This window comes from Urtica dioica, chromosome 8 (assembly GCF_054948205.1).
Source record: "Urtica dioica subsp. dioica isolate 48M chromosome 8, U.dioica_male_clone48M_v1_H2, whole genome shotgun sequence".
Taxonomy (NCBI): Eukaryota; Viridiplantae; Streptophyta; class Magnoliopsida; order Rosales; family Urticaceae; genus Urtica; species Urtica dioica.
This window is the reverse complement of record NC_142763.1, coordinates 30404366-30465490: the sequence shown is the minus strand read 5'-3', so window position 1 is coordinate 30465490 and position 61125 is coordinate 30404366. Positions and strand designations below refer to the sequence as shown.

General features: G+C 35.6%; 8 protein-coding genes and 1 pseudogene across 10 annotated transcripts; 6 read left to right on the top strand and 3 right to left on the bottom strand.

Moving 5' to 3' along the window:
• The first annotated feature begins 1780 nt into the window (after positions 1-1780).
• On the top strand, positions 1781-2741 carry LOC149389116 (delta(12) fatty acid desaturase FAD2-like; annotated as a pseudogene).
• Positions 2742-10853: 8112 nt separating this feature from the next.
• On the top strand, positions 10854-12805 carry LOC149389115 (uncharacterized protein At2g23090-like). Its single transcript, XM_089621530.1, has 3 exons — positions 10854-11074; positions 11234-11274; positions 12525-12805. Exons 1-3 carry the CDS (start codon positions 10999-11001, stop codon positions 12642-12644), a joined length of 237 nt encoding a protein of 78 aa, XP_089477656.1. The 5' UTR covers positions 10854-10998; the 3' UTR covers positions 12645-12805.
• A 12038-nt stretch (positions 12806-24843) lies between these two features.
• On the top strand, positions 24844-27171 carry LOC149389114 (leucine-rich repeat protein 2-like). Its single transcript, XM_089623885.1, has 7 exons — positions 24844-25089; positions 25210-25342; positions 25453-25524; positions 25892-26035; positions 26157-26228; positions 26321-26392; positions 26741-27171. The coding sequence occupies exons 1-7, from the start codon at positions 25008-25010 to the stop codon at positions 26805-26807; spliced, it is 642 nt and encodes a 213-aa protein (XP_089480011.1). The 5' UTR covers positions 24844-25007; the 3' UTR covers positions 26808-27171.
• A 4528-nt stretch (positions 27172-31699) lies between these two features.
• LOC149389113 (uncharacterized) lies at positions 31700-34290 on the top strand. The gene is made up of 4 exons (XM_089623423.1): positions 31700-32142; positions 33312-33540; positions 33649-33773; positions 33868-34290. The coding sequence occupies exons 1-4, from the start codon at positions 31798-31800 to the stop codon at positions 33943-33945; spliced, it is 777 nt and encodes a 258-aa protein (XP_089479549.1). The 5' UTR covers positions 31700-31797; the 3' UTR covers positions 33946-34290.
• Positions 34291-34708: 418 nt separating this feature from the next.
• Positions 34709-36420, bottom strand: LOC149389112 (transcriptional regulator of RNA polII, SAGA, subunit). Of its 2 annotated transcripts, none has more exons than XM_089623422.1 (2): positions 36251-36420; positions 34709-35918 (listed from the first exon to the last, which is right to left on the bottom strand). In XM_089623422.1, exon 2 carries the CDS (start codon positions 35833-35835, stop codon positions 34936-34938), a length of 900 nt encoding a protein of 299 aa, XP_089479548.1. In that variant the 5' UTR covers positions 35836-35918; positions 36251-36420; the 3' UTR covers positions 34709-34935. The 2 variants fall into 2 exon arrangements, with proteins under 2 accessions (XP_089479548.1, XP_089479547.1); XM_089623421.1 differs by having other exon boundaries at positions 34709-35897; positions 36251-36419.
• A 1026-nt stretch (positions 36421-37446) lies between these two features.
• PUT5 (Amino acid permease family protein) lies at positions 37447-39752 on the bottom strand. Its single transcript, XM_089624511.1, has 2 exons — positions 38628-39752; positions 37447-38106 (listed from the first exon to the last, which is right to left on the bottom strand). Exons 1-2 carry the CDS (start codon positions 39641-39643, stop codon positions 37653-37655), a joined length of 1470 nt encoding a protein of 489 aa, XP_089480637.1. The 5' UTR covers positions 39644-39752; the 3' UTR covers positions 37447-37652.
• A 5842-nt stretch (positions 39753-45594) lies between these two features.
• On the top strand, positions 45595-48397 carry ERV1 (Erv1/Alr family protein). 2 transcript variants are annotated; one of them, XM_089624333.1, is made up of 7 exons: positions 45604-45802; positions 46449-46710; positions 46969-47046; positions 47645-47692; positions 47839-47903; positions 48007-48084; positions 48182-48397. In XM_089624333.1, the coding sequence occupies exons 2-7, from the start codon at positions 46504-46506 to the stop codon at positions 48300-48302; spliced, it is 597 nt and encodes a 198-aa protein (XP_089480459.1). In that variant the 5' UTR covers positions 45604-45802; positions 46449-46503; the 3' UTR covers positions 48303-48397. The 2 variants fall into 2 exon arrangements, with proteins under 2 accessions (XP_089480460.1, XP_089480459.1); XM_089624334.1 differs by lacking the exon at positions 46449-46710 and having other exon boundaries at positions 45595-45802.
• Positions 48398-48410: 13 nt separating this feature from the next.
• LOC149389109 (histone deacetylase-like protein) lies at positions 48411-49294 on the bottom strand. Its single transcript, XM_089624335.1, has 4 exons — positions 49167-49294; positions 48950-49092; positions 48742-48867; positions 48411-48664 (listed from the first exon to the last, which is right to left on the bottom strand). The coding sequence occupies exons 1-4, from the start codon at positions 49206-49208 to the stop codon at positions 48532-48534; spliced, it is 444 nt and encodes a 147-aa protein (XP_089480461.1). The 5' UTR covers positions 49209-49294; the 3' UTR covers positions 48411-48531.
• A 1090-nt stretch (positions 49295-50384) lies between these two features.
• Positions 50385-51574, top strand: LOC149389108 (small ribosomal subunit protein uS14z/uS14y/uS14x). The gene is made up of 3 exons (XM_089621636.1): positions 50385-50545; positions 51165-51264; positions 51376-51574. The coding sequence occupies exons 1-3, from the start codon at positions 50484-50486 to the stop codon at positions 51382-51384; spliced, it is 171 nt and encodes a 56-aa protein (XP_089477762.1). The 5' UTR covers positions 50385-50483; the 3' UTR covers positions 51385-51574.
• Positions 51575-61125: the final 9551 nt, after the last annotated feature.

Sequence of the window (61125 nt, the reverse complement as noted above, 5' to 3'; positions counted from 1 at the left end):
TACCATTAAAGATGCTCTAATATGGTTACTTTCCCTATAAAAAAATAAATAAGTGGGTAGATATATTTTTAAAATAAGTTGCTAGTACTAATAAATAAAATGTGAGAAAATATTGGCTAACATAAACTTCTTTTGGAGTCATTGTTCTCATTCCTAGTAAGAAATTGATCAAAAAATTTCATACAAAATAAAAATAAAACTTCAAATTATGCATTCAAAATTTCGAATAACTAGATATTTGTTATGAATACAACCATTTTTTCCCGAATACAGTAACTACAAATTGTTAAAAAAAAATAGCAAAAATAAAAAACTAAAAAAGTATTAAATACGGGCTAGAAATTAATTAATTATAATGAAGAAAACTAAAAATCTTTAACGAAACTTCAAGGCCAAAATCTAAGAATGAGCATGGCTTATGTTTGCGATTCAGGTGGTATTATTTGAAAATTAAACGCAATTTTGATATTGTGTTCACAATGCTAAAACTTTTGTTTTCCTTATATGCACAAAAGGAACTTTGATCTTAAAATGTTATGTTTCAAGAACCTTATTTTATTACGTTTCCCTTGTCGATTGACAACATTATTCCACATGTGCACCTATTGGTCTCAATCGGAGATTTAATTTTCCATTTCCGTTTTCCACTTGTGCACCAAAGTCTCTATCTGTAAACATGTGTACATCAAATATGAAATGATAGTCATATATGACTGATTAGTATGTGGTGGTTTAGTGTTTATATTTTCCTTGTACTTTTAATCTACTATACGAACTATCTCCATCAAAGAAAAGGAAAAGTCATATAGGATTAATTAGTGTACGGGTATTTTCCAAAAAAAATATATACATATATATACATACATATATATATATATATATATATATATATATATATATATATTAGTGTACGGGGTCTAGTCTTATATCTTATGATGGAAACGTGTATACTTTCCTTGTACTTTCAATTCACTAAGGGCATGTTTGGTTGGTGAGTTTTCAAAGGAATGGAATGGAATGGATTCTTAAAATTCATCATTGCTTCGTTTGGTTCATTTTTAAATGAGGTAATCATCATTATATGGAATGATCATTGCATTGATTTGATTCTTTATAAAATGGGATGAATGAACCATTCGAAATATTTTTATCAAATTAACCTTTTCTATAATTTAATTAATTTTTATATGTGTTATCTAACAAAACCCATCCGAATATGACACAAAAAAAAAAAAAACGCTCAATCATCTACCACTTCGTCGCCCAAGCTCTCTCTTGCATAACCTTTAACGAGACATTCGGCATCGTCCGCCTTTGCCGTCGTTCTCTTGCCGGAGAAAATGCAACGCCGACAATGAAGACGACGGAGGTGTGGATCTAGGTTTCGTCGGAGAAGACGGCAGCGGGGGGCATCAGGAGTTGGGGCAAAGGGTTAAGGGACAGAAGTAACGTCGTAGATGATACAGTGAGTGGTCCAGTCCGTCGCTGGGATAAAGGCCACATTCAACGCCGACGCGGCCGTTCGGAGCGCCTCCAGATTGTTTCGGCCGGAGAGATGAACGACAGTATCATGAATAGGCATGAAGTCGGGTGTTTCGTCGATTTGCAGAGCTTCTTTCATGTTCCCGACTTCACCGGCGACTTGCAGAAGGAATGAACTAGCTTCATTTTTTTTTCTTAGTCGATGATTTTTTTCCCCAAATCTTTGAAGAAGATAAGGGTAATTTTGTAAATATTACTTTCCATTCTGTAACCTAAAAAGTACAAAGCAAACAAAGAAATGTCATTTCAATTCCATTCTATTGCTATTCCTATTCCCATTACCATTCTCATTCTGATTTCACTTTTGAACCAAACATACCCTAAGTTTCTAATATCTATAAAGAACTTTAAGAAAAAAAAAATGTAATTATGAAATGATAGTCATATAGGATTAATTAGTGTGTGGTGGTTTAGTGTTATTTTCCTTGTACTATACGAACCATCTCCATCAAAGAAAAGGAAAAGTCATATACTGGCTGGTCCAAGGCGTGACGTGGTCGGCCTTGTGGGTGATTGCACACGAGTGTGGCCACGCCACGCCTTCAGCGACCACTAGTGGCTGGACGACATGGTAGGCTTAATCCTCCACTCATTCTTTCTCGTCCCTTACTTCTCATGGAAGATCAGCCACCGGCGATCACCACTCCAACGCTGGATGCCTCGAGAAAGACGAGCCCTACGTCCCCAAGCAGAGCCACACACTGAGGTGGCACACCCGCCACCTCAGCACCAACCCCGTCGGCTTGGTCGCCAGCCTGGCGGGAAGTTCCCTCTTCGGGTGGCCCTTCTACCTAACCTTCAACTTCTACGCCCAGCCCTACCAATGCTTCGCCTGCCACTTCGACCCCGAAAGCTCGATCTTCACCAGATGTGAGCGGGCCCAGGTCTGGGGCTCCAACGCAGCGATTCTAGGCCTCCTCCGTTTGGGGACTGGGTTGAGTGTGCCTAACCTACCTCGGCCCACTCTTTGTGGTTAACGCGTTTCTCGTCCTCACCACGCTTTTGCAACACACCCAACCAGCACTCCCCCGCTACGACTCGGCCGAGTGGGATTGACTCCGCGGGTCATTGGCCACGGTGGATAGGGACAACGGGGCCTTCTTCAACCGTGTGTCCTACGGTCCTACCATAGCATCGATACTCACGTGGTGCACCACACAGGATCGGCCCAACATGAATTGTGGCTTAGGCAAAACTAAAAATTATGCTTTCAATTCAGGCCATTTTATATAAAATAATAGGCATTTAAATAATAAAAAATTCAAATTGAAGCCTTTTTATGTTAATTTTTTAGAAAAATAAGACCTAAACATAAAGTAAACATGACTCCTTGAATGTGAGGCCTAAAGCGATTGCCTATGTCGCTTAAGATTAGGGCCGGCCTGGCACCACCTACTCCCCATGACATGTCGCACCTAATACTCGTTTTTTTTTTTAATTGAAGCCAAATAGGTGCGACTTTGGGTGCGACATGTCGCACCGAAAAGTGTCGCACCTAATATGTGACACTTTTAAATGCGACATGTCGCACCCGAAGCCTTTAGCGACGGATTTTTGGGTGCGACAATGTCGCACCCGAAGAACTTTCGAGTGCGACATTTTGGGCATCGGGTGCGACTTTCGTCGCACCCGATGCACCTGATGCCTATATATGTTGTAGTGCATCCTTAGGGAGTACTTCTAGTTTGACCCAACCCCAGTTTACAAGGTGTTCAGGGAGAGCAAGGAGTGCATCTTCGTCGAGCCCGACCAGGGAAACACAAACAATGACGTTTTTTTGGTTTAAAAGCTTAACCAAAGAGTAAGTTGTCATGGGAGGGAAATTATTATCATCATCGTCGTCCCAGTTGTGGTGTCACAATCATAAGGAGACTATTTTCTTTCTGTTACTTATTAGTCTACGGGTCTATCTATGTTATGTTCTCGTTTTCCCTAGTCAGTCTATCCCATCCCACAACATTGTCGCTCTTTGAATGCTTGTCATGGTTTCAACTGTTTGTGTCTTATGAATAGCAATGTCATGACTCATATAAATAAAATAGTTCAATTTGAAAATAGAGAGAATCATCCTAAAATTATTCATATATCATAAGTTCAGTAGTGTTGTAATTATTGGTTTATGAATTTGGAGATATTCTATCTCTAAATTTGTCAATTTTTTTCACACTATGCACTCATTCAAAACACTATGACATATGGACACTCTTTGAATAGTCATATATGAAAAGACATAAATAACCTTAAATATATAAAATCAGCAAAACATTTAGTGTTTTACAAAAATAATCAGCACTTATAAAATAAAATAAAAATCCATAGTTTATAAAAAAAAATTAGAAATTGATAAAAAAAAAAAACATTTAGCAATTTAAAAAGAAATCAGCATTTGGTAAAATAAATAAATAAAGATTCCAAATATGTTTGAGGCTCTTGGCCCTGCAAGACCGGACTTCCGCAGCCACTAGCCACCAAAGGGCGTCTACGTTCCTGGGTCTGCCGCAATCTCATGATTCTTACGAGAGTCTTGCCAAGGCACGTTCTTGATCGGGTTCCAATTTAAAGACGACCTTCATCTATACCATTGTTTAAAATTTCGGGATATTTCGGGGGAAATTGCGTGGAAATTTCGTTATTTTTGGGATTTCGGCACAAAAATGACATTTTGCCGTTTCGCCACTTTATTGCGTCTTTTTCTCGTGGAAATTTCGTCGCAATTTCCATGTCGTTTCTCTCTTAATGTCGTTTGGTACCTTATTTTTGCAAATCGGCGATGTATCCTCGTCATTTCGACCGTGCTCATATTATTTCGACGCCGCCTGTGCAAAATTAACAATATCTCCGTCATTTCTTGGTAATTTTGGCGACATTCCCGTGTTATTCCCACTGTTTTGTGTCGACAGTTTGAGTTTGTGATGAAATCGAATTGTTTTATTTTTTTGGAAAAATTTTGCTGAATGAAAGATGTGTATTTATGTTGTGTGGTTCACATATGTTTTTCTCAATTTTTTTAATAGATTCCAATTTATTTGATATTTGAGACTTAGAATTTATTGTTGTTTTTGATAGAAACGAATTTATTTCATGTTTGAGATTTAGATTTCAAAGTTAGAATTTCTTGTTGTTTTGATAGAATCCGAATTTATTTTAATGGGCTGACTACTATGATCTCCAAGCATGAACCGGGGGTTACTATCAACCACACTGCCACTCAACCTACTATTGGGTCTTTTTATCTATGTTGAACTTAGTATGTGTTTTGAACTAATCTTTGTTTTCGAACCTATTGAGTGTTTTGGACCTTATGTTTTTTTTTTTTATGATGTGTGAACTTATTACGTGTGTTGGAGACTTGAATTTGAAGTTTAAACTTATTATGTGTGTGTTTGAAACTAATTTTGTTACGTGTCTGAAGTATGGATTTTATTTGTTAGATTAAGAAGTATGGATTTTATTTGTTAGATTAAGAATTATGCAACATTATTTCTGTCGGTATTTCCGTGTTTTATCGAAATTGGCGTTGGCACCGCAATTTTCGTCAGCACAATTTTTTCAAATTTCCACATTTTTTCCGTCGCAATTCTCATTGGCCACCGTAATTTTCGTTTTTTGAGGCCATCGGCATGAAATCAGAACTCGGCATTTCAATCCTTGATCTATATATACCAACGGCCCTTTAGGTCAATGCCTAACTTGCTTAAGGGTTAGGCCGGGTTTGCTCGACTGCTTGGCCGAACCCCATTCCATCCTTCTGGCGTATGATGAGTGATATTCTGAAGACCTCCATGTGATGAATGTTAGAAAGTAGGATTTGTGATGATAATATGAATTTTGCAAAAGAAGCTAATTATAATAAGAGAAATTGGACAAATTAAAGGCACTTCAAATTATGAGAATTAAGAAATAGTTATAGTTTACATATTTTTAGATAACTAGCCATTCTGAAGCATTTAGGCAATTTTTATTTAAAAAATTTACTCTTTTGTCCTTTATAGTTCTTCGTTTTTTATTTTAATTTAACTTTATTAAATAGTCGATTTTCTTATTTTATAGAATTCTAGGGTATTAATAATTGATCTATTATTTCCCATTTTTAAATAATGAATGCTCGTTTTTGTAATTCTGTTTTTAGTAAATAATATACAATTAGTTGGCAGATTTTTCAGAGATGATTTTCCTTTTTATAGCTAATAACACGATTTTGTATTTTTCAATAGCTAATGACACAATTAATGATTCTATTTGTGTAACTGTGGCAAGTAAAAAAACAAATTACACTAACAACAAATTCCTCTTTTGGTAAACAAACACTTATACAGGTATTACTAAGCAAACAACAATACATACATGCAAAACAATTTTTTCCAAACAAACAAATTGGTAACAACACAAACAACGATTTAATATCAGCTTGAACAAACACAAACGTGATATGCGAACTATCGTCTCATTAATGTAATAATTTGAACTATCTATGTCCCGTCAACACAATTTGTTTAAGAAAATACCTTTCGGTTTTTAATTAGAAATATAAAACTATATTATGGTTGTTTATGTAACTTATTATTGTATTTTTTTTTTTACAAACGTTCGTATTGTTTAAAAAATAATCAGATTACATTTGTTTAAAAACAAACTTAAAAAAAAAAAAAGCAAACATTTTGACTAAAAATACAACCGAAAATAGAGTTGAACCAAGTAAGAGCCTAAGGGCTCATTTGACTCAAGCTTGAAATGTTGGATTTATAATCTAGTCAACGTTTTAAACATAGTTAAAATCTAGTCATATTTGATGACGTGACCTCATTAATCACATAGTATTTTACATGATTTTCTTAAGCATTTTCAAACGTTAATTTTGATAGCTATACGTTAATTTTGGAAAATGGCTAACTTACCAAGATAAACAAAACATTGACTAGTTCCTTATAATCAAGTTTGAAATTGGCTAAATAGCTACGGCTCCCTAATATTATTATATTGACAATATTTATCTTTGTTCTTCTTTAGAGATTATAATGCGATTCAACTATGGTACCGAAGGAATTGAAAATAAGAAAAAGATTAAGAATATAAGGAAGAGAAGGGATCCTCTTTCGCTTTCATGAATACCGACAAATCGCGAGTTTCTGCGGAAGATGACTTCGATTACCGCCGTTAAGGAAGGTCTTCTTCAAGTAGAGCCGCAATTCTACCTCTAATGCAGAGAACTCATTGTCGACGAAATCCATGGACACACTATGGGTGGAATAGCAAGGCGGCATAAAAGCTTCGCTGGAAATGAGTAAAAATAGAAACTCCACCGGAGTCCACAAGCTCCAAGCTATGGTTCTTTTGTGCAACTCAATATGATTTAATTTCCATAAAGTGGTTCTTCGTCGTGGTCGTTGAGTTAGGCAATGAAGAACATCATGTTCTCACTTTGGTCGGCAAGTTTCTTATCTATTATTACATACTACGATCTTGATATATTATTCTTTAGAGAAGTTCAGGGATTGATTTATTTTTTTAGGTTTTATTTTCCTAGTATGTATATGTTTATGAGATTAATTAGTTCTTGAATGGAGTGATATTGATAAAGGCTGGGCCGACCCTAGATTTAGGCGAGTTAGGCAATGGTCTAAGGCCTCAATTTTTTGGTGAAAAAAATCTTAAATAATTTTTTCATTATATAAAAAAAATGCCTCAAATTTTAGGAATAAAATGCCTCGATATTTTTGGAAAGGAACCTGCTATGTCCAAGGTCAAATTTCTTTACAATAGGAAGTTTTAATTTTTTTTCATTCTTTCCTAACGCCACATAATAACTTGGACCGATCCTTACCAAAGATGGGCATATTGACTTTTTAAAATTAACTATATTTTTGTCAAAATGAACAAAAACTGATAGTTTTAACCAGTTACTTCATAATTAATCTTGGTTAATCAACTACCAAGAAAATAAAATATTAAAAGTAATGGTGAATTGAATAACTGTTACGGTTAACATATCAAATCTTTAATCGTTTTGACGGAATGATAACTGTTAACCGTTCAAAATGGCAGGTATAACCGAATATAACACTATACTTTATAGTTTATTCCCCTTATAACTATATCACTTTATCTTATCCTTTCAATTTGGAATTTTTTCCACTTTTAAACAGAGATACATTTATTAATAAAAAAAAATTAATGTGGAGCTTTCATTAGAAGATGAGTAAAATATACTTAAAATTACACACGTTGAACGACTTTAGAAAAAAATTATAACTACATATCATATTGTATTTTATCTCTATCACGAGGTAGGGCGGCGCAAAAAAACCGTAAAAACCGTAAACCGGACCGGACCGGGGATTTTTAAACCGCCGGTCCGGTTTAAAACGGTTTTTTTTTTCCCCGGTCCGGTCCGGTCCGGTTTACTCAATGTAAACGGTCCGGTCCGGTTTTTAAAAAAAAAACCGTTAAACCGGACCGGACCGGTTTATTTATAAAAAAAATTTAAAAAAATTAAAAAAAAATTAATTGATGTCCAATTAGCCAAATTAGACATTTGTGCATGTATTTAACTCCCAAATATGATTATATGTTTGTGTTTTGGTGGAAAATTAATGGTTTTTTTTCAAAAAAATTATGTTAAACGGTTCAAAACGGTCCAACGGTCCAAAACGGTCCGGTCCGGTCCGGTCTAAACGGTTCAAAACGGTCTAAACGGTTTAAAACGGTCCGGTCCGGTCTGGATGATTTAAAACGGTCCGGTCCGGTCCGGTTTTTACAGTTTTTTGGTCCGGTCCGGTTTGGGTTTTTTTGAACCGTTTTGAACGGTCCGGTCCGGTTTTTTGGCCGGTTTTGGACCGGACCGGACCGTGCACAGGCCTATCACGAGGATCAAAGGTGGAGCTATTTGATTTTGGGCTCAGGATTATCCAATACCCCCTCAACTTTTAAAAATTATAATTTTTACGCTAAATTTTTTTTATAAACTTTTATAAATTTAATCCAAATTTATATAATTTTTTAAATTTGCTCCCCTAATTTTTTTTTTCAAACTTGTATCGTTTTTTATTGAAATTCTTAGATCCACTACCACTGATTAGGATAGAATAAAAATTAGAATAAATCTCATTTTTAACCCCCTGGACTCGTACCTCAGTTACATTTCGCCCCATGAACTCAAAAATATTGCAAAACTCAACTCACAACTCAAACACGTGTTACAAGACCCCACTTCCGTCAGTATTAAGACGTTAAGTTTCACGTTTTGATGACGTGGTAAGATTTTAAAGGGTATAAGAGTATTTTCTATTATTCTAAATACTTTTAATATTTAAATATTGTTATCAGATATATTAATTGTCATTAAATAATTAAATATTTCTATTATTCTCTCTCTCTCTTTCCTTTCTTCTTCTTTTCTTCTCTGCATTTTTTCCTTCCATCAAAATACAGCATTATCAAACCCAGATACGCCAAACAATAACAATCATCCTGGACCCTGTAACCCAACTAAACAAGAACACATTTCATATATAAGACTAAACCAAGAAATGACCTATAAAATCAAACCCAGGATTTCAATACAGAATATAGCAATATCAAAACCAGGCATGACAATAAGGTTCCACTGGCAAGCGCATTTGCAGATCCGGGATGCACAGGTCACGAAGGCCGCCGGAGAGAGCTTCGCGAACACGGGAAGCTTCACAGACCCGGAGAGAGACGTCCAAAGTCGGATCTCGCCGATCCTCGTCGCGCGGTCCGAGAGACAAAGACGTCTCCGAGTGCCGCCCCTCTACGCAGCACAGATCTAAGCAAGAAGAAGGCCGACCGAGTGGTGAAGTCTCGTCCACACCTAGGTCGCGCAAAAAGGGGAGCTCCGAGACCCTACAGTCGCGCGGACCGCAAGAAGAAAGTCGAGTGTGAGGAACCCCGAAGAGAGGAAGGGTCGAGCTCGAGGAATCCAGCGGCGCGCCGGCGAGCCGGCCGAGGGGACGCGAAGTCGCGACCGGTCCGAGACGGTCTGGTCGCGCGAAGGAGATCGGAGCGAGGCCGGAGAGCTGCGCGGACCATGGGGAGCTTCGGGGAAGTGAGGAGAGAGAGAGAGAATAATAGAAATATTTAATTATTTGATAACAATTAATATATCTAAATAACAGAAAATACTATTATACCATTTAAAATCTTGTCACGTCATCAAAACGTGAAACTTAACGTCCAAATACTGACGGAAGTGGGACCTTGTAAGACGTGTTTGAGTTGTGAGTTGAGTTTTGCAACATTTTCGAGTCCAGGGGGCGAAATGTAACTGAGATACGAGTCCATGAGATAAAAATGAGATTTATTCTAAAAATTAAGTGTGCCATCTTCCACAACAATGCACAGTCAGTTTAAATATCTATATACACAAAATTCCATCTTCAGACCATGACAAACACAATACAAATGTGATCACAACTAAAATCTACACTAAAACAAAATACATCTAAAAAAAACACCAGAAGTAAAATCCTCCAAAATATGTTGTCCACTTAGTGGCCCTTGGCTCACACCCACAGTCGTGGCGATGAAATCGTATATCTGAAAAAAAAAAAAAAAAAAAAAATCACCATCAGAGCGAGACAGGCAGTCAAGTAGACAAAGACGACGAGTTCGGCTGAAAAAGAAATCTTGAAATTATATGTTTTTTTAAGAGCAATCTTCAACTCTGTAAGAGCATCTTTAATGGTTTAGTTTAGGCTATTGCTTAGCTAAATAGTATTTTTGCCACATAGATTTTCTAGAGCTAAATAGTTAAGCAACTAGCTTAAATTAGCCAATTTGCTTAGATTTGCTTAGCTAAATCAATAGCCAATATGCAAAACAATGGTTAAGCAACTAGCTAAACATTTTTGATATTTGCAAGCAAATCCCTACAATTCTCAAGCAAGAAATCATTAAAGATGCTCTAATAGGTTTTGTTTGGTAGAAGAGAAAAATGAATTGATTTTTTTATTGATGGGACAGTTTTAATTGTTTGATAGGAAAGATGAATGCTAAATAAGAAATTTGGAGAAATTATAAAAAAGAGAATTCATGGAAAAAAAAAAATCATGAAAAGAAATTAATTTTTTTAAAACATAACTCTTAAACTTTCTTTCCTATCAAACATACATAGAAATTATTCAAACTTTTTTTTTTTAAGATTTATCCATAAATTTCAAAAAACGACGAAGATAACAAAATATGGAAAATGACAAATATATTTTGTCAGTTCAAGTTAATCTCTAAATAAAAGACAAAGGGTTCAGCAATTTAGACTTTGGATATATTTTTATTAAATTGCTTCTAGTACCTTCTCTTCTCCTTGAGAGTTAAGACATTATTGAATTAACTCAAGCCCTCTGTTGCTAGGTCTCTTAAAGCAAATCCCTCAAAAAAAAAAAAGGTCCTTTAAAGCAAAAGGGAGGAAAAAAAATATCGAGACCGATCATTACAGCCATGGGAGGTGGTAATGCACAGAAGTCCAAGATGGCTCGTGATAAGAACTTGGAGAAGCAAAAAGCTGCTTCTAAAGGTAATCCTCTTCATAAAGCTTTGTGCTTTTTCTTTTTTGCTTAGATTTCTTTTACTCTTTTTTGTTTTTGACTGAAGGAGTTATAGTAGGTACTGTGATCTGGTTTCTCATTTCGTTCTTGTTTTGGGTTTTAAGAATTCTTATATTTATTTTTGTTAGGAAGCCAGCTTGATTCTAACAAGAAGGCGATGACCATCCAGGTAATCCTCTCTCTATCTGATTATTTTATTTGCATAGGAATTGATTTTTATTATTTCTATATGTATACATACACCACCACATGATGATCAGTATCTATCTGTTTACTAATTTTGTTAAAGTTATGATACTTGATTATCTGAATTCTGATCAAGTTCAACCCATAAAGCAAACAAGATTGGCTGTATATAACATTTGGGTTGAACCCCTTTTTTCAGTCAATCAAAAAATACACTTTCATTCTCACTAGTAATAGACCATTTTTTTTTACAAAAAAATTAGGTAATTAACCAATTAAAACATTTGAAATTGCTATATAACTAACGTTTCGTAAATCTTAAGTAAATAGTCATAATGATGATATTGTATGTCTGGTTTACTCTTTCATTAAAATAAAAAGGGGAAGTATTTATGTCAATTTACATATGTAAATACATGGATGTGATTTACGAAACGTTGGCTATTTAACAATGTCAAACTATAAATGTGGTTATTTACTTAATGAACCTTTTTTTTATGATGATGTTATAATTTCTTTTTTGTGGGCCTCTTGGTGTTCATTAAGGCATCAAGTGTTTGCTATGTATATGGCTTCTTTATTCCTCCCCAGCTTAAAATTATTGCCATTTGTAAGTCCAAAACCATGAATCCGAGGTCGTAACGTTTACATCAATGCGGTTTTTTTTATTAAATAATCGTTCGTCTGCTTTCGATTTACGTAACTATGAAGCTTTTTGGTCTGTTTTTAGTTCTTCAGCTCTATGGGTGGTGTTTTGAGCCTTTTCATAAGCCGGGGCCGTTTTGGTTTATTTTTCCAAATTTGTTTTCTGTTTTCTAATTCTAAATTTTAGAAAACACTTTTAGAAAACATGTTTGGTTATAGTACTTAGAAAACAAATTTAGAATCATGTTTTTTTTTTCTTTGAAATTTGTTTAGAAAACAGAAAACAATGAAAAAATGTGTTCGATTTTATCTCACTTATATTTTAAATTAAACTCTTAAACAATTGAATGTAAAACATAACCAAACAACATTTTAAAATATTTTGAAACGTAGTTCTAAATCTGTATTTTAAATTTAAAATTAGAATCAGAAAACAAAATTTAAATAATAAAAAAACAAATTTAGAATATTAAACCAAACGGCATTCTAGTTTTTTCTTAATCGGATTAGAGAAGCCCTCCGATGCTTGTGCAACAAGCTTCCCTTATGAAAGCTGACAATGATTGTGTATTGTGTGTGGGGTTTTAGTGCAAGGTGTGTATGCAGACATTTATATGCACAACGACGGAGATCAAATGCCGTGAACACGCCGAGGCCAAACATCCCAAAGCTGATGTGCTTACTTGCTTTCCTCATCTCAAAAAATAAGAAACCCACTTCACTTGCTATCAAACATTGTGTCATTGTTTGTATTTGTGTGTGTGTGTGTGTTTGCCTTGATAGGCTATGAATGCCTTTATGAAAGAAAGAGAACAAAAAAAAAGAACATTGTGTTTTGTGCTATTGCTTAATTTTTACTCTTCTGCTGATTGCTGTTTCTTCCCTTCTTCTTTTTCACAAATGCTTTTTTCTCTGCGGATTTTATGGCCAGCCAAAAAGGAGTTTTCAGTTTAAGTTTCACCTAAAAAAAATTTATGTTAAATAAATCAATTGATGAAAGACATGGGTTTGGCGTGACACGTTATTGAAATAAATGATGATGACGAAACGGTTTAAGAACCAAGCTCAATAAGTTTTGAAGACAGAAGTACGGTGAATGTTGAATACTTGAATCCCAACTATTAAATTTGATTTAATTATTTTCAAGAAAAAAATAGTACAAAATAGCCATTTAAAACTTATTGATTAGAAAAATAGTCAAAGTTTTAACTTTTCAGCAAAACAATCAAATTTACATTTTCAATATTTTTTTTATAGTCAAGATTAAATTTTTTGACGACTATTATAAGCAATTTATCGCTTTCAAAAAAATTAATCTTGGGTTTAAAATTTTTTTAAACCAACTTATTGCACATTTTGGCTATTTCACTCAATTAAGATAAATCTTGGCTATTTTGCAAATTCATAACTTTAAATTGGCTATTTAGCAACATTACCCTATTTTCAAATACAAATAATTATGCAAAGAAATACACCGACAGAATGACTATTGAGGATTCAGTATATGCTTGGAAATTGATTAAATTTAAAATCTAAAAACAAAATCATAAAAATCCAAATTTATTTGCGGTATAATGTGCTAGTTTGGATATATTGTGCTCTTAAAAAAATGTGTCTTGTGTGGTAGATTTGGTCTAGTTGTAATTTCGATACATTGACTGAGAGATCTTTAGTTTCAAGTTTCATGGGCTGCAGAAATGCATGCCCCTTAAAATTTATCTTAAATTATGTAATTTTAGCCAATAATATCAAATATGTTTTGCATTGTTAATATATAATGTAATCTTAACTAATAGTGTCACTTCTCCAAAAAAAAAAAAGGAAAAAATTGCTTCTATAAATGTTTGATCTATCTAATAATTTTTATTAATTAATTTATCAAACAGATTTAGTGTTTGATAGAATTAATAAAATGAAAAACTACATGTATTTATAAGTAATCTAATTGATAGTTATTATAACATATTTTAAAGTCTTCTAATAATATATGAAAGTGCGTAAATTTGTAAGACATAAATTATTATTTTTGTAATTCTAAAATAAAATAAAGTAAAAATAATTAGAATTAAAAACAAAAATGCGAAAAATCAGTGAAGAAAAAAATGTAAACAAATTAAAGCCAATTTTTATAATCAGAAGATTTTAAAATCAGTGAGCCTCTAAAAACAACCACAATAGTTCATCAGAAATCGACCAATCCAGACTCAACCGAACCCACAAGCAACAAACCCCTGTCTGAAATCGCTAAGATGGACCAGACACGTCCGGACCATGCTCATGTTAGGAATTCTTGCCCACGAGAAGATACTTATGAAAATTCTCATTGATCACTATGTGGAAGCATTCTACACTTGTGGTAAGTGTACGACTTGGACAGGTCTTGGTGTAGATGTGTCGTTTAAGGACCGTTACGACACACTAACCGATGCCACTATGATGGTCACAGTGAAACTTGATCTAAATCCTGAAGTGATCATGGACACTGGGTTATGTTACTGAGCTCTTTGACTCATTCGCTAAAAGGCTAATCATGCTAATCACAACTTATGTCTTGGGAGTCTTCTCATAGCATAATTCGAGTGGGAAATGATTTACAGATACGGAATCCAGCCTTCCTGAAAGAAGGTTAATGTTCTCTCACCTAAGGGTTGATTCCAGAACCGATAGATTGCGCGCACTTTCGAAGTAAGTAACGTTCGAAAGAATCTTTCGCTAGGGAAGCAACAATGCTTAGGGCTGATATGTATCAAGGGAAGTATAACGGAATAAATTGACTTCTCTCGACATGGGTTGAACCTGGAGGATCTTGATCACGAACTGACTATATCAGTGGACACTCGTCACGATGAGTAAATATAATTCTAGTATAAAGGAGAGTTCAGTCTTGGCTTACAAAGTGGAGTATTTGACCAAGATTAGACGAATCGATGAAAAAGGGAAATGACTATTTCGTCTTTTTCATCGGATTTGTTAAGCTTCTATTACTAGGTCCATAGTCCCCGATTCGGCTCTGATAAAGGCGGATAAGAACTTTCGTATAATAATGTTTATCATTATTCATCTCACTTGCAGTAATTATGATTGACAGCATTAATTCTGGAAAACGGATATTCGCAGAATTAAATAAATATTTATGGTAGAATTGTTTATTTATTGTTTGATCAAGTAAATAAACAATTATTAATTATTTGTTTATTGTTGGACCAAGTAAATAAATGATTACTTGAGTTTTAAGCAATTGGGCCTTGCACACATGGAAAAGTCGAATTAGGGTTTTGGCACTAGGGAGTTGCACAAATCACCTTGGCCGTGTGCCATCAAGTTCGAAAATTTCAAATTGGTATTTACCAATATTTTCTCTTTAGTTGTTTAAATAAAGGAGAGAGAATAATATAAGATATTGTCTTTTATTCTCTCCTTATTTAAAGGGAAGTATTTAGGAGAATATATGAGAATATATTTAAAGGAAAATAATATATTCTCATTTATTATCTCACTAAATAAAATATTCTCTATTTAAATAGAGAATAATATCTCATAGATATTGATCTGATGGATGAGAGAAAAAGTAGGATTCACTTGTTGAGATCCAAGGGCCTAGATTAAATCCTCTAGTGTGAACCAAGGATCGAAATACCGTTACCGTTCCGAGCTTTCGAATTTACTGTTAACCCCCCGTACCGTAAAGGAATACCGGGGGAAGCAGGAATAAAAAAGGAAACCGGTACCGTTGAACTTACCGTTACCGTAGAGGAATACCGTCAAATACCGTATTTACCGAGGGGAATTCAGAAAAGAAATATACAAACAAAGTACGTAGGATAAAATTCATAAAACTAAAAATAGTGTAGAATGTTTCAACACAATACCAAATTACAAATACAACAAAAAGTAAGTTTAAAAATCTCGAGAGTTAAAATAAATTCCGAGATCCCTTAAATATATTCATGATAACGGGAAATAATAATAATTTTCTCGGTTATTTTTCAAGATTATTTTTAATCAATTAAGGACAAGATTGTGAGATTTTATTTTAAAAGGACTTATGTGCAACGTTTTGAAGGACGAGATTGAAAGAAAAGAGTATAAGGGGGTCGTTTTGTGAGAAACGTGTCAGTTGTGGAGTGGAGCATTTGTCCCCTGTGTGGCTTAGTGAGGGATTGCCACGTGGATCTCTTTTTCTCTCCTTCCTTCTCTCTCGGCCACCTCACCCTTTCTTTCTCTTTCTTTTCTTTCTTCTTCTTTTCTTTTCTTCTTCTCTTCTCCTTCTCTTCACCCGCGCGACCTGCAGAGGATAACACAGAGAAAAAAAAAATTCGCCCCAACCGCTCCCTCTCTTCTCCTCTCATGCGCGAGCGCCGAGAGCCCACCCGCGCGAGCACCGAGCGCCCCAGCCGCGCGGGCACCGAGCGTCGAGACCCCGATCGGGCGAGCTCCTATCTCCTGTGTCGAGCACCGAGCGCTAGACCCCGCGCGTGCGCGCCTCCGCTAGTTCGCGCGACCATCCGCCGCCACTGCTCCCTCACTTGGTTTCTCTGAGCCGCGCTGACCCGGATCGGGAAGTGGGAACCGGGTTCCTACCCGGATCCCGGTCCGGTTCCCCCGGAACCACCGGAAACTTCCGGTTTTGGTGGTTCCGGTGCCGGGGAGCTCAAAAAAGGGGGAACCGGACCGGTTCGATTCCCGTCCGGTTCCCCCGGGATTTAAAACCTTGGTGTGAACACAATAAAAAGAAATAATATATTATGGAAGGTTCCATGAATATCTCATTTTACTACTATAAATAGGGGTTCATAGGAAGGCAAAATTAAGCAATTAATTTGTGAAAAATTCGTGCATTCTAGCCTCCCTTGGCCGTGCACTTCTGCCTCTCCTTCCCCTCGGAAATTCGTTTCCATTCTTAGTAAAATAAGAGCGAGATCTCGAAACACCTAGTTTCGTGATCTAGTGAGATAAAGACTGTGTCCACTCATCTTTCTTATTTGTCTCGGAGATTACGTTTCGGAAGACTAAGGTGTCATCCTCGAGTCATTCATCAAGACGATGCAAGGAGTACGCGATTGGTTTAGGAGCGTTCTGTAGCTGAACCGAAAATCAATGTAAGTATTCGTTTACTCTTAAATCGGTTGTTTGACATATATGCTCTCGTATAAAATTAATTAACGTAAATCTATATCTTGTCATATAATCAATGAATTAATTAACTCATGATTAGCGTAATTAATTACTTTTCCGCATTAATATGGTTATATGGGAGAATCATCCCCAACAGCTCAAGCCGGCCGGCCGCTGGCCCACAGTCCAGCGGTGTGGCCCCTTTGGTTTGGTCGTCCGCCAGGCCGATCGGGCCGACCGACGTGCTCTCTTGGCCGATCGCCCATCTCCCGTGGACGATCGGTCTTTTCCCATGGCCGATAGGCCATCTCCCATGGACGACTGGACCGACCGACCCTCTCCCATGGCCGACTAGCCGATTGGCCATCTCCCGTGGATGACTGGGCCGGCCGGCCCCCTCCCACGTGCGACTAGCCGACTGGCTTGCTTACTTGGCTGATCGGTCCTTGTCCGTGCGGCTATTTCACGCGAATTTGAGCTCTAAACGGCTCCAAGACACGCCTTCCCACGTCCATAAATACAATTCTCGACCCGAGAGAAAGACAATACATTTTTTTAGTACCGAAACGCTGCTGAAATACCGTGGAAGCTCATTTCACTCGAATTTGCTCTCTAAACACTAAAACTCTACAAGACCCTCTATTTTCCACTTCAATCCCATTAATGTTGAGCGTCGGAGAGGTAATCAGAGACAACTAATTTGTGTCCCTTTGAACGTGGTTTCTCTCTTCTTATTTTCAGGCTACCTCGAAGGACATAAAGGACACTTCACCATTGTAAGTGAACTCGGAATTCTGAGTTCAAGGCACCTAGGCTCTAACGCGATTACTTGGTTTGGCCTTGGATCGAGCTTAGTTGATAATTTCACATCACTTCCAAAGTGTAGATCGTAAGTTCAATTTTCACTAACAGCAAAACTCTCCTTAAAAAAAATAAAAAATAATAAAAAAAAAACCTATCTACATGTTTTGTATTTTAGTTTAAAAGTTAAAAAGCATTTGACTATTTAAAAAACATTTATATCAGGTCAAACACCAAAATATAATAAGCAAGCCAATATTAATTATTGTTTTAGTTTTTAGACTCTGTGGTCTCTTTCTCTACCTGAATTCCACACCCAAAGTGGGACCACTATTCCCTCTATTACGCCGCTCACGCGGCAAAAATGGAAACAGCTTCGTATGTTTTTTTTTTTTTCTTTTGAAAGATGGAAACAGCTTAAATAAAATTACATTTGTACATAAATGCTCGTTGTACAGGGAAAATAAAATTACAAACGAATGCAAACTGGATAGAATTGCTTTGTGATGATGCTCATTTAAAGATGTTGAGTTCAATTTTCACCAAAAAAAATATGTTGAATTCTAATAGGTTAGTATTGAAAGCTTTACAAATGAATGTAAACAGGATAGCCTGTATTATATCTTCATCTTCTAAAAGAAATTTGCTCTGTGATGTTGCAGCTTATACTTTAATTTTAGACAATTGACCTCTTCAGTTATATAATTTCCAACAAAGACATCATTAACGTTATTGTCGACCTCAATCTTTTGTACAATAGTTACTAGTAGTCAAAGCGATCCCATTGAAATCCAGTAACATTACCCATTAGTGCATAAACACCAAAAATTCCAGAGAAAAAAGAAATAGAAAATCATGAATGAAGTTTAGTGTCTGGTCACTTCACTCACAGCAACAGTGTGCTCTCTTTATATATATTTTCACCTGTTATATGCCATTGGTGGGTCACTGTTTTATTTCTGAAATCTGAGACATACCAATATGACAATTGATCACTCAACTCAATAGTAGTACTACTCAGAGGCTCAGAGCATCTAAGAGTAGCCAATTTTTGACACGTCATTATTATAAAGTGGCTAAATTTTATACACGTATGTTGCAATTAATATTATAAACCATATACAGTTTCGCTAAAAATTGAAACATTCACCATTTTTCAATTTGAATGTTTCAAATCAATCCTATAGTGGTGTATTTGTGATCAAAGCTACCACTTTCATTTCCTAAACAAAATTGCAACTTTCATTTATATATTGAAGATTATCATAATCCAAATTTATGTTAGAGATCTAAATAAATAAAAATAAAAACCCCATCTGTTTTACTTTGAGACGCTCCAAGAGTTTTTCTTGCCTGTTTGTTATGGACTTAGCCATGGATCTGGTTATACTATGTCATTCCACATCCCCGTTGAGAATAGCAGTGACTTTAATAATAGTTTGGGCAAGAGAGATGTAGAACATCCAGTGATACAAACTCGTCGGAGGAATTTTTTGGAGTTCAAATCTGAGCGGATTGTCTATCGAAAGGTTCAGATATATACAAAAAATTTGTGCTTGAAACCTTTTAATTGGGATGGATCGAATGATCTCATGATGGGTTGCTGAATCGTCATTGATGAATAAGAAGAACGCCACCATAATTTTAAACACAAATTCTTGATAAGTTTTAAAGCTAAGAGAATCTTCTTTAAACACACAAACACCTTTTTTTCTTTATCTATTATAATTATGCCCCAAACAAGAGCTTACAAACCTCTATATATATAGAAGTTACATTTGTCCTAAGGAGAAGAAAAGGCAACCGTACAATCCATTGACATGATGTCAAGAATTGACTACAAAGAAAACATAACCACTACTAATTAAATAGTAAAAAAAAAACCTCCAGGTAAAGGAAAATAAACACACCCCACAAGTAAATGGAAGCGTCTGAGAGGTTACACAAGTCCGCTTATTAAAAAAAAGTTAAATGAAAATAACGTCAAATTGTGTTGATTGATCTCTGTCGGGGATGATTCCCCCATATAACCATATAAATGCGGAAAAGTAATTAATTACGCTAATCATGAGCTAATTAATTCAATGATTATATGACAAGATCTAGATTTACGTTAATTAAAAATTATAAGAGATCATATAAGTCAAGCAACCGAAACAAGAGTAAACAAGTACTTACATTGATTTTCGGTTCACGAACTGAAAGCTTTCACAATCCGTCTTCGTCTTGAACGTACAAGCCTCCACACGATCAAATAAGAGACTCTACTTCAAGGACTCGATGTGATGACACCTTAGTCTTCCGAAACGTATCTCCGAGACGAATAAAAAAGATGAGTGGGCACAGTCTTTATCTCACTAGATCACGAAACTATGTGTTTCGAGATCTCTCTCTTATTTTACTAAGAATGGAAACGAATTTCCGAGGGGAAGAGAAGCAGAAGTGCACGGCCAAGGGAGGGCTAGGTTGCACGAAATTTCTCTCAAAAATTGCTTAAAATAATTGCTTATTTTTGCTTTCTCATGAACCCCTATTTATAGTAGTAAAATGAGATATTCATGGAATCTTCCAGAATATTTTATTTCCTTTTATTGTGTTCACACTAGAGGATTTAATCTAGGCCATTGGATCTCAACAAGTGAATCCTACTTTTTCTCTCATCCATCAGATCAATATCTATGGAATATTATTTTTTTATTTAAATAGAGAATAATTTATTTAGTGAGATAACAAAGGAGAATATATTATTCTCCTAAATATTCTCATAAATACTTTCCTTTAAATAAGGAGAAAATATAGGACAATATCTTATATTTTTTTCTCTCCTTTATTTAAACAACTAAAGAGAAAATATTGGTAAATACCAATATTATAAATTTTGAATTTTAGACACACGGCCAAGGGGGGATTTGCGCAAACCCTATTGCCAAAAATTCCCAAATCCGATTTTCATATTTTGTGCAAGGCTCAATTGCTTAAAACCCAATTAATTATTTATTTACTTGGTCCAACAATAAACAAATAATTAATAATTGTTTATTTACTTGATCAAACAATAAATAAACAATTCTACCATAAATATTTATTTAATTCTGCGAATACCCGTTTTCCAGAATTAATGTTGTCAATCACAATTACAGCAAGTGAGATGAATAATGATAAACATTATTATACGAAAGTTCTTATCCGCCTTTATCAGAGCCGAATCGGGGACTATGGACCTAGTAATAGAAGCTTAACAAATCCGATGAAAAAGACGAAATAGTCATTTCCCTTTTTCATCGATTCGTCTAATCTTGGTCAAATACTCCACTTTGTAAGCCAAGACTGAACTCTCCTTTATACTATAATTATATTTACTCATCGCGACGAGTGTCCGCTGATATAGTCAGTTCGTGATCAAGATCCTCCAGGTTCAACCCGTGTCGAGAGAAGTCAATTTATTCCGTTATACTTCTCTTGATACATATCAGCCCTAAGCATTGTTGCTTCCCCAGCGAAAGATTCTTTCGAACGTTACTTACTTCGAAAGTGCGCGCAATCTATCGGTTCTGAAATCAACCCTTAGGTGAGAGAACATTAACCTTCTTTCAGGAAGGCTGGATTCCGTATCTGTAAATCATTTCCCACTCGAATTATGCTCTGAGAAAACTCTCAAGACATAAGCTGTGATTAGCATGAATAGCCTTTTAGAGAATGAGTCAAATAGCTCAGTAACATAACCCAGTGTCCATGATCACTTCAGGATTTAGATCAAGTCTCACTGTGACCATCATAGTGGCCTTGGTTAGTGTGTCGTAACGGTCCTTAAACGACACATCTATACCAAGACCTGTCCGGGTCGTACACTTACCGCAAGTGTAGAATGCTCCCACATAGTGATCAGCCTTCACCCATGTGTTCCACATATATGACTTTAGATATAGTTTTTCAGGCGTATATCAGTCATCGACCATGTTTTAGCACACCGCCCGAACTCAGGTGCCCAGCACGTGACTCAGTTAGATACGGAGGCTATGGAATAATGAATGTTTAATAAATCTCATTAAATAAGAAATAACGCTTTCAATTCAAATAGATAATAAATGTCAAACTTTATTTTATTAATAATTTGAACGAGAATTTACATAAGTATCTTCTCGTGGGCAAGAATTCCTAACAATCTCATGGTTTTTCACCTCTCTCTTGGGAGGTCCGCGTCATCTAGTCACATTAATTGTCTTGGGTTTGAATTGTAGTGCCCACGCATATGAGAGTCGTGGTTGCGTCTAGTCGATGGGAGCTTGGGTGGGTGGGCGGGCTTAAGCCTTGAGCTTGGGCTTAGCTTTGAGCTCCCCGAGGAGGTAAGCGGTCAAATCGAGGAGGAGCAAGGGGTGGATGCAAGGTTGGTCGTGTAAGACTCAGTGATAGGTGCGTTTCGTACGTGCTAAACTCTTATTTATCTGCTTGAATCTAGAAAGTTCTCGAGTATTTTTTATGGTTTTAATGTGTATATGATGATTTTTAGGTTTTGAAGGAATACAAGAGCTTGTATAAGCTCTTTGGAGTCATTTTCCGACAAAACAAAGTAATTGAAAGTTAAAACGGAGAAAGAGAGACAAAATGGTGAAGTTTTTAGAAAGCGCGTGCCACGCGGTTTGTTTCGCAAGTCTCCGAGCAACACGCGCATTCCATGAAGTCACCAAAAATGCTATTGCGCGACACGCACTTCCTTCAGCGCGCCGCGCGGTTTGCGTGAATTGTCTTCATTCATCTCTGAGCATCAGGCACAGAACGCGCACTCCTCAAATTCTTTGAAGCACGCACCGAGCTGCCTTCTGAGCGCCGCGCACTACCTTCTCCGCGCCACGATCCTCATTCCGCGCTACGTGAGGCTTCTCAGAGAGAAACGAAAATTAGTTTTACTGACCCATATAACTCAAAAAATCAGCAGATAATTTATGTAATCAGACCTAGAGTCTCATAAAAACACATCTTAGATTAATAGGAGTTATGCTTTTGCTTTTGAATTTGTGTTTGGGAGAGATAGGGATTTGTGGAGAGCCATTCATCCTCGTCTATGCTACAATCATAGTTTTTATTCTTTTCTCTTATTCTCTTGAACTCCCGTTTTTATTTATGATAATTATTATGGCTTTATTTTCATAAAATTCTCATTTGTCTTCTTCTATTTTGTTCTCCGCTACGCCATGAACTAATCTCTTTAAGGACTATAGTGTAGCTAGTCTAGAACATGGTTATGGATTCAAATTCACTTTAATTGAAGTATTTATTCATTCTATATTGCTTTGTTTAATTCAATTCTACTCTTAATGCTTGAATGTGATTAGCTACCTCGTTCGTGATATTTAATTCAATTTGATGCTCGAGAAAGCTTAGCTTGTTAGTGTGCGTGAATTGAATTACCGTGATTCATTCCTAGGCTAGAGATAGCTAAGTTGTTGCGTTTATACGTTCTTGTGTTCAATGCTTACCTTATTTTTAGGAGTTGATATTGAGAGATAAAATTCCGGCATAGGTTTAGATTGCTAGATGCTCGAGAGAGATTTAGTGTAAGTTTGTGAACGTGACTAGTAAAGTATGAGTGTTTAAATTGTGCGAAATATCCAAAAATCCTAACCATTGAATAGACTAGTGAAGCCATGGTCCTTACCTTCGCATAACCGTAAAACCATCCTTTAATTGCTTAGTTTGTTTAAATTTCTTGTCAAAAATTTTGTGATAACCTTCTTTCTCCAATCCTTTGAGTTCAATTTGTTCCAGTTGACTTAATTATTAATTAAACTTAGACCTCGTGGGATTTGATACCCGTATTCTTAGTACACTATATTACTTGGGCGACACGTGCGCTTGCGTGTGTGAGTTTTTCGCAACATTTAGTTTCACTAAGCCCACCGTGAGCAAGAAAAAACTACAAAATTGAAGTTTTTCGGGTTGAGATTGTTGGTGGCGGTGTTGAGAAGTTTTATGCAATCAAAGGTGTTTCGAGGATCCACTAGGTGATCGAGATAACAATTTTTTAAAAAAGCGTCGGCGTCTAACGCATCCATATGAATTGTGCAGACGTGTTTCGATGGAAAATCTGGAAAGTAACACACAAGGTCAGACCATTTATGGCCGAGCTTCCAAAGGAACAACTTGATTTTTCAAGCGAATTTGAGTTTCCAAAGATGTTTCCATAGAGTCAGTGCGGGTGAATGATTTTGATATTATATTTCCCAGCTTTCGAGTAGTGTGGTTGGAGATGATGTTTGATCATGTGAAAGTATGGAGAATGCTTATAATAAGAGTTGTTGGAGACGTGGAGCTTAATCGGTGCCGATGTGACGACTGAAGACCTTACATGAGGTTTGAAAAATGGGTGGTAAACCTCATTCCCAATGGTCATAGGGAGCAGAGCTCCCTGGGCGAAAATTATATTGTAAGGGTTATTAGTTGAAGGTATTTTAGGAATTTCAAGTTTGTCCGTTAGCCCTAATGTGTTCCATATAAATGCCTTATGCGTCGATGTTTTTTGTAGAGCGCAAGAGAGTTGTAAACATATTTTCTCTCGATTTGGGTTTTTTGTTGAGAATTTACCGTAGTAAAGTGGACGTAATTTTCGCATCAAAAGTGAACTACTATAACTCTGTGTGTTAATTTCATTTTTTGCAAAATTTTATTTATTTTAAGTTGAATTTGTGTATCGAATTATTAAAATATGTTGTCGCGAGAAAAGATAATATGGATACAATTTTGAGTTTCAATCACCGTTTTCATAAAGAGATTTGTGACTCGAATACGTTGTGCGGCTAAAAAAAATGAGAGGATAGTCATAGAGGGCCAAGTGACAGAGAATACATATTTTCACTCGTAGAGAAAGTTACCTATGAAATAATCACAAAATAACAATTCTGAATACCACAAAACACCTCAGCCCGTTTTTGTTTGACTTTGACCATTGACTTCTTCTTTTTCTATCCTTTTTTTTTTTTTTTTTTGGCTTGAAATTCTTCTTTTTCTATTCCTCATCACTTTTCTTCCTGCCTTCCTCTCTCTCTCTCTCTCGCTGAACTTTAAACCCAACATAACAACATTGTCACTTTCTAGCTCTCATTTTTTGTTCCTGTACTTACTTGAATCTCTCTGTCTCTCTCTCTCTCTGTAAGTGTTTCAATGGCTTCTTCTGCTGTCCTGACCTTATGCTTTTGCTTCCTTCTCTCCTATTTCGCTCCTTCCATCGCAACAAACTCTGAAGGTAATTTCTCCCTCGTTTTGATTCAATTCATGTACTTTTGGCACTGCGTGAAATTGATTCATGATTTCTAATAATATTTTTGTTTTGTTAGTAATTTGATATTGTGAATAATTATGGCAGGAAATGCTTTACATGGGCTAAGAAGCAAACTTTCAGACCCCACAAACGTGTTGCAGAGCTGGGACCCAACTCTGGTGAATCCTTGCACTTGGTTCCATGTTACTTGCGATTCCAATTATCATGTCATTCGTTTGTAAGCAAGATTCTCTCTTCTTATCTTAATCACCCTCTTTTTTTTATTTTGTTTTTACCGACTGTTCATGCCTTTTTTTTGTATTTATATATTGTTCTTTCAAATTTCAGGGATTTGGGAAATTCTAACATTTCTGGGACTTTGGGACCTGAGCTTGGCGAGCTCAAGCATCTGCAGTACTTGTATATCCCTCTCTCCCGTTTTTTATTATCATATTTCTTGGTCTATTGTTTTGAGTTTAACTAAGGGGTTTTTTTTTTCCCTGTTGTAATTTGAATTTAGAGTTGATTACCATATTCTTTTATCTTTAAGAGTAGATCAGTTAAAAAAATGTATTTTTTTACTCGACTCAGATAGAATATTCAATTTTCAAATTTGTTTGATCTTAAATCATCTTTCTAAACTTGCTTGGAGTAACCACGCTTTGTTGGATATTCTCAACCAAATAGCTCAATGATTTGATGCCTTAAATGTGATTTGTCCTAAATCATGTGATGTCTTAAATGGGACCAATTTGCTTATCTCATTCTTAATCATGACTGTATACAGGGAGCTTTATAAGAATGAGATAAGTGGGAAAATACCAAAAGAGCTTGGAAAGTTGGAAAACCTCATTGGCATGGATTTGTATGACAACAAGTTTGAAGGAAAGATCCCGAAATCTTTTGCCAAATTGAAGTCACTAAAATTTATGTGAGTAAAACGTAAAACCCACCTCAACCATCTCAATCAATTTTTTTTTTTTTTTTTTTTTTGGTTTGTTTTTTCTTCGTGTGCTTGGCTTTTGACATGGTTGAATGAATCGTGGTTTCAGGCGGCTAAACAACAACAAGTTGACGGGATCGATCCCAAGAGAGCTCACTTCTCTCTCTAACCTTAAAGTCTTGTAAGTTCTAACCACTTTTTTTATGAAATGGAAATTAATTTATTGATTTGAGTCACATGGTAATCTTATGAAAAATGTGGCTTCTTTCGCAGCGATGTGTCTAACAACGATTTGTGTGGAACGATTCCTGTTGATGGACCGTTCACTACTTTCCCGATGGAGAGGTACTCAAATCTGTTTATTAATTCATTTCCTTATTTACGCATCACTCTTAGTTTTACGCATCAGCGGTCTCTATTTTTTTTGCCTATCGTTTGTTTAGAGAAAGAACTAAGATTGCCTGCCTCAGATTTACTCTTAAATACGATCATGACAAAAACTTATTTAGCATTGTAGAACTTAGAAATAGACGCTTGAGGCAGGTAAACAATTTAGAAGTTTTTGTGTGCAAAATTAATCCATGATTCAAACTTAAACCTATGGTTTAGTCTTTTAACTCTTTAGCAGAAAAAATACTTATCTGAATATTAACTCTGTTCTGATCCATGCATTTTTTTTTCCTTGCGTTTCAGTTTCGAGAACACTAGACTCAGTGGACCGGAGCTAAAAGGATTAGTGTCCTATGACTTTGGATGCTAAATCTGAAGAAGAGAAAAAGAAAAGGAAAAAAAAAAAGAACACTTAAAAAGCACCAGAAAGTAAGTAAGCAAGCAATGTAACTCTGTTTGATATTAAAAAAAACAAAAGAAAAGGAACTATTGGTTGATTGTTGTAAGTTGTAACTGGATAGTAATGGTCTAGCAGTATTAGCTATATTCGTAATATACTTATATAATGCATCAAAGTGAAATTGTAGTTCAAATGGCTGTTTGTGTTTGTGGTAGTTGTAAAATGCCAGATAAAAACTTCAAAGACTATTCAATCAACTATAAATTATTTGAAGCTAAAGTTTCTCGGTTGAGTTTTCTCTTTCATAAACTTTCATTAGGCATATTTGTTTGTACCGCTGGTATTTATTCATTACGTGCTTTAACATATTGGCCCTATACTTTTTCATTTTCTTTTACATCAATGTAAAATGGGTTATTACAAGCGGTCTTTTCTTCTTGGTTCTCCATTTCTCTCCTTCAGAATGAAGAACCCACAAATTAGCATTCAAAACTGAATTTCAGACCAAAATGTGCTCATTATCATCTGTAGTCGCTAGAAATTTGACAAGAATAATCCCGCTTGAGCTTAGCAGTGACTTGATTAATTCTGACATAGAACCAAGCTACAAAATTGATTGGGAATAAGGTGTTTGACCTCAGTCAAAATACTGTCTCTCACTCAAGGTGTTCAAATAAGTTCAAGGGAGTAATAATGAGGCGATCAAGAAACTATGTAAATTCAACTTGATTAATATGACTAGGCTTGACCAGGTCCGGCCAAGTTAGACAAACTGAGCAAGACTTGCCCAAGGTTGACTCGCCAAGAACCTGAGCTCGCCGGTCGTCGTTCAACTCAGGCGAGCATCTTGGTGAGTGACCTGGAGGCCGATTCAATGAGCTACTCAAAACTCGGAGACAAAGACCAGTCAATTGTCTCTTTCTCAACGGTCTCGCTCATTTAGGATCGATGAGCTCAGAGGACAAGATCGATGGTATAAATAGGAGAGGCATGCGCCAAAAATAACCTTCAAGCTTCAAATAGAAGAGTTTTTACGTTTATTGGGCATTGAACCATCTTTCCCTTCTCAGAGTAGATCACTTCATAGAAACGAGTCTTGCCACCCGACGAAGCTAACTGATTTAAAGTTTAAGCCAATACAAACAACAAAAATGAGAGCAGGAAATTCCACATTGATTGAACAACTTCATTGGTGGAAGAGAAATGGTCATAAAAAAAAAATCACACAACAGGAAGTCCAAGTAATTGCATATATTTACATATATTCAGGGTTGATCAGAGTAATAGGTATCGGCGTCTACGAAGTGTGTAATCGTGTTATTAGTAGGTGGCACATGAACTGGATTGTGTGGTATTGGAGAGGTTGAGCCTACGCATAGTTTAATGAGATGTTGATGGTGTAACTTTTCCTCATCCGAGATTTTTTTAGATTTTCTCACCAAAGATTTTAAGGGGACTTTATTTTAAATAAATTAAGAAACAATAATAAACCCCAACTAAAGGTCCAATAAGTTGTCAACCATAGATCATAAAAAATAAAGTGTGAGGTAAACAAGATTTTCAATTCAAATAAGGGAAATTGCCTCAATTAATAGCAACTTTGATACTTTGGACTAAAGTAGTAGCAACTATATTTTTAGATACTTTTACTAGTAACCGTAGACTTATATATCTACAATTATTGTTAATTGTAGACTTGTAAATTTACATTTTATGACAACTGTATACATTCATGTCTACAGTTACTACTTAAATTGTCTAAAAACATAGTTGTTACTATTTTGGTCCAAATTATCAAAATTGCTATTAGTTGAGGCAATTTTCCTTCGCATAAACATATGACAGACTTTGTGGTTATCAACCAACGATCTTCCAATACAAATCAGAGGGTGACAAACCCAATATTCAAAAAGATATAACATAAAGAAAAATGAATGTGAGTGGATCCCACTTGATAAGTAAGCCCTATATATGTGAGTGCTTTGTCGCGTCAGTGCGCTGCTAGGTAGCAGTGCTCCTATCATAACATAGATATAAAAGCAAACTATATGTTCAAGTACCCCAGCATCAAGAAATGATCAACCCCAAATTATAGGGCAAATATAGATTTGATCTTATTAATAAATAAATAAAGACAATTAGGCCAGTAACCCAATAACTCATCATTCTTTTAAAAAATAGCCCAAGTTTTACTTTAATAGGAAAATAGCTCATCATACCGAAGTTAATTAAATTAAATGCTTAGTTAATTTAATTAGAGAAATTGCCCAATTTGCTACCAATTTCATAACATCTCCCCACTTTCCACAAAAAAGACTAATTTGGCCCAAAATGTCACCATCTATGTCAACAATGTTGACATCTATTTTTGCACTTCACTATTAGATGTCAACATTGTTGACATATTTTTGGCCAAATTAGTCTTTTGGTGGAAAGTGAGAAAATGTTATGAAATTAGTGGCAAATGAGGTAATTTCTCATTTAATTAACTGAATAGTTAATTTAACTAACTTCGGGCTTTTGAGCTATTTTCTTAATAAAAATAAAATTTGGCTAATTGCATAAATACTTCAAACAAAAAATCAAACCATAAAAAATAAGAAAACAAGATCATCTTGTAACGAATAACAAAGCCGACCCTCAAAATCACATACGCACCCGCGTGCTGCTCCTTGGTGACTTATTTATTAATCAGCTATAAAATCGACTATTTTTTCAAACTAGTAAGTTTGAAGTATAAAAATCATTTTTACTCCAACTTTTTTATATATATATATCATCCTTAAATACTTTGAGAAAAATTTCATGAACTAGACTCCCTACTATATAAAGTTACAAAAAAAGACCTCTTACTTGACAAGTTGCTAATATATATTATTTTGGTTTAAAATATTATTAACTTCATGCTTATTTTACTTTTTTTATATTCAATTTTATTTTATTCTCAACTATATATCTCATTTTGTTTCTCTTACTTTTAAATCACATTGAAAATATATTTTTGAACAAGAAATACTTTGCATGTCAAAGATGTTGAAGAACAATATAAAACTCTAAGCCGCCGGATTCCGGCAAAAAATAATGTTGTTGGCAGTGCAAACCACGGACTCCGGTTTACTCCGAGAAAAAATATTTATTACTTTTGTACGTGGAATCTGATGAAATTCAATATGATCTTTATAATCTTCAATATGCATAAAAACTAAAAAAAAAAATGAAATAAAAACAGGCGCACCACATAGAAATTTAAAAACTTGGTACGAAAATAAGTTTTGAATCTGATTATTTCACTTTTTGTAACAATTAAGTTATGTAGACAGGGACAAAGTTACTTTAGGTTTTTTTATTTTTTATTTTTTATTTTTTTTACACTTTGTCAATTTTAATTTTTTACTCTAACAATTTATAAATTAGTCCCCTATAATTTTTTTTAGCATATTAGTCTCTCTAATTTAAGTTTTTTTGTCCGTCCTGATCAATATATATTACATCAAAATCAAAAGAAAAACTTATTTTTGTTTTTTGTTTTTGAGAAAGGGGCACTATCGGTCAAGATTACATGATATATTAGCAGTATAAAGCGTAAGTGGCACTATGGCCAAGATTACATAGTAGGTGGCACTATTGGCCAAGATTACATATTTATTAGAATAAATCCTACGGGGTATGCATGTCTGCAGCCCATGGGGGCTTGAACCCATGACCTCTCCGTCGAGGTGAGTGTAGGATTACCGCGAGACCAAACTAGCTACCACAAAAAAAAAAAAAAAAAAATTATTTTTGTAGCTCGTTAAAAAAGAAGTCTATTCATCCGCATAAAATTTGTACCTACTACCTACGTAGAAGTCAAACATGGCAACAAAAACAAAAAAGAAGTCAAATAATACATGCAACGGTGGCAAGCATAAGCATTTTGTCGTGGGAGACTGGTAGCAATAGACACGATCGCATTATATAACGTATTAGTATTACACGTGTCAGGTTTCTACGACCACATGAAAAGCCCACACTCTTGGAACACGTTTTCAGACCAGTATGTACTTACACGTGGCAATCATCTATGAGCTCACCTTGACACGCGTCGTAATGGAATGGGTAAACTGATTTCGAAATTCGAACTATCAAGCCAGAATTGGCAGAGACTTCGAAGTTACCCACTTGCCTATTTTTGGTTCAGTACAACACCACAAGGTCCACAACCGAAAGCCCAATAAATTCCTTTTTTTTTCCAACCAAAAAAAAATCCATCTTTTTTTTTTTTTGAAAAGCTTCAAAAAAAAAAAAAAAATCCATCTTAAACCATTATATATGTATGTGGAGTGGAGACCTAACTTTTTGGTTTCTATTTATCAATGTGCTTATCCACGATTAGGATACCAAAATTAATTTTTTGTATCTTGCTAATGCTTGTTGATGTTTAGAATTCCAATATTAATTTTTGGTATCTAGTTATTTTTGTGCTTTGTAAATAAATTATATTCAACATTTTTTATTAAAATCATAAAAGAATGAAAAATATATAATATCCCATTATATTTATTGAGCTATGATAGAATAGTGCATTTATACTCCATATAAGATGCAACAACATCTTATGTTTCTTTTTTTAATAGGGAAAATGTTATGTTGTTGTACCCATCAGAATTGTCCTTAAAAGCGTGATTATAATGTTATCAAGTTGTAAATAAACCTATATTTTACAATTACGAAGCATAGTTTGATGACAAATGTACAAGTAATATTTTGCAATAAAATTTCGTCAAAACAAAACATAAGAGAACGAGTAAACAAATACGACATAATTTTGCCAATAAATTAAACCTAATTAATTTTCACGTATATATTCCCACGAGACACAGCAGCGAAAAAGACTCTTTTTTTTTTGGCATTTCTACACTTTTCCACCTAAAACCCTTCTCTCTCTTCTCAAAACCCCAAAAAGACAAACACCAGACCTCCAATGGCGATCGGCGCTTTCACGAGGACCGCCAAAGCCACGGTCCCAAGGCTGTTCACCGGCCGTTCGACCGTCGGAGACCTCGTCAGAGCTCCGGCGAGAGTTCGCCCACAGACGCCGCAGCCAAGAGCCTACCTCCGTTTCCCTCAGTTTGTGAAGAAAGCGAAAGAACTCGAGATCAAAAGCTCTATGTTTTCTTCGGCTTTCTCATCTTCCTCGCCTTCGTCTTCTTCGACGAAAGAAATCGGAATCGTGGGGTGGTATTTGGGGATGGTGAAATGCTGGCCGATTCTCACCAAGAGCGTCACGTCGTCAGTCATTTACATCGCCGCCGATTTGTCTTCTCAGGTACCACTGATTTCGAATCCGACTCTAGGGTTTTCTTGGAGTTCAAACTTCAAGCTGTTTGTTTTTGTCTCTTATTTTATACGGTCGAATGAGAAAGAAAGAAAGTAGTTTTGTCATCGTCACTATTTGAGATATTTTCCTTTTTCTTTTTTTTTTTCTTTTTTTTTTTTGTGTTGCGAGAGTGCACAGTGTCCATGAAACTGTTTCGCTGCTAAATGAATCATAATTGCATAACGAGCCTAGAAGTTGGAGATAGTTTGTGATTATAGAGGTGGTATATTGAAATGGCAAAGTATCATTCATACCCCATGTGTTACCTAAACCTTGCAACCGAAAGTTTATCACAATCATCTTCTCAATCCAGAAGAGTTTTTTGTTAATTGTAAAATTAACGCATGTTTTATTAATTTTATGAAATTATTCTTTGTCGACATTCTTGACTTTTGGTTCTTAATTTTACCAATGATCAAGAACTGCGATTTTGTTACTAATAATCAAATTAGCAAGCAAAAAGTCAAACCAAAATCTCAATTAAGATATGAATATAAACTTAAGATTCAGGGGAGGATTGGGATCGATTTTAAAATACACTGTGATTTAAATAATTTCGGAAATGATATTTTTCCCATTTGAAAAACTTAAGTTTTTTTTAGATTTTAAATTTCATTAAGACTCAGAATCGTTCAAGAGATTGCTCCGAACAAGGATCGGAGCTTCCTGTTCCCAGCAGAAACCATTGAGCTCAGAGGACATAGCCCATTGACCAATACTGTGGGCTGTTCTATTTACATCTCTTGGAACCCAAACAAACTTGGATGAAATCGAAATGACATTAAAACATCTTTGACCTGTTCATAGAGGGGAATAAGAGGCCACACCAGACAGTCTTTTTGCAGATGCAAACTATCCAAGAGTACCGTCCGTACAGCCCCTGAAGACTTTATCATTCTTCCATGTCAGAGATCGCTTCGAGGGTCATCGTGCTCCTAATAATGTCTTCGTATTTCCTTCCACGATGATGTCTTCCTTCGTCCACCGCTTCCCTCTGCCTATTGCTCGTTGCATATGAAAAAACATAGTTATGTGATCAGAAAACTGCTTCGAAAGGGATTTCTGTTTGTTTGATTGTTGGTTTTTTTTTTTGTCTACTTGTTTTGTTTGATCATCAGACAATATCGCAACAATCATTGGACTCGTACGATTTCGTGAGGACGTCTCGTATGGGCTGTTACGGGATGCTCGTTCTAGGTCCCTCGCTTCACTTCTGGTTCAACTTCATGTCCAAACTCTTCCCGAACCGCGATGTACTGTCGACACTGAAGAAAATGGCGATGGGTCAGATGATATACGGACCCATTTTGACAGTCGTTTTCTTCTCCTTGAATGCCCGTCTACAAGGTCTGTGATTTTTTTTCCCATGTTAAATCTTACAGTGGACTATAGTGGCGTGGCTATGGTTGTTTATCTAGGCTTTTTTTTTTTTTTTTTTGCTGTTGCAAAACCCAGGTGAAAATGGCACAGAGATTGTTGCGAGATTAAAAAGAGACTTGTTGCCCACAATGCTAAATGGAGTTATGTATTGGCCTGTATGTGATTTTATCACATTCCGATTCGTTCCTGTCCATTTACAGGTAAAGTTTTCGGTATTTTTTTTTCAATAATTTCTCTTCCGTAGCAGCTCTCGGTTTAATTGACTGGTCTTGGTGTGTCTTCTTATTTTAACAGCCTTTGGTGAGCAATTCGTTCTCGTATCTGTGGACTATTTATATGACATACATGGCTGGCCTAGAGAAAGCTACGTAAAGAAGCTTCTGCTTTGAACCACTGAGCTTCATGGCATGCCTTTCAAATATTGTTAGAGAAACTGATGTTCTTCTCCCTTGTATTGATTGGGAAGTACAGTCAGGTTATAGGCAAATTTTTTAATGGAAGAAATTCCTCAAGTTTTCATGTTTTTTTATTTTATTTTACAAACTCCAGTCAAATAGGGTTCTCTGTAAAGCAGTGGATTAAAATTTGTTGACATTCTTAAAGTGTATTAGTTTCTCATTTCTCGGGCACATTCTCAGCTTTTGAAGTATTTGACCGTACACAATCTCTTTGACAGTGAAACAACATGTAGCCTGTAGATGTGTAGATTCTATTTTATCTTGGTGATCCGACCTTCGAAAATTCTGAATTTACAATTAAAAATGGAAATTAAAGTTAATATTGGGAGAAATTTAAAATTATGTATTGTGTATGAAAGTTAATAAATTTTGAGTGGAATAGTCGGGCAATGAGAAAAAAATAAATCTCCCACGTGTGTGAATTTGTTTGCATTCTTATTTTTCATTCAGATGAAATCCCAGTTTGAATTATAGATTTTTGCACAAATTTTCCCCCGGAACTTTCCTCAATCCAAGCAGATGGGAACAGCTTCTATATCAAACACCAATCACCAACTGTCAGAAGTGTATTGTGTTGAAGTCTTGGTACAATCACCTTCAACTTTTCAATAGTCTATACAATTTCATGGTAGCACTGATCTTGAATGACGACTAGAAGAAGTGTGGCCAATCAGAAAAAAAAAAAAGAACAGAGATGAATTTGATCTTGAAAAATGAGGCCCTTTCATTGAATCAAGGAGTTTACAACGGGCTGTATAAACATTTCCTTGCCATAACTTGTACATATCATATCAAACTCTATACCCAAACACGACCTACACAGAATTGAACTACATACTTATTATTCCTCTACCTGGCAATGAAACAAAAAAATTCCATATGATCTTCAACTATAAAAGTATTTTCAGTCTTCGTCAGAGGCACGGCATCCGATCTTCTCGAGCTGTACGGCCCAATCTACCCCAAGAATCCGGGGATTCAACTCCATCGCCGCCCGAAAGTCCAACAAAGACGCACGTGCAAAGCTCCCACGCCTCGACCCGGCTAAGCTCAAGCAAGGCTCGACGAGCCTCTTCAGATACGCCTCGAGCCCGTTGTTCAGCAGATTGGCACAGTCCACCGAAACGCTCAACCCTTCGCTCTCCAGCTTCCGGTTCATCCGATTCCTCAGCGACCTCGTGTCGGGAAATTCCCCGCTGCTCTGACAAGTCTCGACCCGGCGGTGATTGTTGTTGACACACAGAGACTTGCGAGACCAGGCTCCGAGGGTGAGCCCGAACGGGGCCGTGACTGGGCTCCGACTCTGCACGCCGGGGCTTCCCGAGAAGGCTTGCTCGACTTCTTCACCGTCCTCGACGGAGGCCACTTCGAGCGGCGGTCGGCTTCCGAGGGACAAGAGCTCCGTGGCGGCGCTCTGCTGGGTTTTCCCGTGCGGGCCGAGAGGGCTTGGACGGTCCCGGAGCGAAGACCTGGCCTTCAGGGAATGGTGATGATGTGGACTCTTCTGGGACCCATTCAAGGTCTTGAAGACTCCGGTTTTCTTTCTGAGGGCTCTCGGCGGTGGAGTCTTCGAGAGGCACGCGTTCTTGGCGATCGAAGTGATGAGGTGGTTGTGGAGAGAGAGGTTTTCTCTGCCGATGGTTCGAAGGCATAGCTTGTTGAACTCCGATTTGGTGATCTTGAGGCTGAAGAGCCTTCTGAGGTGGTCGAAGTATTTCTCGGCTCTCTGATGCCCGATTCGCTGCACCACTAGAGCCTTCACGTCTAGGGTTTCGACCCGGGTATAGCTTTGATCGACAGGCATTTCGCCGAGCACCAATTCGCACCAAAACAGTCTTGAAGCTTCAATCCTCAAACCCTAAAACCCTAATTCCGAAATTGAACCATCTGTGTTTTAATTTCTTTTTCTTTTTTTTTTACCGAAAATCGCATATCAGAAAACAGGCGTCTGAATTCGTCAGCCAAATTAACGAAGCCAATTCGGGAGCACAATTCGATTTTGACTTTGCGATGACATAGACTTGGAATTTAAGCTATAAAGTTCAGAGCTTTCATGTATTGTTACAGCGAAGGAAGCAAATACGATCAATTTTTCAGCGATGACTAGAGTTAATCGGACAGACAAAATTCCGAATTCGACGCGAAAGCTGAACCCCTAATCGACTAATTCCAGAGAGAGAGAGAGAGAGAGAGAGAGAGAGAGAGAGAGAGAGACGTACCATGGAAATGGTCGAGACTGAGAACTCGACGACGGAATCAGAGTGTCGTTGGGGCTATTTCAGGATAGAAAGATTTTGTCGTACGCTCTCACGCCAACGCCGCAAAAGTCCACCAACCAAACAGAGACTATGTAATGCAATGCCTTTCCTCACTCTTTGCCTCCAACGAAACTCACGTGACCACTTTTCGGCGTTGAGTCTGTCTAGATTTTCAAGAAGAAATTTCAATAACATTGTGTTAATCAATTTAATTTTTTTTAAATACCATTTTACATTCCATCATTTACTTATTTTATGCACCCCAAAAGTTTAACTCGAGTAAACAAGAGCTCTTACTTGTGAGGGGACCTTGGAGGGAACTACTGCGAGAAGTCGAGGGTTTAATTGACTTTTAGATCTCTAGTAAGTTAGCGTTCGTCAATTATTTCTAAATCAGTAAACTATCACGGACAAAACTATCCGAACTTGAATTAAATAGGTGATTTTAAAATTTCAAGAATTAATCGGTTTATTTAGGTTAGCCTAGTGTACCTAGGTTAGCCTAGCGGTAATTCCACACCACCTCCTCTGTGAAGGTCGTGGATTCAATTCCCACTGCAGCAAAGCTGCCTTCAAAAAAAAAAAATCGGTTTATTTAGAATTCTTATATTAAAAATTGGTAATTTTGTCATTTCCCCATATTGTTTAAAGAACCCGTTTGGTGGTAGATATTTTTGGGAAGTGCGTTGTTCTTCTAAATTCTTGTAGCTCCTTCTCATTTAACAAGTCGATAGAATGGAAGTGCTTCTATCTACATTACACAATAACCTAATCATATCTTACTTGAGTCGAAAATTATTATCACAGTGATTATTTTATATGAATAACTGTATTAGAATGGAAGAAAAGATAAATAAAATTGTACATGCTTTATCACGGACAAAAAAATAAATACCACACCCTTTTTTGCATCCTGATTCGGAAATAATGGAGTTGCACTATTTTCTAAAATCACCAACTATAATTACTTTGCACGGTTTTTACTTTTTATCACCAACTACAAATCGCTTCCAATCATACTTCTAGCTTGATCTATCTTGAAAGAAATTACGAATATTCGATTACATTTTATGCACGTTTGATTGTTAACCCTGAAACTCTATCAGAGCACTTGGCTTAAAAAGTATTTCATTTCAAAATTTGGCCTGAACTTCTCATCAACAAAAATCATTGAACAACATTTGTATTTCTTCATACAAGGTCTCCTCCTAAAAGTAACAAAAGCTACCCAAAAAAAAAAAAATCATTCATCTGTATATAATCTGTTACTTACACACACATACACACTAAAATTCCAACATTAAAAAAAAAAAAAAAAAAAAAAAAAAAAAAAAAAAAAACCAGTTTATTCTCTGCTACAGCCCTATGGAGTATCTGAGCTCTCTTTATTTTGCGAGAGAAGCCGGAGCGAGGCCTCGTCTTGGACGGTCGGCTCCGGAATTATCTCGGGGACGAATGTGAGGAGCCCTTTTTCCTTGAGGAAGGCGAGAGCCGGGTAGAGCAAGAAGCCGAAGACGATGACGGCTCCGGTGACGAGAAAAGTGGCGAGGGAGGCGAGGCACATGACGAGCAGGAGGAGGAGCGCCGGAGGGAGGCAGAGGAGCACCGCCCCGGCCGTCCCCACCGGGACTCTGTAGGGGCGGTGAAGCTCCGGCTTCTTCACCCTCAGCTTGATGAAAGCCGCGAACTCGAGCAACATCCCCACCGAGTACAAGAAGTTTAGCAGCTCCAAGATCTCCTGAAACTTCATCCACGAGAACAGGACCACCCCAGCGCCCGAGCACAGGATCCCGATCGTCGGCGTCCCGTATTTCGACCTACATCGTTTACTATTTCATTTCAACTCCAACACCAATATATATAATCGTCCTATAGCTGTAAAAATGTAATACGATTCTTCGATGATTCCCGCTCGAAGAGTGTGGTATCTTTTCAGACCCTCGTCTTTAGATTCCTTTCCGATCGTTGAATTAGGATTCAAGCAACAATTTCAAATTCACATGTCCTCTCTGCCGCTCATTGGTAAATAATATCACAGGCACATCCTCAGCACTTTCTAATATTTACTCTGTTTATTTATCCACAAACAAACGAGCCCAGATCATTCGTCTCTCCATTCGAAAAATAGTTCATTTAAACATTTGATATTGCTAAATATCTAACGTTTGGTAAATTTTCGGTAAATATCCATTTTTAGACGTAAATCTTAAGTAAATAGCTACTTTCCGACCTAAATTTTAGGTAAATAGCTACTTTCATATATCAAAAATTTAAGTCTATTATTTTCCTAATTTTCCGAAGAAAGTAAGCGAAAGAATGAATGGAAGAGAGAAGTGACCTTGAAGAGAAAAAAGCAGGAAGCATCCCAATGTGGCTCATCCCAAGGAGCTGAAAGCTGTCACTGCTCATCTCAGCCTCAAACAAGCCCATATTCGACATAGCCGCCGCGGCCTGAATCCACAGCTTAAGCCACGCGCCGCCGATCAGAAAACCCGCCTCCGCAAAGTACCCGTCGCTCCACTCGCCGGAGCCGGTCGCCAGAGCCCCGGTCCCGGCCAGAAGCGGCACAATGTACGAACAGACGACCACCACGACGCCCCCGAGAAGAGCCCTCGGAAAAGTCCGGCTCGGATCCTCGACCTCCCCGGCCAAAGTGCTGGCCTTGTCCCAGTAATTCAGGTTCCAGAACAAGGTGTTGAAGTAGCCCCTCAGGTCAACGCTCGCCCAGTCAACGGCGAGCCACCGCCGCGGCTTGATCTTGGGGACGGCCAGGACCGCCATCACCGCGAAGGGGCTCAGAGAGAAGACCGCCAAGCACACGGCGGAGATTCCGACGATGTGGAGGCCTCGGTAATTGAGGTAGGTGAGGGACACCGTGATTCCGAGCAGGGCCGGGATTCTCGCCGGAGCTCGGGAGAGGATCGGGAGCGAGCGATCGAGGTAGTCGAGGAAGAGGACTGGGTAGAGAGCGTTGTCCATGACTCCGCTGAACCATTTCCAGTAGCCTTCTTGGAATCCCCAGAAAGGACCGAAGGCCGCGGAGATCCAGAGCACGTACCCTCCGTTCTCCGGGAAGCTCGTGGCCAGCTCCGCCGTGACCAGCGCCTCCGGGACGCTCCAGATGAACGGGAAGATCACGAACCCTAGGAGAGATAAAAGCGGTCCGCCGCCGCATTTTACGGAGTCTTCCACGCCGAAGGGTCCGCCGGAGACGGCGTAGAATATCAGAGCGATCAGGGGTAAAACGGTCAGCTTGGGGTTTTTCTTCTTCGTATTGGGACCGCCATTGTTGGAGGTCGTTGTTGTTGTTGTTGCTGATGATGATGTCACTGATATTTCATCTTCTTCACCCATCCACAATCGGAAGTCGAAGAACCAGCAATAATTGGAAAATGGGAGAAAGGAAAAAATAAGAAGAGAGAAAAAAAAATATTGAAAAGTCAAAGTTTTGACGTGTTGTGGAACAACGCTTGTGCTAGTTTGTGAAAATATCAGGGGATAGTGCAAGCACGTGGCTAGTATTTAGTCACATGCTTATTGAATATTGTGACAGTATGGGAGTTGTGTATCCCTGAAATTGTCCAAACCCATACAATAATGTTAGTCTAGTGGTGCCAACGTGGCCGTGATTAATCAAGTTGCTTTTGTTTTTTGGCCTGATAATTGCCATTATTATCCTATTTTTGTCTGTCCCATACGGGAAGATAGTTAATTTTCCGATCACTATTTTTTATAATATAGTTATTAATTATAACATGTGAAGACTGATATATCAATATCATCGTATCTACTTCGTTGGCGCATTTACTTACGGTTGTTGCATAAGGATCATTTAAGGGGGGGCGAGGTAAGGTAGTCTCTAAATCATAATAATAATAATAAAAAATTATGTTTTGGGTTTCTTTTTTTTCTAGGAGTGAAATTGAATCAACTCTGTTTGATTTTGGTCGTTTTTTTATATAATCGACTGTGTATTTTTGGTTTTCAAAATTTTGGACTGATAACTAGATCGATTTAGTTAAAAAAACAAAAAAACTTGCCTATAAATAATTCGAATATCCAATTATTTACAACCATTAACTAGTTTTAAAACTAATTTAAAAAATTGGTTATTTGGCTAAGAAGGGATGCGCAAACAACTAATGGCTATCATTGGACGGACAAGCACAAAGGGTTGAAAGATGTATTAAATGTTCTGTCGGAAGAAGGTTCAGTTCTAGCTGAGCATCGTCACTATGCCAGGCATCTACATGGTAATTTTACTAAGAGGTAAATAATGTTCTATTTTGTGTTGAATATTTCTAATTATAAGTCTAGTTATTCAAATGTCAATACTTAAAGCAACAAATGATGACAGCGAAAATGACATGTTCATCGAAGAGATTTAACGTTGAAATAGAGCTCATTAAATATGAGGATGCCAAAGCTTATGAGTGGCTAATCGAGAATGGTACAAGCCATTGGGCTACAAGTGAGTTTATGACTACTCCAAAATGTGACATTTTATTGAACAATCTATGCGAGTGCTTTAATGGAACCAAGTATTCTGAAATTCAAACATTTTATGCTTGAAAGACTCAATCTTGTTAATCCTAATATTATGATATTTTAAAATTATACAAGTCTATACTTATAGCAAGACAAAAATCAATCTTGTCTATGCTTGAAAGAGTCAGACTGTACCTACTGCAACGTTTCACAGAACAATGACTTGCTGCTTCCAAATGGCGTGGTGATTTAAGACCTCGCATGTCAAAGCTTTTTGAAAGAAATAAAGTTCAGTCGGCCGAAAATATTGCATTATGGGCTAGAGGAGGAGATGACTAGGTTATGAAGGAGATTTCGCGACCGATTTCTCAAAACTGCCACGAAAACACAAGTTTTCATGACCGATTTCATGACCAATTTTTCAGAACTGTCATTAAACACACGCTTTCGTGACACATGAATCCCGAAATCTGTTAAACTTATCTCGAAATTTTGAAATTCAGTGACTAATTTGTCACTTGTATCTCATTTGCAGACATTGATGAAATTTTTTATATTGTTGGGATGAGTTCCCAGTCTTCTTTGTTTAATCTTCGCTCGAGGATATGCGGCGGCGCATCTGTGGCCTTTCGCTTGAGAGACAACGACGATTTTCCTTCATTTTTCGACGCCAATCTATGGTTTCGACGAAGTGACAACGACGGATATTGTTTGCCCTTTTTTGAGTTTCCATTTTTCAGCTTCGTTATTGAGTTCGTTGATAAAGACTTAACTTTTTTTTTCCTTTTTCGTATCTGGGTAATGGTGAAGACAAAGGGATCGGAGAGAAGAAGATGAGTGAAATGAAGAGAGAGTGCGAAATGAAAAGTCACGAAATAAAAAAGAGGGAAAAAGATGAATGATGGTTGAAAATAAGTTTGTTGTTTTTTTTTTTTCCTGAATTTTAGAATTAAATTGATTTTCAAGAGTATATATATCTTTACACATATTGCTTGATAATAAATCTGGAAGTTATTTTTTTGTTTTTGTTCAAAATAAGTAAATGACGCAAAGTAGTAATATTGGCTAGGTCTGTGCACGGTCCGGTCCAAAACTGGCCAAAAAACCGGATCGGACCGCTCAAAATGGTCCAAAAAAATCCAAACCGGACCGGACCAAAAAACTGTAAAAACCGGACCGGATCAGACCGTTTTGAATCGTTTAGACCGGACCGGATCGTTTTAAACCGTTTAGACCGGACCGTTCTAGACCGTTTGGACCGTTTTGAACCGTTTTACATAATTAAGAAAAAAACCATTAATTTTCCACCAAAACAAAAACATATAGTCATGTATAGGAGGGAAATAATTTGGCTAATTGGAGATTAATTTATTTTTTTTATTTTATTTTTACTTTTTTTATAAATAAACTAGTCCAGTCCGGTTTAACGGTTTTTTTTTTTTAAAAAAACCGGACCGGACTGTTTGTAATGAGTAGACCGGACCGGATAAAAAAACCGTTTTAAACTGGACCGGCGGTCTAAAATTACCGATCCGGTTTACGGTTGTTACGATTTTTTTGAGCCGCCATAATATTGGCGTTAATATTCCTAAATATATAAGTTATAAATGAATATTTTTGAACAGAGGTTTTCTTTCCCAAGCGCAGATTCTCGGGTAGGAACTCATAAATCTTTTCGGTTACTGTTTCTCGGGGTGAAAAAATGCACGAGAATCCACTGCAGTTCGTGACCCATTCTGTCGAAAAGATTTTCAATTTCATCCAAACCAATCTCTCAAATTTAATGGACCAAACTCACCGCAACAAACCATTTTCCAGCGCCAACAAACAACCACCTCTGGACTCTCTCTATCACTCCCACTCTGATTATGTTGATTCTGACGCTATTCAACAACTCAAAGACACAAAGGCACTCAGTGTAACTCCTCACTCCGTTAATCCCAACTTTTAATTTCTAGGAAAGCTCTGTATTGTTGTGCACACCAAGTGCTTGTTTTAAGTCCTGACTGAAGTGTCTTGTTTGTTTATTTATTTATTATTTTTTTGCATCAAGTTTAGCAAAGTACAAGCAATACCACAGCTTGTTTTTTATACGGTTGACTTTATATCGCGATCGCCATTGATCTCCGTTGCCATCGATATCCTTTGTCATTGCCATCTATATACTCCATCGCCATGGCGGTGTGAATAACGATCTCGATCTGGATCCGCCACCTCAGTGACGGAAACGACGACCTCGTGTGGAGGGGATCGACTAGGGTTTCGTTTGGGACATAGTCGTAGATGAGCACGAGGCCTTTCGGATCGCTGTAGAATCTGTGGAGTTTAATGAGGTTCTGGTGGAGCTTACGTAGCAGCGATCGAGAGGCCGATGTCAGAGATCGAAGGTTGGCGATCTAGAGCCCATCGCCGTCGATTTTTGTCACTATCGTCTTCGATTGTCATATGCATCGTCGTCGATCTCTGCGGTCAGTATCGTCGTCGATCGTCATCACCACCGTCATCGCTGTTTTCTTCTCTCTTTTTTTCTTCCGTTTTCGGTTTGAGTGTTTTTGTTATAGAAAAGTGGAGTAACTATTTTGAAAGCAAGATTAAATATTTTGACACTTCGTAGTCTTCTTTGTGGTCAAATTCATATAATCTATAACATAGTTAATAAGGAGCACTTCCACTCCCATATGCATCCTAGAGCCGCCATGTGGCGCCGCTAGACGGCGACACGTGGCGGTTTTTTTTTTTTTTTTTTCCTTCCAACCTTTACATTTTTTTTTCTTCCGGTCTTTACCCATAAAAGTCTAACCAACGTACAAAATAAATTTTTTACATTTTATTATTTATTTATGATTTTTAATGGGTTTTTCTTAATAGCTAGTTTCTTTAGTACCTATTATTTAAGAAACTTGATAGCACAAATTAACCTCTATAAATTTTACTTGCTATAATAATTTATAATATTATAAAGCATTACTAAAACTAGTATCCATTACATATTAGAAGTGGGAAAACTTCTAACCAGGCTCCGCCACGTGGCGCTGCCAATCGGCGACACGTGGCGGAGCCTGGTTAGAAGTTTTGTTTTTGTTTTTGTTTTTTTTTTTACTTTTGCCTTTTGCATGCCGGTTTTTATTTTTTTATTTATTTTTTTTTCCTTTTGCCTTTTGCCTGTCGGGTTTTTTTTTTTTTTTTTTTTTTTTTTTTTTCAATTTTGATTTTTTTATTCAACCCAAATATCAATATATTTTGTATAATTTTTTTATGTATATTATAATCATAATTACTGACACTATATCAATAACATATACTATCATTTTTTTTTTCCGATCTTTAAATTTTTTTCCCCCTCTCATTAATATATTTTGTATATATTTTTATTTCAACTTGAATCCTGGTGCCGCCAGGCAGCGACACGTGGAAGCCATTTTTTTTTCCTTCCGATTTTGATTTTTTTTTACTTCCGATTTTGATTTTTTTTTTTTCTTTCCAATTTTGATATTTTTTTTACAAATTTTTTTATGTATATTATAATCATAATTACTAATACTATATTATACTATATCAATAACATATATTATCATTTTTTTTCCGACCTTTGATTTTTTTTCCCGCTCTCATCAATATATTTTGTATATATTTTTATTTCAACTTGAATCCTGGTGCCGCCAGGCAGCGACACGTGTAAGCCATTTTTTTCCTTCTGATTTTGATTTTTTTTTTTTACTTCCGATTTTGATTTTTTTTTTTTTTTGCTTTCCAATTTTGATTTTTTTTCCCTTCCAAACATCAGTATATTTTGTATAATTTTTTTTTTATGTATATTATAATCATAATTACTAATACTATATTATACTATATCAATAACATATATTGTCATTTATTTTTTCTGACCTTTCATTTTTTTTCCCTCTCTCATCAATATATTTTGTATAATATTTTTTATGTATATTAATTTATTTCCTCCCTCTCTTATCAATATATTTTGTATAATTTTTTAATGTATATTATATTTAATACAATTAAAAGTCTTTCACTTATTTTATTTTACTTATTTTTCTTTTTCATTTTTTTAAAAAAAAAATATTTTAAACTTAGTTGTTATCCCTAAGGCTTTGTTTGGTAGAGAGGAGGGAAACATGGAAGGAGAGATTGAAGAGGAGGGAAATGGAAGGAAAATAAATGGATGGATTGTATCTTTCCAAAAACTTGATTGATATGTTAAGAGGAAAGATTAAAATCCATCCACTTGTTGTTTGGTATAAATAATAAAGAAAAACATGACTATTTTTTATTATACTAATGACATTAATAACTCTTTTATTATATGAGACCAAATTGTGTAATTTATCCAAAAATAATTTGAACAATTTAATATATATTTATATATATATATATATTAATATTTATATATTGTAAAATATGTGAGTAAAATAACTATATTGTCTACATATCAAATATATAATCAAGGTACATAAATAAAAGTATATAACATTAATTTTAAAATTATGTTTAATTTTTACTCATTTTTGTTTCACATCCAAAATAATTTAGAAAATAAATTGTGTATAAAATAATTAGATACTATGAAATTGCATCAATAAATATTATAAATATAATTTTCATGAATAAAATGCTATGGATTTCTACAATCCTTCCAAAATGGAGGGGAAAGTTTTTTGGTGGGTCCCACGGATACAAATCCATCCCTCCATTTTTTTATCTTCCTACCAAACAAAACAAATTATAATCCATCCCTCCAAATCCCTCCTATATAATCCATTCCTCCTCTTTTCTCTTCCTACCAAGCCTAAGTATAACAACCAACTCGACAATAAATCGCGGTTTTCGTCAAAACTGAGAGTCCAATTGCCCATCAGCAGTAACTCGCGCTGTAACTTCGCGATGACCCACAATATTTGAGAAATTTTGCAACTTTACCGCTAGTGATTAACAAAGATAAACAGTGGTAACTTCAAGATGACCCACAATTGCCCATCACCCCAAGACCTACGGTCCTGGCTCTCGCGCCTGGTACGATCCCAAATCCTTATTCTTTTTTATTTCTTGCAAACCCTAGTTTACGGTTCATCGGAATTTTTGGTCGAGCGATTCGAAGTTACATGGTAGAGCTAGGCTAGCTACTTTGCCGTGTGTTACCAGTCATTGGTTTCTAGTCTGAAATATTTTCTTGACTTTGTTGTTGTTTTTACTCCACGAAATGTATTTGCCACGCTCTAACTCGATCGAATTAGTTTTCTGTGACATAGCACAGCATTAGCAAACTTACAGAGTTCGTTGAGAATTCCGAAAGTACAAAATATTTCCTTTCAAGATTATTTGAAATATTGATTTAATCACCGAAACTGAATGAAAAGGACTGCCGTGAATTTCATTTTGTGTTGCCAGTGGTTTAGCCAGCCATTCATAAAGATTTTGAAATTACGCACTTGTTTAATGCTTGAACAATGAACAGGTTGTGGTGATTATTATTATTATTATTATTATTATTATTATTTACATTAATATTATCATTCAACTAGTGATGACAATTTGACCAGTTACCCGCGTTCCGGTTTTTATGGTTTTTTTGAGTCGCCATAACATTGGCGTCAATATTCCTAAATATATAAGTTATAAATGAATATTTTTGAACAGAGGTTTTCTTTCCCAAGCGCAGATTCTCGGGTAGGAACTCAGAAATCTTTTCGGTTACTGTTTCTCGGGGCGAGAAAATGCACGAGAATCCACTGCAGTTCGTGACCCATTCTGTCGAAAAGATTTCCAATTTCATCCAAACCAATCTCTCAAATTTAATGGACCAAACTCACCGCAACAAACCATTTTCCATCGCCAACAAACAACCACCTCTGGACTCTCTCTATCACTCCCACTCTGATTATGTTGATTCTGACGCTATTCAACAACTCAAAGACACAAAGGTACTCAGTGTAACTCATCACTCCGTTAATCCCAGCTTTTAATTTCTAGCAAAGCTCTGTATTGTTGTGCACACCAAGTGCTTGTTTTAAGTCCTGACTGAAGTGTCTTGTTTGTTTATTTATTATTTTTTTGCATCAAGTTGTTTAACAAAGTACAAGCGGTACACAGCTTGTTTTTTATACGGTTGACTTTATATACATATATATATATATTATTATATATGATGATGCTCATGATCTGTTCACGGAGTTTTGCAGGGTAAATCTGGTGGACCAGTGTCGAAAGAAGAGCTTGGGAGGTCTTCGTGGACGCTTCTTCATACTCTTGCTGCCAGGGTATTTTTGATTATCTACTCTCACACATTGATTATTAAATCAGAACTGATAATTATCAGAAAGTCCCATGTATATAAGCAATGTGTTTTTGTATAGCTGTTTGACAATTCTCCTCTTTTGAGCTAGTTTTGGGTGCAAGTTAGGTGTGTAGTTATAATAACATGGTATCGTAGTCCACAAAACCCTTTTTATCCAATTTTTTAGGTTCGGTCCCAGATGAGTGAACGCAAAAGTCACAATGTTGATGAACTGTGTTAAGAATCCCACATTATAAGTGATCCAAACATGTTTTACAGGCCATTTTATCTCAGACATATCATGTGTATTCTAACACCTAGAAAAGACATGTGAACTTCTATCATTGGACAATTTTATTTCTTATAGTTTATACCAAAGTAATCTCACATGTGTGAACTTGTTCTTTTATAGACGTACTGCTATAGAAAAAGATTTGTAGCAAGTATTTTTTTTTTTTTTTTGTTGGCTTTCAATTGTATCTTAGTAGTGGTACTTGGATCTGCAATTTTTTACTCTCAAATAATAAATACTAGTTTTTCTTATTTATTTATTATTAACAATTTTTTATATACCTATTCAGTATCCAGACAAACCATCAAGGCAACAGAAGAAGGATGTCAAAGAATTGGTAAAACATCTTTCTTGCTTTTATAGCCTAAATAGACACATTCAGCAAACAGAAAGCGGATTTAGTCGAGCCAAATTTCCCTTTGTTTTCTTCTGAGTAATTATTGTAACATGGTCATCTGATATATTTATTTTGATGTTATAAAGATGGCTATACTATCACGAATGTATCCCTGCAGAGATTGTGCAGATCACTTCACAGTAATCCTAAGGTATTGCCTTTTGTTTTTGTTGTTAATTTTGTCTATCAAATCTTCCTAACCTCCTTTCTAATAAGTTTCACTACATTTTATGTTAATATTACTCAATTTTCAGAGAAAACCCTGTGCAAGTTGGATCGCAGGCCGAGTTCTCACAGTGGCTTTGTTATGTGCATAATCTCGTGAACAGAAGGTTTCATCTCTCTTCATAACCCCTCATAATCTCTTAAGTCAGTTTCTAGGTCTGGCTAAAATATTATTAATAAATAAAAAATAAATAAAAATTGCAGCATCGGAAAACCAGTGTTCCCATGCGAGCGGATCGAGGCAAGATGGGGAAAATCCGAGTGCGAGAACCGCGAGTGCGACGTTCTTGGAGACACTCTCCAGTTTCCGACAAACTCTCGTTAGTGTTTGTTTCCCATGGTTTGAATCCGCGATTTACGTGACCATCTTTTAATGCTGACTGTAAATATTATTACTTCTATATATACATTCTTGATGAAGCATTGTCTCTGGTTGTTGTGTTGCTTGCTTGAAAACAAGATCGATTATACTCGTCTTAAATTCAACACCGTAAAAGCCAAAGGAGTCGAGATAAAATAAAAGGAAAAACAAGCCCTTTAAACAAAACCCTGAATCAAATCACTGATCTGAACGGCGGCGATTCTCCGAACTTGAGAAGGTAAGCGGTCTCGTAGACGGGACGGAGCTGAAGAATTGCCTGAGCGTCCAAATATGCGTTGCACTCGAAGCACCAAACCGACAAATCACTGGCCATATTTAAACATAAAAAAATAAATAAAAAATGAGTATTGAAACAGATTTGAGTGTGTTTGTTTGGGTTTACCTGTAGCTGAGGGCGAGGCAATGAGCAGTGGAGCGGAAATGGGAGAGCATGTGCTTGTTGACGAAACGGCTACACAGAACCTCCTTGCAGGTCAAGCAAACCCAATTCTCGTCTGGGTGTTCACACCTTTTTATTTATTTATCCATTCATTTAGTGTTTGTAATATGTGATATAAAGACGATGAAGAGAAGAGAAGAGGAATGGTTACGTGTGGCAGGGTGTATCGGGGGCGGGAATGTGGGCGAGATCGGAGGAGAGAGAAGGGAGGTGATCGCATGATGTCAAGGCCTCGACCCACCCCGATTCACCGTACATCAACAGCTCTTCTTCTTCCTCTTTATCTTCTTGTTTCTGCAAATGGTTTTTCTGAAGAGTTAGGGATTTGCGAGACAGAGATGAGCGAGTTAAAAGTTGCAGAAGAATACCGGCGGAGCAGAGGAAGAAGAAGAGCCGGCGTGGTTTGACATGTTCACTCTTGGCTTTTCGAATACAATCAAGGGATTCCAAAAGCAGAAGTTGGAGGTTTTATTTTGTTCTTCGGTCTTCACAAAACGAAGTCGTTTGATGCTGTCAAAGAAATCAGGGGGCGTGGCTAAGTAGCTATTTTAAACTATAAGTTTGACAAATAGTCTGATTTTCTAAAATTAAGGCAAAGTAACCAAAAATAAAATAAATCACAAAAATACCCTCACTCACTAATGCTTAATTCCCAATTTCACTCGGACCAAACACTAGTCTATCGATCGACAAAAACACTCTACATAATAAAATCCTAACCCACCACAATCGATCTTCGTCAGCATCGTCATCGATCTCCTTCTTCATCTCCATTGAACTTTGTAGCTATCGATCTCCATCGCCATATTCAGCGATTTTCGTCACGATCGCCATAGATCTCTGTTGCTATCGATATCCTTTTGTCATTGCCATCTATATACTCCATCGCCATGGCGGGGTGAATGACGATCTCTATCTGGATCTGCCACCTCAGCGACGGAGACGACGACCTCGTGTGGAGGGGGATCGACTAGGGTTCCGTTCGGGACATAGTCGTAGATAAGACATCTGTGGAGTTTAATGAGGTTCTGGTGGAGCTTACGTGGCAGCGATCGAGAGCCCGGCGTCAGAGATCGATGGTTGGCGATCTAGAGCTCATCGCTGTCGATTTCTGTCACTATCGTCTTCGATTGTCATATCAATTATTGTCGATCTCCGCGGTCAATATTGTCGTCGATCGTCATCACTACCGTCATCACTGTTTTCTTCTTCTTTTTCTTCCGTTTTCGGTTTGGGTGTTTTTGTTATAGAAAAATAGATTAACTATTTTGAAAACGGGATTAAATATTTTGATACTTCGTAGTCTTCTCTGTGGTCAATTCCTATAATATTGTTATAAGTATAACAACCAACTCAACAATAAATTGCAGTTTTCGTCAAAATTGAGAGTCCAATTACCCATCAGCAGTAACTCGCACTGTAACTTCGCGATGACCCACAATATTTGAGAAATTTTGCAACTTTACCGCTAGGGATTAACAAAGATAAACAGTGGTAACATTTTAGTTAAAGCCCATAAACAACATCAAAAGAAGGGAAAGCCCATGAGTTGAACCCGGCCCAACAATAGGCACGAAGGTTAGGGTTTCGTTAGTTTCTTACAACTTTCAACTCCTTCTGATACATAAAACAAATTCTGTGCTATTCTCTTCCATCAGAAAGCAAGCGAAGAAGAGCAGAGAATCATGGGACACTCAAACGTTTGGAACTCTCACCCCAAGACCTACGGTCCTGGCTCTCGCGCCTGGTACGATCCCAAATCCTTATCCTTTTTTATTTCTTGCAAACCCTAGTTTGCAATTCATCGGAATTTTTGGTTGAGCGATTCGAAGTTATATGGTAGAGCTAGGCTAGCTACTTTGCCGTGTGTTACCAGTCATTGGTTTCTAGTCTGAAAGATTTTCTTGACTTTGTTGTTGTTTTTACTTCACGAAATGTATTATACACGCTCTAACTCGTTCGCCGATCGAATTAGTTTTCTGTGACATAGCACAGCATTAGCAAGCTTACAGAGTTCGTTGAGAATTCCGAAAGTACAAAATATTTCCTTTCAAGGTTATTTGAAATATTGATTCAATCACCGAAACTGAATGTTAAGGACTGCCGTGAATTTCATTTTGTGTTGCCAGTGGTTTAGCCAGCCATTCATAAAGATTTTGAAATCATGCACTTGTTTAATGCTTGAACAATGAACAAGTTGTGGTGAATGATTAGAACAATCAATGTATATTATCGTTTGGTGGCTTTAGTTCAGCCTAAAAAATCTATTCTCTCTTTGGATAGTTTCATAATGATCTGTTTCTCTAAGAATTTGTTTTGCATTACACATATTGATTACTCATAAATTTGATTATGTTATGTGGCAGCCGCGTTTGTGGAAACCCGCACGCGATCATTCGCAAGTACGGCCTCAATTGTTGCAGGCAATGCTTCCGCAGCAATGCCAAGGAGATTGGCTTCATCAAGGTAATTCTTTGCAAATTTCCGATTCTATTGTCAATATGCGAAAATGATTGTTTAGTGATGTTTTGGCTTATTGTTTGTTTATGTTTTTTTTTTTCTTTCTTTCTTTTGCAGTACCGTTAAATGCTCGTTCTCCAGCATTGTTATCAGATGAATGACCGGTGTTCTATTTTTCTTAAGAAGTTGTGTCTTTTCGTGTAAGGATTGAATGTGTTTTTGAACTAGGATACTGTTGAATTGATAGACTGAAGGACCATAATGCAGTTCTATCGCTATATGAAATCTGAGTAAACTCTGCAAATTTCAATTTCAATCTTCCAATTAGCCTTAGCTGCACTATTCGAGTGAAATTGAGAGTCGTAGAAGTCATACTTGAAATGCTGACTTGTTGAAACTGAGAATCACTTGTGCTGTAAAACTTGATATAAAAACAACAGTTAGGGGTGTGTAGTTAATGTGGTTTAGCTATGGAAAATTGATGATGTGGATTTATGAAGTGCCGGCTATAAATATTTGGGCAAATGTAGAGTAAAATCGATTTTTTTTTTTTTTTAGGTAGATGATTGACATTTTTTGTGTGTGAAAGTTATTGCAAGTCTGTAGGTGCTCTGCATAGGTTTTTATAATGGAAAAATGGCTTTGTTAAATTAATATGTATGCTCCGTTAAATGTATTAAATCAAGGTATGGCATCATTTTCAATTTTAACATAATGCTAAAGAATCACTTTCTGGCTCTGTTTCATCCTAAGTGTTATAAGCTACTACATCGAGTAAAACTCAATTTTTAGATCCAATTTGAGGCCTAGTTTGCATTAGTTTTTGGCTTTGGAGATGATATGCCTTGCACATTAAAACAGTTGATTGTTATCTTTAAATTGTATTATATTACTGATTCACATGTTACAATTAGCAAAATTTTACTCATTCAAACGGTTGTAACAACAAAGAGAGAATAAATAGCTCTCATTTTTTGGGTGACCAAAGAAGTTTAACGTTCGAGATTTAATGTTAACATTATTGTCTTTTTTTCTACTTCCAATTATTCTGATATGTTAATTCTGCCTATATATATATATATATATATATATATATATATATATATATATATATATATATTTTTTTTTTAATAATTCTGCCTAGATTTTATTTCTAGTTTTTTCAGGGGTGGTTTTCAGAATAATGACCGACATTATTTTTCTTATTTAATATAGTATAAATCGGAATAGTAAACCGCACATAAGCTTCTCTATCTGGACTATTTAGAACGCCTCGTGCGAAATGTGAATGAAAGTTTAAATATAAAAATGAGAGATATTATAATTTGTGTACCTAATATTCCGTAGACTTTGCCTTAAAAGTAATAAAAAAAAGATTTCTAGGCCTTATGGTTCGGTAGCACATTTTAAAATTTCCAATTCAATATTCCTGCAACGTTAAAAATAGGGAGAAGTTTTTTATTTTTTTTTTATTTTTTTTATTTTATTTATTTATTTATTTATTTTTATTTATTTATTTATTTATTTTTTTTCGAAGTACTACAACTATTAGTTCACTAGTCATGTAGTCATACAAACACAAGTTGTGCTTATTAATTAAGAACATAGAAGTTAGATATTTCAAAGAGGAGTTTAGTAAGCCAAAAAGACATCATTTGCTTCAAAGATATTTATGTTATATAACACCATTGAATCTTAGATTATAAGGAAAAAAGAAAGTAAAGATGTGTTTAATCAAACATTAAAACACATTTTTCTCAAGGAAATGGATTTTAGTTTTAATAATTTGTTTTATATGATGTGGGGTTCAAGTAGAAAGGGTACGCAAAGCAATGTAGGAAAGCTATGTGTTATAACTTATATGTAACTTATCAATGGCCCTTAAAAAGTTGTTTTTCTTTTTCGTTAATAACTTTCAAAGCAAACTAATGCCAATTAAACAAACATCATACATTTTAGTGGGTGTTTTACTTCTAAACCAATAAATTAAATTGAGTATGCCTCAAGTCAGAAGTCCCCTCCAAAAGCTATCATCATTTCTGAAATAATCACGATGAACAAAAAAATATAACTACATTTTGCCTTTAGTCACGCAGAAGTACATAGTTGATTACCCAATTAACTCAATATTGGATTAAGGAGTTCTCAGCAGATTTTTACAATAGTTGGCTAGTAATTTAATCATAATTGTAAGAGAGAAAGATTTTGTCAGTGCGATCTCTATTGCTGATGACTTTTCTCGGATCTAGGGTAGGGGATTAAAAAAAAAATACTTAAAAGACATTTCATAATATTGAAATATTGTGGTTTGAGGTTCGCTAATAGACAATATACTCAGCCGCCCTTATTATAACTTGTCAAATAATGAGTTCTTTTATAATGCTTAACTATTTGAAAGATGTGTCATTACATTATTTATAAACAAAGACACCAAAATGAAACAGAAGAACTCACATTATTAACTATCACCATAAACATTTGTATTTTAAAAAAATATAAATATATAAGTCACCAAAATTTGTAGATTTACTAAATAGTCAATTTTTTTATAAATTTTAAATAAATAATCATTATGGTGATTTGATATTGTTTGGACGTTTTTAGCAGTTCATTTATGTCTTTAAAATGTTGTGTGATTTATTTAGAATTATTAACGATAATTTATAACCACTAACGTCTTTTTGACTTTATTAATAAAATTTTGTGATTATTTACTTAAAATTTACAAAATAATAATAATTATATAGCAAAATTTAAGGTTTTTTTTAATAGCTATATATCTACGTAGTCTTTTTTTATTTTTCGCTTTAAATCACCTAATGGCTACAAAAGCAAAAGTTTTTTTTATTTTTATTTTTATTTTTATTTTATTTTTTTTATACAAAAGCTGAAGTTAGTCCGTCTAATAGTGCAATTTTCGTTACGAAGTCATCAGTTCGACCTTCACTTTCTTGGTTTACGTTTTGCCTTTTCATTTCTAATTTATTGAACGTGTTCCATCTTGTCATAACTACTCAATTTAAGTTAGATTTGAACTCTATTTTATATAATAGTTAGAATTGAAGTCTTGTTAATTTTTCCATGAAAAGGAAGCTATTAGTTGTTAATAAACATCACTAATGCAAGAAAATTGGAAATAATTAGTTGGATGGAGCGGTAGCTGCTGAACAATTGGAATTTAAGGGAAGTTGACTTGCAATTAAGCTGTTTGTGGAATAAAATTGGTAATAATTACTTGAATGTGAATTTTCACTTTATTCATCTTGGACTAGTCTCACAATAAAGTTAGCAGAATGAAAAATATACGAATTTGTATAATAGTTAAGATTTATTAAAAATTAGTAAAATAATTAAAATTCATCATAAAGGTGTACTCATTTATTATTAAGTTTTTTTTTTGTGTGCACAGCGGTTTTAGTTTCTATTGTGCAAACTCATTGAATTTGTGTACGTGGCGAAACTCGGTGTCCCCGTGGAGAAATGGTCTTTTGCACAAATGTAGTTTAAAGCGTTGTGTAAACATAAGTGTTTTTTTAAAGCTTGCACCATGAAACCAAACGAATGATCATATATATTTTATCCATTAGGTAGTTTTCACGTGGTAATGAAAACCTCTATGCAAAGAGTAAAAATATGTGAAGAAAAATCATTATATTTGCCACGGTAACACAAATCTCTACCCAACTCTCCGTTGTGCAAAGCTCTTGCCCGAAATATTCATAACCCCCGCAACAAAATCCCTTATTCGTCGTTACAAACCTTGAAACTTACAAGAAAAAAAATTATGTTTGTGGCTCGCTTGCATAACTGCCATCGCCGAGCAATTAATTTGCACGCTGGTAAGAAATTTCATTGCGCCAGCTTCCACGACGGATTGTGTGATCCACTTTTTGTACTAACTCATTTTATTTTATTTATATTTGATATTTTTCAGTTTACTCATTTTTTTTTTCAATTTTTCAGTGTAATAAGGGATTCACCCATTGATAATGATAATATGTTATTTTCTTATTTACACGCGATAAACAATTTACTCATAAAATTAAAATTGCGGCGTGCCTTACGACAATAGTATCTGAATCTTCTTCATTAGTACATCACCACCTGATCATTTTAAATTATTGAAAGTTTTATATTTATAAAGAAATGATAGTCTTTACACTATTTTAAAAATTATTTTTCTAATGAGCTACTAATGATCATCTAGCGAAAGTCACCACATTAAATGGTGTCTGGTTTAAGGAGAATAAAATGAGGCTATTTTTTTAGTCTCTTTAAATACCATAAATAACAATACTTAAAGTTGGACATTGTAAAATGCATTTGTAAGATAAACGAAGCTTTTGGACTTTAGAGAAAAGGAAAGTGAGGACCACAAATAAAATAAAATAAAATAAAAAGTATTGAAAGCAAAAGGGCAACTACATTTGGAGAGAGTCAGAAAACGATATTACATCTCAAATTCACAACCCAATTAAAATTGGGATATCGCTTAGCTTGCAAATATCTCAACAAGCTTAGTGTGTCATTTCTTTTGTATATAAGTTCAATTTTTAATTTAATTCTATTTAAGTTAAGCTCCTTGGCCTTGTCGCACTATTAAATAAGTTAAAGGTCTCAACCGCACTACTGTTTAAGAGATCCTTTCAAGTAGGTTAAGCTAATACATTCGTATATTTGGCCATAACGTGCATAAATGATACATCACAAAAACTATCTTCGTCTATTATAAAGAGAAATGATTTTCGTAAACTCAACAACGCGTCAGCGATTACAAGTTGCCCTTACAAGTTTTGTATATTCAGTTTTGTTATTTTGTGAGTCCCCATTTTTTTCAATACAATACATATACGCTACAATGTACCGTTGATGCGCTGATGACGCGTTAAATAGCAGCACTCGTTATAAAAAGCTATACGCATTAGAACGTGTTATTAATGTCACATAATCTTTCATATGTCAATCCAAAATAGTACATTACATAACAAGCATAAACTCTTAATTAAACGTTTACAATGACCCTTTTTTATTGGGTAGTTATAAGGGTAACAATATTGCTTATATACCTTTTAAATGGAGTGACATAATTCATTCAAATATTACTTTTCATCGCAATGACCTTTAAACTTGTTCAATAATTATATTTTGGTCTCAATTTTTTTTTTTCATTAAACTCCCTTAATATTAATTTTTGACATATGAATCTCTCCATCAACTCACGTTCATTTTTTTTAATATATCACACGCTCCAAATAATGAATGTTTGAATACAAATTATGTTAATGTAACTAGTCATTTCATCATATTAACTATTAAAATGATTTTAATAAATTGTAAATTATAATTTTGAGAAGGATAATTGTAGGGGTAGAGTTCAACCCTCTATAATAAAACGACATGGACCATTAAACCCGATAATCAAAAGAAGCTCATTCTAAACAGCGACACATAATTTATGTCGTTTGTTATTCATTGACGCAAAGAGTTAAAGAAATATTTGGGCCTGGCCCAAATCCCTTTACGAACTCGGAGTACCTTCCTCAAGTATCACCACAAATTCGAAGTCCACGCAGGAGACACTATCTCGCCTTGAAACACAGAGAGTTGACGACTTCTACCGAGCCAATTCAAATAAGGAAGCGACGTGACAGAAGGAGAGGCAATGAAGGACGAAGTCGCCAGCACATGTCTCCGGAGATAGCGCATCTCGTCGTAGTATAAATTCTCTTCTTCTGAGAAGATTTGCACATTCTTTTCCCTATTATCGCTCACACCTCTCTCTCTCTCTCTCTCTCTCTCTCTCTCTCTCTCTCTCTCTCTCTCTCTCTCTCTTTCAACTGTATTCTTGAGTTCGTCAGTTGTATACATACTGATTGAGCTAAACCTGTGTAATTGAGATCAGATATTCAATAAATTCGTTTACTTGCTTATTTAATTTTCGCATATATTATTACAAACAGTTAATATTCATTTCCATACGACGTCCTTCTGAGATCCACATAAAATAAATAAATCGAATCACACACTTTTTAATCTTTTTGTTTTCTTAGCGATTGTTGAGAATCGAAAACGACATCAACAATAACTAGGCATAGTGATAAAATTGCATGAACATATTACGAATTAAGTGTGTGCTGGAAATATGAAATTTGTAATTAAAAATGGGGAGATGTAGATATATCACTTATTTAAATTCTAGCAAAATTATTTAATAATTAAAAAATAAGTCTAAATTAAGGCAAAAACGTATGTGTAAGGAGGAGGTAGGTTGGGACTAGGGGGATGGAGTCCCCCCTCAATTTATTTTTTTTGTTCATTTAAAAAAAATATATTTTTATTTTACCTTAAATGTTTATGAATTAGTCCTCTCTGAATTTGTTTTACACATTGACTCCCCCTAATTTATATTTCTAGCCCAAACGTCCCTTGCGTATGTGTCATATTTTACCATGGGATAGTGAGGTATAAAGGAATAGTATGTTTTATTTAAATAACTAAACTAATTATAATTTTAGTTTCTTTTAAAAATAAGAGGCCACTAAAAATAAAAATTAAGTAATATAAACGTATAAATGAGATATTTAAGAGTAAAGCGTCACCCAATTAAAAGCACGAGAGGATACTAACAAAAATCCATTATTATAAGGGTTCATTAGATACATAGTCATATTTACAATTTCACATTGCCATATAGCCAACGTTTCGTAAATCTTAGATAAATAGTCACGTCCATGTATTTACATGTATAAATTGACATAAATACCTCACTATTTTATTTCAATGAAAGGGCAAATAAGGAATGTCATGTCATCTTTATGGCTATTTATCTAAGATTTACGAAACGTTGGCTATATAGCAATCCCAAACGTTTTAATTGGTTAGTTACCTATTTTTTGTTGTTATAATCCAGTATGTATGTTATATATGACTTTTAATGATATATATATATATATATATATATATATGTATTGAGTATATATTTCATAAACACAAAACAATAGTCGAAAGAAATAAAATCAACATTGAAAAGAAAAACGAACTCATATTAAATTAAACAAGGTTCAACAATAATTTAAAGCAATAAAATAAATAAGAGAAGAGAAGAAAGAAGAATGATTGAAGTTGAGTTCAAGAGACTCGTCGTAGGCGTCGATTCCGTCAAAAAACATTTTTTCTCTCTTCCAAAAGTTCTAAAAAACAACCAAACAATCTAACAAAAAATAAAATAAAGAGAAAAATGTGTTTTCAGGTTACAAGGATCCTTTAAATAAGTTTATGGGTGTTTTCGGAGTAGTATGGATCTTTAAATTGGATATGAAAGTTAAAAAATGTCAAAAAACCGGATAACAAGAAGTTACTGAAATTGTACTGGCGTAGTGCACCTCTTTTATAGCGCGGTGCACTATGTATTTATTACAAAACGCGGCGCCATGGCGGAAATTTTTGCGGTGCGCTGCTGGCCTGATTTGAACATAGTCTGTTTATGGACTTCAGCGGGACGTGCCGGAACGTTGACCATCTTCAAGAAGAGTTGACTTTGTTCAAAAATTTCTGTTTTGATCCGTTTTGACTTTCGTTTTCTTCTAAATGACTCTCGAAGCTCCATTTAGCATCCAAAATTTGAGAAATTGCTAGAATCACGCTCGAAAAACAGAGATTAGTACGTATAAAACGTACTTGGTTTAGTCCTAAAAAATAAATAAGAAATTAAAAAAAATATCAAAGGGTATTTCACATATATATTTCATTACGTAAGTGAATATAGGTTACACACATCTGAGCAAATATGGATAAATGAAAAAGTTTTGTTTTCGTAGAATTCATTATTTATTTATTATATACTAGTATCTATATTTTAGGACAAGGAATATTAAATGGGAAAAGTTTCTCCGTCCATGCTGTTGTCGGATTTTTTATTACATAACATATAGCCTGTCACAATTTTTTTTCCTCATTATTTTTTGTTATAACTCCCAATTATAAACTCTAATGCTCCACCACATGGTATCTATGCCTCCCATAATATTTCTTTAATGAATAAAAGTTCAACAATTTTTTTAATATGACCTTAGCTGCTAGTTCAATGTGTGTGTGTGTGTGTGTGTGTGTGTGTGTGTGTGTGTGTCATTATACATCACCCACCCAGTAAATTGAAAAAGTTAATATATCAAATTATTATGACCTAAAGAAATAAATAAAAACATTTTACTTTTCCTTCATAATTTTGTTTCTTTCCCTTTTCTATGAAAAACATCCTCGTTACCTTGCAGCTATCAATTATACTCTTTCGGCGCTATAGAATATAAAAGAGAAAGCTTTGCAATTATCATTACTAACGCTCAACAAGTTTATGAATCATAACAACAATAATCAATATAAATAATGAAATATTTGAGATAGTAACTTATAGTTCAAACAATGAACCTTTAGATTGGTAGTCAACTAAATAAAAATAACTAATAAAAATTACTATTATTCATGTGATATAACTATTTTGAGTAACAAAACATGTTAAAGGGTAAAAAAAAAATCACCGATGATACAATCATCCATGCTAAAAACATTACTTATTTTTATTAGAAATAAAATAAAAATGGGTTATGAATATGCGGCAATAATCAAAATTTAAACTTGTATATTTAACCTCAAGAATTTGTAGTCCTCCTTTGACGCCATCTTACATTTGGCTTTGCAATTGCCTTCAAAAAAATTAATATTAAGAATAAGTTCATATAAGTTTTATTTGAGATGATCCTCTTTTGTATATATTTGACATATCTTTGTCAACTCTCGCTCAAATACATAAGCATTTTTGTTGTGTGGCTAAAGACTTTATTAGAATATGAACAACTCAACTAGCTATTAGTGTGGATCAAGATGAGTGAGCATACAAAGTTAAAAGTGACATGTCGCTTGTAACCTGTTTCCACGTTTTTTTACGAGATGATTTAGAAACGACATATTTTTTAAACATATTACCCCCAAAATGTGGGAGTGCTTGTAGAAACGACAAATATATAGAAGGGAACATGTTGCATTTAAATAAAAATTAGAAGCGATCTAAAAGCGACAATTTGACCTTTAGAAGCAGAAATCGTCGCTTCTAAAGGCCATTTTTTTATCCCAATGACAGGTTGAATTTTTTTTAGCATAGTTTATATCCAAGGAGCAAAGCACGTCCCTCTCAGAGAGGGTTATCACCGACAACGCATTGATTGGTTTTGAGTGTATTCACGCTCTTAAGCGATAGAAGAAGGCAGTTTTGGGGAGCTTGCCTTAAAATTGGACATGGCAAAAGCCAACGACAGAGTAGAACGATCTGTAAAGTTGTTAGTTCCTGAATTTTATCCTTGGTTCTTATCAAAGGGCAAATGCATCCTTGGTTGATGTATTAGACAAGTTGATCAACCCTCTTCGCTTTTTCTTTCTTCTTTATGTCTAGGCCCTCCTGCTCAGTTCTCATTCATCAATTATGTTAGCTCGTCATCAACATCGAGTGATGGAGTTGTTCAATCTTTGTGTGCACCGTTGTGGCGGCAGGTAATTGATTGATGTGTGTAACTGTGTTTGATCATTGAATGATCTTGAGAGAGGGTCGTGTGGAGGAGAGAGTAATCTTCGATCTAAGTAGAGCGTAGTTTGTAATTCACTAGGAGAAGACAAAAAGACGTCTCTTGAGAGGAAGTCCGAATCTGATTGTATCGCTATTGGTTAAAGTGAATTACTTTGCATCAGAGGACAAACTGCTCTTAGACTAGGTACTTCGTCAACAAACTGAGTTATCACTTCTGTATATCTCTGCATTAGCAATTGTTTATACGGTGTAATATGTGATTATAGTTCAAATAGTTGTCTCATATATCTATT

Excerpts from the sequence above, each read along its gene's own strand:
- LOC149389109 (XM_089624335.1), bottom strand. The coding sequence starts at position 49,208 with ATGTCAAACCACGCCGGCTCTTCTTCTTCCTCTGCTCCGCCG. Across the intron at positions 49,093-49,166 it reads CTTCTTCCTCTGCTCCGCCG|AAACAAGAAGATAAAGAGGA; the intron begins GTATTCTTCTGC and ends AACCATTTGCAG. Across the intron at positions 48,868-48,949 it reads CCCGATACACCCTGCCACAC|GTGTGAACACCCAGACGAGA; the intron begins GTAACCATTCCT and ends ATAAATAAAAAG.
- LOC149389108 (XM_089621636.1), top strand. The coding sequence starts at position 50,484 with ATGGGACACTCAAACGTTTGGAACTCTCACCCCAAGACCTACGGTCCT. Across the intron at positions 50,546-51,164 it reads GGTCCTGGCTCTCGCGCCTG|CCGCGTTTGTGGAAACCCGC; the intron begins GTACGATCCCAA and ends GTTATGTGGCAG.
- LOC149389114 (XM_089623885.1), top strand. The coding sequence starts at position 25,008 with ATGGCTTCTTCTGCTGTCCTGACCTTATGCTTTTGCTTCCTTCTCTCC. Across the intron at positions 25,090-25,209 it reads CATCGCAACAAACTCTGAAG|GAAATGCTTTACATGGGCTA; the intron begins GTAATTTCTCCC and ends TAATTATGGCAG. Across the intron at positions 25,343-25,452 it reads AATTATCATGTCATTCGTTT|GGATTTGGGAAATTCTAACA; the intron begins GTAAGCAAGATT and ends TTCAAATTTCAG.
- PUT5 (XM_089624511.1), bottom strand. The coding sequence starts at position 39,643 with ATGGGTGAAGAAGATGAAATATCAGTGACATCATCATCAGCAACAACA. Across the intron at positions 38,107-38,627 it reads CCTGCTTTTTTCTCTTCAAG|GTCGAAATACGGGACGCCGA; the intron begins GTCACTTCTCTC and ends TAAACGATGTAG.
- LOC149389113 (XM_089623423.1), top strand. The coding sequence starts at position 31,798 with ATGGCGATCGGCGCTTTCACGAGGACCGCCAAAGCCACGGTCCCAAGG. Across the intron at positions 33,541-33,648 it reads CTTGAATGCCCGTCTACAAG|GTGAAAATGGCACAGAGATT; the intron begins GTCTGTGATTTT and ends TGCAAAACCCAG. Across the intron at positions 33,774-33,867 it reads TCGTTCCTGTCCATTTACAG|CCTTTGGTGAGCAATTCGTT; the intron begins GTAAAGTTTTCG and ends TTATTTTAACAG.
- LOC149389115 (XM_089621530.1), top strand. The coding sequence starts at position 10,999 with ATGGGAGGTGGTAATGCACAGAAGTCCAAGATGGCTCGTGATAAGAAC. Across the intron at positions 11,075-11,233 it reads GCAAAAAGCTGCTTCTAAAG|GAAGCCAGCTTGATTCTAAC; the intron begins GTAATCCTCTTC and ends TATTTTTGTTAG. Across the intron at positions 11,275-12,524 it reads AGAAGGCGATGACCATCCAG|TGCAAGGTGTGTATGCAGAC; the intron begins GTAATCCTCTCT and ends GTGGGGTTTTAG.
- LOC149389112 (XM_089623422.1), bottom strand. The coding sequence starts at position 35,835 with ATGCCTGTCGATCAAAGCTATACCCGGGTCGAAACCCTAGACGTGAAG.
- ERV1 (XM_089624333.1), top strand. The coding sequence starts at position 46,504 with ATGCACGAGAATCCACTGCAGTTCGTGACCCATTCTGTCGAAAAGATT. Across the intron at positions 46,711-46,968 it reads AACAACTCAAAGACACAAAG|GGTAAATCTGGTGGACCAGT; the intron begins GTACTCAGTGTA and ends GGAGTTTTGCAG. Across the intron at positions 48,085-48,181 it reads CATAATCTCGTGAACAGAAG|CATCGGAAAACCAGTGTTCC; the intron begins GTTTCATCTCTC and ends TAAAAATTGCAG.